Raw genomic sequence first — 71,203 nt, forward strand, 5'->3', positions numbered from 1 at the left:
GGTTGTTCAGGAGGACACAAAAAGCCATGTACCTGCTGCGTGCAAGCACTTCCAGCCCTGCAGTTCCTTCCCCAGGCAGTCTCTTAAGCAGGGCTCAGACCTCCCAACCCAAGAGCAATGCTCACCAAAGTCTTTCTGGGCAAGAGCTCCCAGTTAAGAGCATGGACCTAGGTGGAAGATGAGCTTCTGGACAATTGCACTGGTGGGAGATGGCAGCTGCCACCCACAACTTCTACTTTGCAGTGCAGTACAGCGCAGCCAAGGGGTAGTTGGGCTGCCAGGTGCTGGGCAATGCTAACTTTGAACAGTCTCTGCTGGCTTACTCAACGCTCATGGCTAGAGAATACCTGGGAAACCTGGATCCATCACCAATGGCACAATGGATCACCACCCACATCCTTACAGTCCAAGAGCTGCACATGACTTGAGAAGCCAGAGATCAGCAATTCTTCTGATACAGCAAAAAGAGAAGGAAAAGAAGTCCCACAATATCCCTTTTGTGGCTCCCACATACAGTGTGCACACCCTGCAGCAGGTGAAAGATACTACTCAGGGCTCCAGCTGGCACCCCTCCCACCACAGCTCAATGCTTAGCTAAGAGCCAAGGCTGGCATGAAAGAAGCCTTTCAAAGAAAACAGCCCAGCCCAGTCACTTCAGACAAGAGGCTAAAATAAATTTGAAGTTGGCAGGGCCCTTGGCACTTCCAGGTGCCCTGTTTATACAACCAGCCTCTTCCACTGCTAGCCTGTCAAGAGTATTTCTAATTTTCTGGTTTGCTGGTCCCTACCTCCAATCTCTACTTATACCTGAGGGACTCAGATAGAGTTGCCAGGAGGTAAAGCTGTAAAGGCAATTGAAAGCACTGGGGTGGCACTGTGACACAGCCCCTAACCAAGCCAAAACTGAACTTGGTTAGAGTCAGGAGCACTGCATGGCCAACCCAGCCCCTAGGGAAGTAAAGCTCCTGGCCCATGCAGGGCCAACTTTATGGACCCAGTTGTGAGGTGAGAGGGGGCTTTCTGCTCCCCCATGCAATGGTTTTACTTGGCAAGCAGAGAGAAACAAATAAACAAACATTTTAAAAGGTTTTAAAGTTTAGACTCAAGATCTGGGGTTGATACGTAGCAGCTTTCCTTTATTGTAGCATGTTCTGTAACCAGCTGAACTTGTGACATGGAAATAGCTTCATGTCTGCTCACATTTGGGCTGCACCTGGCTACATCCTGAGCATCACAGGGCATTTGCCATGTTTCCTTCTTGCCTTCCGTCTCACCGCTGTACACGGGAGCTGGTCTCAGGAAGCTTCAAACAGGCTTTTGGCAAACTCAAAAGCTCTGATAACAAAGGAGAAAAGTATCCTAGCCTTGCAAATAATTAACAGTGCTTTATTTTTCAGTCTCACACACTCAGGAAATGAAACAGTCCAGATCCTTTCCAAGATATTACACAGCTTTTTTTCCATCTCTGACCACAAAATAATCAAATTAAATATAAATTTGTTGGTTTGCTACATCTATTACAGTGGAAGAACATAATTATCGGTACAAGCAGCTAAGCTCCTGCAGCCAAGGGTGGAAACAGTGTTGTTTTCTCCTGCTCTTGTGTAACCCATTTCAGTGTTCCCAGAAAAGCACACGGAGGGACAGGAGGATGTGGTGGATAACAAAATACAGCGGTTTATTGAACAAGATGACACAAGGCAACGTTCCCTTTACATTCAATGAAAATTCAGGAATATGAAGCAAAACATGCTATACACACAGAGACATGATACTTTGGTTAAATGTCATTCAGAAGTTCTATGCCAAACCTGATAAACTTAAAGAGAGTGAAGAGTCAAAAATAAGATAATAAAGACAACTTAGGCTTGCATAGACAGGTTATTCTCAGTGCGCGATTTGTGTGTAAGGATTAGCTGTTACCACGCAGGGTCTGCTTGCAGCTCGGAAGAATTCAAGCCTTCTGACTAACCCATCTCATCGCATGGCTAATATTTAGATTCAACAGGCTGAAAGTTTATCCTGAAGAGCAAAATGAGACAACTGCAGTCACTCCTCCGAGGCAGTTACCTACACTGCAGTGCACACGTGCAGCTGGAGACACGCCGTGGAGTCTACTTGGAGTGAACACTGATACAGTGGAACTTGTTTAATGTGGAGTAGAAAATACTCGTTTGTGTGTGACACTGTCCTCTCTGAGGCTCTCCTGGAAGAGCCCAAACTGCACAGTTAAGCCTCATCCCTGTGCTACTCAGAGGGAGGAGGTGGCTGATGGTATCTCCAGCCCAGAAGCTGAGGGCAGTGCAGCTTCTCAACACAAAACCTACATCCTGCAGCCAAAGCTGGGCATAGCAGTCCAAGGGGCACCTGTGTGCAGCACAGCCAGAGCCTCCAGGACAGTGCTGCACAGCCAGGAGTGCGCTGCGGAACATACTGTAAACTGGGATCTCTGTAGGCTTATGCCTGTCCTCTGCAACAACAAGAAAAAGTACTTGCGGTACATACTGCTGTGCCTCAGCTCTATATATCACACCCCCCTACCAAAGCGACTGCAAAACCAAAACTACCCATCAGCTGGGGCTGGATTTGGGCAGAGTAACCCTCAAAGTCAGCTCCAGACAGGAATTCCTGCTGCAGCACCCCACATGCCATCACTGCCAGGAGCAGACAGCAGAGTGCTCGGTGACCCACCAGTCCCTGCTACAAGCTGTGCTTTGTTTCCTATCGCATCTCTCGCAGCCTGGCAGTGTCAGTGATGCCTGGAGGAATGACAGGAGTGATCTGCTCAGGGTGACAAGACACCCAGGAGATCATTCTGTGAAAGAAGCGATGAGGTTCACAGACAGGCTGCGCTAGATTACAAGTGTAAACTAAGTAGGGGAATCCTCAGACTGTCTCCAAGTACTCCCCATATATATAAATTAGCAACCCACAGTTAGTTTGCATACAGGTTAATATGAATTAAAATAATAACCTTGATAATAAAAAATATATAATATACAGGTTGATCAATAGCAATAAACTGAATGAAAACACTAGAATGTAACAGTGGCTGTAATTTGGCACAAAATAAAAATGCACAAAGGTCTAGCACTGTAAAAATAAAAATCCTTTTTTCCTCCCCCCTTAAGTAAGAGAATGTTACTCATCCTGATTCAAATCCTGACAGGTAGGAATGCAGAGATATAAAAATACTGTACATACACGATCCCTTTTACAGAGTGAAGCAGTCTGCAGCATTTGTAACTTCTGTCCTTCCCCCCCAAGGGAAGAAATTCCATGATGAGACTTCATCTATCCCCTAACAGCTGATATTTTCCCAGCCCCTACTTTCAAACCCACAAAGTTCTTCAAAAAAAAAAGATGAGATTAGCCAGTTGAATCTATCCACGTGACAACAGCCACTTCTCGCTGCAGGAAGCTGTACAGTCCACGTTAAGACACGATTTCATAGCAAGGTGACTCAGACCGGCCTGCTGAAGACATCGAGTATCCCTGCGTGTAAGGCACGATCGCTCGGGTTCGCCCAGCCTCTCTCTCTTCTGCAGACCATTGTGCTTCGGACGGAGGTGAGGAGGTGGGGAGAGCTCCTGCTGGTGAGGTGTGCCTACTGTGGGGATTAGGAAGTGCCAGGATTTTATGGTGATGAGTTTCCCACGTGGCGCCTGTTGCCTTGTTTATGCCCAGAGACACAAAGAGACCTGAATGACCCGGGCAGGGGTCCCAGCAAGGGACTGTTAAATCCAGAGCAAAACCATAGGCAAAGCTACTGAAACTCAGCAAGAGAAGACAAGAGAAAAATAGTTACTTCAACATTTTTCTGTCATAGAAAGGAAATATTGCTCTAATTGTTTCTTTTAAAAAGATCAACTTCATCGTGCCTCTTTCCAGGGACACACAGGCAAAGTGCTGACCTTGCATCTCACCTACACAGCTGCATCTTCCAGACTCTCAGCAGAACTGTAGCTGCTGAGCCCCAAGAAGAATTGGCTCCCTGTTCATCTATGATCTTAGATCTTGTTGACTTGAATGGGACCATGGAATCTCTTTCCCAAAGCAGTTAGGGAAATATGCAAGTCCAGCTGCAACCTTTGCCTCAGGAAGTCTCTAACCTGCTGACTGCTGAGGCCCACAAAGGATATTAGAAGAGCAATTGTTCATACCTCATTAATTACATGCTTTCCAAACTACCACTTGCAGCATTTCCCCCTCTCTGGAGATAAACGTCAGCTCCTTCTAACAAAACCTCAGGGCCCCCTTTTCATAAGGGCTACAGGAAAACACTTGCAAGAGACAGCAGAGGAATAAAGGTAGGGAGTAAGAATAAAGTGATAAGGACTAAGGGAAGGTATAGAGCAAAGCAGTCCATAAAGCATTCAGCACTCCCTGATAGCATCCAAGGAAGCAGCAGACAGTCCTGGTATCCCTTCCTTGGGCACTTGTTTCTTGGTGCCTTGGCTGGAGAGCCTGGCTGGCCCAAGGAGGCCATTAAGGAGACCTCACAGCTCCACAGAGTAGGCACTGAGGGGTTCACAGACTTTACCCAGCTTCCAAACAAAATCAACCAGTTTTCTTTCCTATGATTTCCACTCACTCCCATTGAAGCTAACAACTTGGTAACAGGTTCATCAAATGTCAGAGGGCTCAAGGCCTTCATGACTTTGCTGATTAAAGGCAGACAGAAGTCACACATGAGCCAACTGTGGCACAAGAAAGCCCATCACAGAGGCCCAAGGAAGGCTGAATTCCCAGTTAGTGATCTCCCCTTGCCACATGCAGAGGGTGACCTTTTACCCGTGCACAGTGAGTACAAAGCACAACCACTTTCTGATTTGGCAGGATTTCTCCCCACCCAATTTTCACAAGTGCACCAGGTGATACAAGTAGCAGGGCCCGGACTGGGGTATCTGTAGAAAGTATTAGTTCATAAACCCCACCAGGCATCCACTTCACAACAAATACTCTGATGGCAATGGAGGGGAAAAACCCAAAGAAAAAAAAATAACGGCATTTTCAGCAGTAGAAATCCTGACTGTGACATAAGATACAAAAATAATATTTTACAAAATAAATCACTGCAGACAAAGTTGCCACATTGGCCCAACTTATCAAATTATAAAAAGAAAATATATGGTCTACGTTGGATTTCTTTTTTCAGATCCTTTAAAACAACATTAACACTTCTGAATGGACAGAGATGGATCTAGAAGAGGGAACAAGGAGAGGACAGTAAAATCTAGCCACTGGCTGGGATATTTCCTGAGAAGCAGCAGCAAGCAAGAGCTCACAAATCACTTAAGGGTTCAAGCAGGTGAGCAAGCTCACGGTCTGGAAGCAAGGGTATGCAGCTAACAGGATGCTGCCAGTGCGGAGATTCCTATGCTACAACACTTCTGGCTAGTGCTTGTCTGGAGCAGAGGTCTATCAGGGGTTAACTGGTTCTTCACCAGTAAGTGGGTGTAGGAGATGGGTTTGAGTTGTTTGTCAAGGCAAAGCACAGGCTTGTGCTGTGGTATTAATCGTGCCCTCCTAACTTATGTGAAGAAGTTGCCTTGTCTTCTTACTGATTTGCCTCAGTAACTATCCTGACCAAGGACAACAGCCAAGTGCAAAGCCCTACTACAGCTTCCCTGGGGCTTCAACTATGCACAGTGCAAGAGCGGAGAGCCACAATCTCTTCCAGTTTCCTACTGGTGCTCCATACCAGCACGTGCTCTTCACAAAGCTCTGCAGAGCTCTACAGCTACTTTCCCACACAGACTGGTTGTGAGGGTGAGCAGAGTCACAGCTCTGCCTCCCTCAGCAAACCCAGCAGCAGAATCGTGGCTGTTCCTCAGCAGAAGAGCATGGTAGGGCAGATTGGTGCCAGGTGATAAGGAAGCCAGGCTGCAGGGGCAGTGGTGCCAGGCTTTGCTGCTGTGAACTAGTCTGCCAAAATTAATAACCAGCCTGTACTGGATGAACAGACTCCAAACCAGTGTTCAGATGGTCGGTTTTGCAATTTAAAAATGCACTTCAAAAAATGACTAAAAAAAATTAACAAAAGAATTCCCACGTCTGTACAAGGGAAGAGTGATGTTCAAAGAGCAGAGGGAACCAAGCCACCAGAAAGAACAGAATAAGATAAATAAAAAAAACAAATCACTGCATGGGCAAATCTGTGCAGGCAACTTATTGCTGCAAACCCTGCTCTGCCCTAGAGAGTAATAGTTTTATCCTGAACTGGAATCTGCCTGGGTGCTGGACAGGAACACTGCAGAGGGGAGGCAGTCAGCACAGACACTGCATGGTTCAGCACTGTGTGTCTACTCTGTAGTGGTAGGTGTTGGATTCAGTGCTCAATGCCCATATGGCCCTCCTTCAGACCTGGGTCTGAACCTGCACATCATGGAAACATATGACATTGTGCTTAAATGCATCAGCAACTGAACTAAGTGTTACAGTAGTTCCTGCCTGGCTCCAGTGAGATTCCTTGGCTTCTACCACGACAAAGCTCAAAGCAGGTGACCACAGAGGTCCCTTCGGGCATTTAAATCTGTTTCTGGGACTCTTCCCAATTCACAACTCACAGCTTCATCAACTCCGCAGCATGTCATACACACAAGGTCTAATTTCAGCTGAAATATTATATCCTCTTAACTGTTCTACCCTATATCCTGGAGCTAAATGCCTGGATACATACTTTACCCAAACTGCTGAAAACCCTAGAAAGAAATACACAAGGTAAATTTTGTTCTACAAGCAATTTCTTCTTCAAGTTCCAGGATTTGGCTTTTGCTTGTATTTGTTATGAAGATGGTTTCTCCTTTCTGCAAGCTAGCATGACTCTGTCAGGTTGGCTTAGCTGTCTTATCCAGCACAGGAAGAAACACATTTCCTCTTATAACTCTTTTGGTAAGTCAACCTAATATGGAAAGGACTTGTACTTCTGACCTTCTGTTGCACTGCCATAACCCAACTCATTTCTTGGACTTCCCTCCCTGTGCACACATTTGTCGAAGCACCAGCCAAAGCTTAAAAATAAGAGGAAAGCTGCAAAACAATATAAGGGGGAGCTCTTAAATCAGCTAGTAGATTCACACAGCTCATTGGTGGCTAGATTATACTGCCCTGCTTAAGTGATCACATATGAGTAAGAAGTTGAAACAAGTGTTCCCTATTAATACGGTGACACTTAAAGAGGAGATCCTGGGCATGGAGGGTGTACCTCCCACTGGGTAAGGAACTGAGAAAGTTGCCTGGCAATTCCAGTAATGTTTGCTACAGAAGAGTCAGTACCAAAGCAAAGGCTAGCACAGGTTACTGCTTCCTACGAGAACCTGCAAAGGAAAAAGAGAAAGAAAAGAAAAAAATCTGTAAGGATAGGTCCTGGTGAAGAAAATACCACCTGCGGTCACCTTGTACTTGTCCTGCCCTCTTGGGCACCTGTGTGACTTCCAGGGTACTGGTAAAGTCAAATGGTAAAAGGGGACCTGTCCATTACTTCACACAAGCAAAAGGACAGACAGGTGCACAAGACAGGCAGGCATTTGCATTTCTTCTAGGCTATGAACAGCACTGCAGCCACTTTCTCATTCAAGAAAGTGGAACAAACACTGAGCTTAGAGAATACATGAATACCAGCCATTCTCCAGCTTCCCTGATGAAGCTAGAATCCAAGAGCTTCCTCATCTTTAAAGCTTGGGAAATTAACTGCCTGCAGTTAAGTCACCATCAGTGGGGCTGGAAAAAAGTCTGAGCAATGGAATCAAACTCTGGCTGCCCCCTTCCTCCCCCAAAGACTCTATACAGATAGCTCAGATATCTGCCATTTGGATTTAAAAAAATGGGGAGGGCAACACAAACCCCACTGCTCTTGTGCTTAGTGGGAAACGAGCCAACAAGGCAGTGCTGAGATGCTACTGAAACAAAAACAAGCCTGTTCTCAGGACAAGCTTCTGTCTGATCATCCTGTCCACCAGCCAGACAGGTGATACTGTGAGGTTCTATCTTGTATTGGATTGTTTGATACTACTGAGTCACATAAAATCCATCATGTCACTGTCTTCATGTTATTTCTCCTTCATTTGCTGCTTGGGTTTACAGTCATTCATCATTAAGAGATCACAGAGGACAAACAAGAGCACTTTGACAAACTCAAGGCAAACCTACTCAGCTTTTTAATCTCTTGAACACTGAACAGCATCATCTGCGTGCTGGGGCAATAATACCCACTCCTCCTCTCCATTAGCACCCCTCTTTCAAAGGTCTTGTCCTGCAGGCTGGTTATTTGAGGGAAACAGCCCACAATAACCCAAGTGCTGGAGCAATATGGGCTTGATCTTACCTTTAGGAGAGTGCTCCAGTCTGGGGGTCTGGCGCAAGGGGCTTGGCTGGCTCGTGTAATATCGAGTGTGTTCAAAGTCATCGAGGACAGGCTGTGACCTGCAGAGCGCAGTGAGAAAAGTGTTGGGGAAAAAGCTCAAAGGCAGAACTGCGTGGCAGAAGCAAACTCTCAGCTGTCTGCTCTGTCCATATCAGTTTGATGTAAACTGTGTCTGACCCAGGCTTCCCACCTGCAGATCAGCTCCACACAGTCCCTTACTGTTACTGCAGTGAGAAATGCACAGTATTTACTACCACTGCTTATGGACCATTTTCAGACTGTTGGGCAACAAAGAATTTCCACTGTGAAGTTTGAGGCAAACCCCACTCAAGCAACATTTTGAAGTGTTTAATGCTTACCCAGTTTTAACCCCAGAGTATTTTAATAAGATCCCTCTCAGTCTTCACCTGCATATCTCATTTGTTATTTCCCTTGCAAATTCCACATGAAATTTTAGGCTTATATCTGGGTTGGAAATCAAAGCCACTGGGGTCGCTTCCAGGTCCCTCACAACAGTGGCAGGTACCAAGTGATTCAGAAGCAGCACTAGGCCCAGCAGCTCTAGGATGAGGTGCCCCAAAGCACAACATCCTTTCTTGCAGGGGGGTGTTCACACACAGCAATGGGAGCAGTATACAGGGCTTAACTGGGGAGCAGGAACCCAAGGGATCAGCTGTGCAAACGCATCGTGATTACTGCTTCCTGCCCAGAGATGACATTTGGTTTAACATCCCCAAAAGCTCTTTAACCCTCTCAATGCTTCTCTGCCATTTAACAAATGTCACTGCACAAGCTCATCAATCTCCATCAGGCAGGGAGACCAATACAGACAAATGCCATGAGCAGAGCGAGTGACGCATGTCACCAAACACCTCATGAGCTCTATGCCCTCCATCTCTTCCCAGTGCTAAAGCCTCTGCTTTTTACTAAGCCCCTTGCAGGTGGGTCAAGCTGGTCACCCCACAACTCCTCCTTAGCACTCAGCTTCTAAGCAGCTTCCCAACTGCATTTCCCTGTTTTTACCAGCCAGTTCAAGCTCACCTTGAAGACCTGTCGCCTCTGTGCCTCTGAGTTTCAGGCCCTTCTTTTGACCTTGACCGTGCGGACTCGCTCGCATCATGCTGACAGGGAAGAAAGGGAAGTAGTTCATTTGTGTGCCTTACAAGATGTCAGCCAGCACACTGAGGCTGCCACAGCTCCATGCAGCCCTTTCACAGGTCAGTATCAGAACCAGTGGCCAGTAAATGGAACTCTGCCTTGCAGAGCCAAACTCAATTTTTATTCTAAATATGAGACAGTGCTGGGGGACTCCTCCCAAAGCTGGGGTCAAACACAGTGAGTGTGATCGTGCGCATGGCTGTGCTGAGCATGAGGGACCAGCTGCACGCAGCTGTGCTCCTGCAAGCACTCACACACAGCAAGGAGGCAGAAAACAGAGCTACCTCCAACCAGCCCCAAGATTAACACAACACTTCCTGTGGCACCTGAGCAGTGCAGTCCCTGGAATTGATTTCCTATCACTTTCCACATTGGCTGGCCAAGCCTCTCTAGCATCACTCTTATAAAAAACTAGGCCTGATACACTTCATTATAGAGCCAATTCTATTAAGGAGCAGAGTGACAACTGGAGCAGCTGCACTGTCCTTACACCCGCAGTGCACAAGCAGAGCCAAGTACTGCTGTTATTGCTACAGTTAGGATTTCAACAGAGGGAAGGCCCTGCACCAGGGTGCCTGAGAGTGCTTGAGGGAGGCCACAAGTTGCTGTGACACCCAGGGCCAACCTCCAAGGCCAGAGCCCAAGGTTTACCTTGCTTGAAGCCAAAGAGCATCTAACCAAGGAGGTCCCACCAAAAGGCTTGGGAAGCAGCTGAAGAACATGCAGGAAAGACCTTTTGGATGCAAGGTTCTGCATCATTCCTTTTGCTCTCACCACACACCCTCACTTCCCTCTGAAAATGGGAACAACATTATAGCACTTTGCCTCATGAAGCTTGACATACCTTCCAGTCTTGATCGTGCCTTCTCTTTTCGAATGAGGACTTTTCTCTCTCCTTCCCTTTCTTGAGAGCCTTTTTCTCCTCGGCCATCAAGAGTCGGGCAATTTCCTAACAGAGTAAATACAGAGTGTGTGTCAGACAATTTTCCTGCTCTTGTGGGTTTGAGTTATTTAAACACTTTCCTACAGACAGCTGCTGAACGGGAAGGGTGCAAAGCCAGGATTCCTCCCATCTGTGATCAGAAATCAAGTGACAGTGCAGAATTAAGACTGACTGCGTGCAGCACCACCAGCAAATCCCTGATTTGCCAGAGCTGCATTTGCTGAGCCGTTCTGCCCTTTATCCCCTTTCCTTTGTGAGGGCATTCATTTCACACCATCAGTCTTGCTTGGGCCTCAGTTATAAGAGATGTTCATACACAGCCATGAAATTCCTTCTTCTGCCATGATTGCAACAGGAAGCACAACTCCCTGCTTGGCCAGCCTGAGCATGTACGCGAGAACCAGCTAGGAGCAAACCCCCACTGGAGACTTCAGCTTCCCTACAAGGACAGAAACAATTACAGGGTCCGTAAGGACAAGTGGGGTTTAGCAGTTACCACAAGTAAAGGAACATCAAATATGCCTGGCTTCTTGCTCACCTCATCTTGGGCTACTTGAGCTGCCTTTTGATCTGCCTCGTTAGCCTGGGGAAAAATAAACGATGGGGTAGGAAAAAAACATCAACAAAAGAGTAACAGTTCTGGAATATTCATACCCATTAACCTACTGAGCAGGGCATGTAGGTGCCCATACAAATACACCACCATTCTCTCAAAATATACTTCACTAGCTCAATACTTACCTCACAACCCAACAGCAAACCCTCATCTATCTGCCCTCATCTATCTGCCATTGCCCTGCACTCTCTCTCTCAAAGATGGGCACTGACTTGTCTCACTTCTGGGCTGACCAACATGCCATTTTTACCTGCCTGGAGACATTAATTTAATATCATTCTGCTTCTGTTGTTTAAGTTTTGGGTGCTGTTTGAGAAAATAAGGCTCTAGTGGCTGAATACCAGCTATCACTCCATAAGCGTGTGTACTGGAGACAAAGGTAATCACCAGAATGCACCAGTAAGACCTTTGGTCTTAAAGACACTACTACATATATATGAAAACTTTGCAAATTAAAGTTGTCCCCACTGGTTACCTTAGCTCCTTCCACTGCCTAATGCATCCTCCCTACTTACCAGAAGCTCTTCCTCCTGCAGCTTCCGAGCAATCTCCGCATCAGACAACTCCTGTTCCCTTCGGGGCATGTCATACATGGCTTGCTTTGTCCCCCTTGGCTTAGCACCTACAGAATTCAGAGGGAAAACAATCAACTCAACTATTTTCCATATGCGTTTGTAAGGAAATCACCACTATCTCCTCAGCCACCTGCAGAAGCCCCACTCAAGGGGAGCAGAGACCATGACTGCAAATCTGCTGGACTGCTGGTTTCAGAGTACCTTCAGAGCAGCACACACTTTAGATATTTCTGTGTGCACAGAAAAATCTCCCTGATACACCACGTCTTATATGACAAACCCAACTATGCGGCAGAAGAGGCTGTGCCCCTTGAAGCAGTCTTTGATGACACAGCAATCCTAGCAAAGGACTCTATTTTAAATTCTGCATCAATTAACTAGATGGCACAGCTGGGCAGCAGAGAGCAGCCCAACATCTGCTACGAGTGCAGCAGAGTCTCTGAACACTCCGCTGGAGTGGCACAGGCTGAAAAAGTTGCCCAGGACAAGCTCACATAAAGTTTTGGACAATTTCTTCCTTGGGCTGACCCATGAATTCACAGTGAGGAAACAGCAAAGCAAACATTTCTGAAGTTCATGCAAGGTTCAGCTCTTGCTTGAGAACAGGCTCCTGTACAGTATTACCTCTGCAAAGAATAAAAGTACATTTCCAGGAATTGTTTGCTGGCCAGCCCAAGGCTAAGCTTTCTTTGCACACCGACTGGTGCCCAGCTTCATTTGCTTAGAAGACAACAATAAATGTTACTTCCACATCACTTCTGCCCACACACAGGGCAGCACAAAGCCCACCATGACCATAGCCCACAGGAACATGATGTCAGCTTCTGGATATTTTGTCTCAATGTAATGGGATACCAAATCACTCGGACCGACACTGAATCAGGGCAAATCACAACCCACTGGTTACATATAAAGACCTGACAAACACCTACTTCCCCGAATAAAACTTCCACATGATGAAGACGAAGAGTAATTCCCCCAGACTCTTCAGGGACAGACACACATAACCACCCCCACCTTACACAAGCGAAGACCAGTTAGATGGTTAAAAGCACAAGTTTCCCACACTGTGCAGACCTAGAGCCAAGTTTCTAAACTCCTACTCACTGCTTTTACAAGCAGAAAGATGGATCTGGATCATAAAGCCCACCAGTCCTTGAGTATTACTGCACAAGAACAGGTAAAAATTTCCCAGGATGATCTGCTTGTATGGAATTTGACAAGAACCCCATCTCTCACAGCCCAGTCGGACACAGTGCCACCATGGCACTTCGCCCAAAGTGAACTGATTATGTTGCCAGCAGGATTCTGAACAGCAAGTAGATGGAAACTGCTGACTTGTTAGTGCTTAAGCAAGTTGTCCTCACAGCCCTGCATTTCATATCAACAAAATACAAGTGTAATCATAACATATGGGGTTTTGTTTATTTGTTTTTCTCCTGTGCAAGAAGACCACAGCACAAAATCTATCATGAAAACAAAAGCTGTTTGGGTGGTTGTTTTTAATTTTTGTGTGTGTTTTGTTGGGGTTTTGTTTTGCTTTTAAAAACGCGGGACACCAAGGGCACCAGTTCCAACAATACCTTCTTACTCATCCTCTCTGATACCATAGAACCCATCAGGAAATAAACAGAGCGAGAACATTAACAGATGAAAAGAATCTCACTAAACAAGGGAGAAACCTGAGCAGAATTCACTGTGCACACGTTACAGGTGGATATTTGAAATAAGCATTTTCAAAGGAAACACCATAGATTTCAGACAACAGGATGAGGTGCACAAAGGTCCGTCCACACACACATGTAACACCTTCCCCATCACCCTGTTACCTGAGTCTCGCTGGCAATCTCCAAACTTCCCCTGGGTCACAGCGTGTGGGGAGGGGGAATGCCTCCTGTGTCCTGCCCTTTTGCAGTCTCTCTCCTCACCCCTCCTATGATCATGTCTAGATTCAGCATCACGCAGCCTCTCTTCACGCACTGTCCTGTGTGATGACTGGCCCTGATGATGAGATTTGGGTTTTTCAGGGCGCACCAGCTGGCTGCCACCCCGATGCCAGGTCTCCTGCTCAGCCTCCAGTTCCATCTCAAGAAGAGGCAAGTGCTTCTCTCCATCCTGCCTCGGTGGCTTTCTGCTGCGCCGTGCCTGGTCTGCAAGTCCATGCTCTGACTCCAGATCAAGACTGAGAGGTCTCCAAGCCTTCTCCCTGCCAGGTGTTCTCCTCTCACACAGCTCCCAGCTATTGCTGTGGTCATAGGCACCGTGCTCAGCCCCTCTTTCCAGGTCAAGGCTGGGATGTCTCCTGGACCTTCCCTGACCGGCTGATTTCCATTCCTGATAGCCACTGATAGCCCTACTTGGTTGAGGAGACCACCGACGATCCTCCAGGGTGGAATGCCTGTGGTCAGTGGCACTGGACAGAGGCGAGGGTGCTTCTCGGTGTTCTCTCTGCCGATGCGTGCGCCTGTCACCACTGCGTGCCCCATGAGGCTCAGAAACCTGCTCTCTGGGGTCACCCCGGGGGTGCTCTGAGCAATGAGGGGGACAAACAACAAGCAGGTTAGTGGTGGTGGGGTTAACGGTGGTTCAGCAAGGCCAGACTCACAGCGTGTAGATGACAGAGCTTGACGCAAGGAGAAGCTGGAAACGCAGGCAAAGCACGACAGGGCCTGAGAGAAGACTGACAGGAATGTGATGTCTGCAGGATGTAATGGGCACAGAGTGAAGTGGCAGCCTGGCTAGCAGCAGGGCTGGAGCAGAAAGCACAGGTCCAGCCCAAAAGCACGTCTGAGCACCTTCTAAGATAAAGACAAGCCAATACAAAGATGAAAGGCTTTTAATGTGATGTCACTGAGGCTGAAAATCAGCCCAAGCAGCAGTTCATCTCCTGGTGACACATCACTGCAGCAGGATTCTGAACACATCAGAGAACAGCTTGCAAAGAAGGGTGTGAAATGCAGGTGAGGCTGGAGGCAGAAGGGTGCAAGGCCAGGAACGGCCAAGCAGAGGGACAGGCTGGAGTTTGGTTTATGAGCACTGGTGCCTTGCCCTGACTTCAAGCACAAAGCTTTTTCATCAGAAAAAATCAGCCTCACCTAACAGGGGGAAGACCCACATAAAGCAGGAGAGAAAGAGACAAGTGGGATGGGATTTTATTGTTTTATAATAAAGCAAGAACAAGATGATGGATAGCTGCAGCATCCAAGTATCTTCTACCAGACTGTCAATTATCTCTTGCAGACCCAGAAACTTCAGAGCTCACACTTACTCATTGTCTAAATAAAAGTTGAGGCTTTGACTGCAATAGAGGGCTACAGAAATTTAAGGGCAGGATAAGGCTTCACAAAACCCAGGCTCCTGACCTCAGCAAAGTAGCTGGAAAAGCCGCTTACTCTGCAGCTTGGCAGGGTTGTTTCCTCCGTGCTTTCCAGAAAGCAGGTGGAAATTTTCTTTGCTTTTAGTTTCAGTGATAAGCCTGACACAGCTATGAGGATGCATCACTCTGCCTGTACACAATCTGCTCATCAATTTATTTTCCAATCAACCTGTTTGCTAAGAAAAAAAGTCATTGTACTGAGTGAACTGTTATCTCTTACAGCAGGTTCTCAGAATGATGGTGTATTTCTGAAGAAAAAAAAAGCCTTGAAGTAGAGGCTGATTTGAAACAGAACTGTACCAAAAAAACCAACCAGAACAGCATTGTAAGACTTAATTTCTCCTCTGCTGAGAGTTTTTACAGTATCTAAAAATATTTAAAATAGATTTCACTGCACATGAACTGCACTCTGTTTTAATAAATAGCTATGCCTTCCTTACAGTCATCTAGATTTCAGGGGCAGGGAAAAAAAAACCACACCAAACCAAGAAAAAACCTAACACACCAAAATTGAATGTTCCCTTCCAGTCATTCTATTCAGAAAAAAAACCAAAAAAAAACTTCTTCAGAGCCAGCAAAAATACAGCCTACAGAAAATCCACCTTGAAAACAAGAATATGTCACTTTTATCCATAACAGGTATATTTTTAAAAATCCAAGAACTATAAGGCTAACCACAACAGTTCCTGTTAACTGGTTGGTTTTTCTGTTCAGTTTTAGATCACTCAGATGCTTTACAGCAAACATCCAATAAAGCAATCTAAATGACTTACTGACCAAGGGAGACCAGAGCCTGAAAGCAAGAGGCCGTTTTTGAGCAATACTAATAAGGGTCTAAGAATTAATTCAATTTTGTCAGTAAGGAAAGCTCAATAAATACAGCAGCAGAGAGCAGGAGATCACGAAAGAGCAAAGTGTGGCTGCGCAGGGAAAGAATCACTGCAGGGAACACAACCCTGCCAGGGAGCCAGAGCAGAAGATTTGCTTTTGGGGTATCTCTGGGTGATTAACTCCTCAGCAGGTGCTGGTTCCTGTGGCACCTTCCGCAGGGGCTGTGTAAACACTCCTTCAGTCCTGGCGTTCCTCTCTCAAGCAGCAAGTGACTGAGCAAATGCAGAAGTGTTTTTCATGGCACAGACACCTCTGGGAGGAGCTCTGCTTTTTTCCATGTTTATTTTTCCACTTTTTAAGAGCTCAGACTGCTTTGGAGCAATAGCCCTAATCCACATTCCTCCTGGATGTGGATAAGTTTTTATTCTCAGTCTCAAGACAGACCAAAACTCAAACAAAGCAAGGGCACTTTTTTGTTTAAGTTCACAAGTAATGATGCCCAAGTATTTAAGAGGCTCCAGATAATGGACTAGATGACCCAGGCATCAAAATCCACTCCAGTCCTTTCTAGTTTTTAAGGAGCATGGATCAAGAGCAGCACTGCCATGAACAGTCAAGCAAAAACACATTGTACCTCACCTCTGAGGCTATGGATTATTCCAGGAAGAAAAATCAAACTCAAAAGACATTCTGCTCTCCAAATGCACACCACAGTCTCAGTTCAGAGTCAGAGGCTGATTTCCATTATAAAAATCCATCCTGTCCTCCATCTGTGCATGGCAACACTATTACCTGTACTGTATTTTTTCAGGGACTTGACCCATTTAATTCTGAAAAACTTGTGTGGGTTGATTGTAAGGCCCCAAGACCAAAGTCTCTGCCAGCTCTGTACATGTAGCAGGACTTGGGATGACAAAGCTCCTACTTGGTTACTGTTTTGCACTTTGTGTTTTCTTGGCTGTCCTCGAACTTTGCTCCAATTGAAACTAAAATAGTTTGTCTAAGTTCAAATAAAAGACATTTTAAATGGCTAACGGTATTGATGTTAAAATTAGAAAAATAAGAGGGTTTTTTTCTTCATCTTCAGAATGTGTTAATCAGAATCAGCCCCTCTCTTCCCCACCACATTTATTTTTTTTTGGAAGAAAGAACACAAGAGCCATCACCAGTGCACAGCAAAGCCATCCCCTCATTGCTCCGTAATTAAATGCACCCTGATTCTCTCCTCCCAATTTAAAGGTCTGTATTCAATCACAAAAGCCAACCAAGAGAAAGCAATACAGCGCTGTGGGTCGTATCTTTTCCATGACATACAGTCCCAGATGATAATCACAGCAGACATTCTGTGGAGATGACTATCACTCAGTACGTCATTCACAGCAGTTGTGCTAATTTTAATGCTTGGATATATACCTGCAAGAAGTTCTTTCTGAAAGACTGTTCCATGAACCACTCCTTTACACATGTACCTGCATCAGCACACAGACGAGCACATGAAACTGTTCCTCTTTGAACACAAGCGTGGAGTTGCATCTGTGTTTCTTCCCCCACACACTTGTGGTGTTACACAGAGGTAACTGTGGTTTATCAGTACCATCAGCTACTGATTTTCCCGCAAGCCCTTCCAAAACATGCACTTGTAGGTGTGTTTGACACATACCCACACCACACCCCCCATCCCTGTGCTTTAGGCCATCTTCTAGGACATCAAAAGTTAAAGAAAGAAAAAGCAGATAAGAATTTTATAAGTATATCCTTAATTCTAGAATAAACTCTGATCCTGACCCTGGAAACTGATGCAGCAGTACAGTGCTGAATGCAGGACTGTAGGATAAGGGAAATCTCTTAAACGGAGATGGCAGATCACCAGGTTCACCTGTGCTGCCAGGGATCTTGGATCTTTACCTTGCAGAAACGTACCTCCATTCTCTGCATAATAGCTGTCTTCATAGGCCACGTGTCCGTGGGCATCTGGGTAGTGCTTCTTGCGCTTTTTTTCTTCCTGCAGCTCCTTCTGTTGTAGGAGACGGGCAATATCCTGTACAGATGGAAGAAAATAAACATTACCTCTCCCCTCAAAAAGCATCTCCAGATTGGTTTTATTATATTTCTTTATTCAGTTGTAAAAATCCTGATAGCTTAATTTTTCAGACATGGTAACAACAGGGTTAGTCTCAAATTCAACCCTGGGATTGGATGGGGCTTCCAACTTATGGCTGACACAAGAGACCATCTCAGCAACCAGTATCCAGACTATCCACTGACTTCCAATCCCACAGCAGACTCGCAGGTTCCCCTTTCACCTGCACACAAGCTGGCAAAGCCCTAATGGCCAAAGCAATACAGAAGGGACTGTATGGGCAGTCTTGGGCTTTCAGCGAGGATTTGGAAGTCACACAAGTGGGCTGGAGGTCCCTGCTGGACTCTACTGAGGAAAGGAAAACAGTGGTAAAGACTGTCTCCAGGTGAAGGCACATCTGACTGAAAGGAGCTCCCAGAGCAAGTCATGAACTCACTTCAAACTAGCTGTAATTCACAGGGACTGTAGGATGCCAGGCAGGGAAATGCATCAATTTGACAGACAGAGGCTGAAAGAAGAGAAAAATCGAAAGGGACGTTAGGAAGAGAGGACTCGGCACAAGGCAGGAGCACTGCAGGGACTGCAGCCGTTTATCTTCGGCCGCAGTTTTGGTAGATTGACCAGAGAGAATAGCACTCCATTTCCCTAATTGGTTTTCCTTCGAGATGACTAATGGATCAACAAGGCCTTAGCAACAGCAAACAGCTCCCTGGGGCTCACTCATTTGGGGCCCAGAAGCTTTTGAGTCACCGGAGCCCGTCTGAAGCTAGGAAGAGAGGCTGGAAGATGCCAGCAGGGCATGCCAGCCCTGTGCATGCTATTTATTTAAGCCTCAGGACCTTTACAGAGCCACACATGCAAAATGTATGCTGAGGGCAGGAAAGGCATCGCTGAAATGCAGACTAAGAGCCAACACCCTCCAGAGCAAAGCCAACACTGGAGGACATTGGATGGGTGTCCAGGTACAAACTATTTTGGGATTCAGACAGATCTGTTTAGTAACCAGCTCTGGGAAGCACCTGCAGATGCCACAGACTCTTAAAAAAAAAAAAAAATTCCTTCCCTGACAAGGTTACTGTCTTCTAGCAAGTACAGTAAGTCTATAAATACATGGGCTTAAGCACATTACCTCCAGGACTGAGACAGCTCAGGACTTGCAAATCCACACAAACCATTTCTTACAAACCAGACTCATAAGAAGGTAGGCTTAGCGCCTCATTTAAAAACCCCGTGCCCCTCACTGGATCTGCCTCTAGCAGAGCACTGGCATAACACTGCTAGCCACTGACACCAGAGCATATAAATGCTGTGTCAAGGGCTACAGAAGGGGCTCTGATATTTGTCCCTCTGCCAGCTGATAAACCTCTGGAGCACTGTGCAGCCTTGCTCACATTGCTCAGGTTCTGCATCAGCACGGGAGCCCATCCAAAAGAAGTAATGCTGGGGGGGGACACGACACCCTGGAAGGGAAGCAGGATCGATCCAAGCTCTCGCAAGGATGGGCAGTAGTGCCCTAACTTGTTACCCAGCTGCAGCCTAACTCAGTCCACAGTTACACTCCAGCCACTCTTGGGAGCTTCCCAGGTACCAGCATGATGAGAGAGAAAATTTATGACTTCTCATTGCTTTGAGTCACGTTCAGCTGGAGATTGCTCCCAACAGCACAAGGTGGTCAGAACACTGGTTTTAGAGGTTGCAGGGACCTGTTGTCACACTGCTGACATCCTAGCAGCTCTCTACATAAAGTCCCACAGCCAACACGAGCAGCATTGCATCCCCTTTGCCTTCCTGATAAAAGGCAGACAGATGTGCCTCTTGAGCATCTTATGTCTACTCAGACTTTTCAGGAAACTATCAGTAGTAAAAAATGGGGCCACATTCCAGGCTCACACACAGATATGCCTCCACTCAGTGGTTTTCCTGAATACCCAGTCTAGCAGACTGACAAAGCGATCAACACACCAAATCCTTTGAACATGATGAACAAACCATACTGACCAATCTCAACCCAGAGCAGCAAAGTGATATTCTGAAATCACAAATCTGCTAGCAAGAAACTGTAACAGGGTGCTCAGGTTGTAAAGGACCAAATTGGAGGAAGTTAATGGAGAAGCCAGAGACAGATAGATGGCTGGTCTAGGCATCCTGCTGAAGCCTTTGCATCAAAGGTGAAGAAAACATGACCCAGGATTTCCTGGAAAAGTAGTACACTGCATTTGAGAAAGCATGCAAATCTCAGAATGCATAAACAATCAAAATTTCCTACATTGTGGCAATGAACACATCAACAGGCCTCACTACTTGCCCTCTTCATTAGCCTAGCCACTGGCATCAACAACCCTTGTGACCCCTGAGCATGAGGACTGCGACTGTATCTTATTCCTGTAACAGGAGTCCCCAAAAATCTCTGTGCATGCCGAGATCCATGAGGACCATGCAAGCCAACTCCTGTGGCTAGTGCCTCAGAAATGCCCGCACTGAAAGGGCTGCTACAAATAGCTCTGCCATCCCCATGGTTTTAAAGGTTACCTCGTCTTTTTCCTCTTGTCTGCGGCGCTGCTCTGCTTCAAATACCAGTTTCACTTGGATTTCCTGAGCAAACTCACAGTCCTGTCGTTCTCTAGAAGGCAAGGAGACAGGGATTAGAGACAGCTGAAGTCACAGGCATCAGTCAGCCTGGAGAAAGGCATAAGAGAGCTAAAGAATCATTCAATTTACACAGAAGAATTATTACTCAGTATTACTGAAGAGCCTGCAGATCCTCACCAGGATCCAGGACTCCCTGTACTTACTGCTGGCCTCATTTAGAAAATATGTCCCAAAACATTCACAATTGGAGCATAAAGCAGAAGTAGTCTGATGCACCAGCAGTTTGCTACAAAGACAGGCAGGTATCACAGGACGGGCCAAGGTAGTGCATAGGAGCCTCTGCAAACAGTCTAACTCTGCCAAGGGGGGTTGTTGTACCCGTGTTTCCAAAGGAGGTGATTAGGGGTCACATCAGTGTTTCTGGGAAGCAGTTTTCATGTGAAAGCCAAGGAGAAAGTGCAGACATGCTGACAGCAAGATGTGGTACGTAGGCCAAGCGGAGGCTGGAGGTGGCAGTTCAGTAATGAATAAGAAATGCTGCTGAGGTGAGACACAAAGCAGAACCAGTGCCAAGAGGCAAGAGAGGGACATGCGTCAGAACCAGGGGTGAGGAACCCAGCATCACAATGCCAGTGCTGATGCGGGAAGAACACAAGACTGCATTACCTGGGACAGAGAGAGTGATACCAGAGTATCTGAGACATGAAATGAGTTTTGTGTGTGTGCACAGAGCAGGAAGGCTGTATTTCATGGATGTCATACAGAAAGCATCTGCAAGAATCAGGCCATACTCAGCCACAGGCTCTGATGCCCAGCAAACAGGATGGAACAATGGCCAGGAGTTCCTTAGAGCAACCCCAAAAGGCACAATTTAAGAAGAAAGGGTCTCTCTTTCAGCACTGTTGAGCCAAAGACTATCTCTAAACAGGTCAGAAAAAACAATCTAGGCTACCCCTGCAATTAAGACTACTGAAAGGCAAGGCCTGGAAGGACATGAGAATAGGAACAGCAACAGACAGAGTGGGATTTATTAGAATACAGTCTTTTCAAGAATACACTGACAATGATCAGATAGGCAATGGAAGCATATTACAGAAGCCAAGCAAATATTTCAAGAGAAGCAGGTTCAGCTATGTCAGTGTTGTGTTGCATGGGCTGAAGCAACTAGTTCTAGGCTTGGGCAAGGACCGCAACATAAGTAACCTAGCAAATTTGGAGGCAGAGGACTGGAAGGGAGTCTAGGATACAAGCAGAGAGACTTAAAACACTAAGTGCAGACAGGTGCTTTCAGTAGCAAACCAGGAAAGCAGCATGTTGTCTGGACCAGACAGGGCAGATTGAGAGGAAGACGTGACTTAGGGCAGGGCAGAAGGACACTGCAACAAGAAGAGAGTTTGGAAGACAAATGCCACCAAGATACAACACATCTGTCATAGGCAACAAAAAGAAACAAGCAACAGGAGGGAAAGTTCTTTATTTCTGTCAACTGCTCTGTGGAAGGAGACCTGCAATTGGGTACTGTGCATTATTTATAGGGCATTATCCTATTTTACAAGGGAATGCCCCTTCCCCTAACACACACAAACCCCAAGTCAGTGTCACAACATAAAACTTCCTTCCCTTTCCCAGAGCATCAGTGCCATTTATCCATAAACTGACCCACATCCAGAGACACCCTGGAAGGCACTCATGATTTTCAGTGTTTGTCAGGATGGAGTTATCAATAGGTCAAACACCTTTAGACATCAGTTTCTTTCATCCAGGCAATAAAACCTGGCATTTTCTGTGTGAGTCTGTGTGTGTTTCACTTGACTCCAAGCAGAGACCTGTTCAAAGGCACACGAGCTCACATGGCAGTAAATCTGGCTCTTGAACTTGCCATACAAAAAGGGACCTTGGCAAACCTGGCACCAGCCCTGGAACCACAGTCCCCATCAAAGCTATAGCTGAACACACACGTCCTGGGGAGCTGGCTGTCCATGGGCTGAAGACAGCGGATCCCTTACGACTCCAGTCTCAGAGGACATGAATCCAGGTAGAAAATAAGTTTGAAAGGTCAGACATATCAAAGCATTGCACATCTCCAGTTCCCCTGGCACCTGTGAACAGAGCTAAGATGCCAAGTTCATCAGCACCAACTGACTTGCTAAATGCTTAAAATACATCTTATTCCAGGCAAAGAGAAGACAGAAAGAGCTAATCGTCTTTCAGAGCCAAGGCAACAAGGTCATTGCCTCTCCAGTCGCAGAGCACACTAGAAGTAACGCAAGAGCAGAGGCATTTTCTTATTGCTGGTGACACATACCTTGGAATACACAGTATCAATCTCTAAGAGCCACTGAACAGCAACAGAAGATTAGACTGAGTTTTATTACTCAGTGGTAATTAAATGGTGAGACTTGATTAATTAACACAAGCTAGTGTTTCAACTTGACTGAACATAAGAAAATATGTTAAAGAACTTTGACAGCTCTTCTTGTTGTTCAGTTTCTTTTGCCTGAGTCCAGGTGCCCATCAGTGCCCAGAAATCAGCCAGAGCAACATAAATGTCACTGTCCCTGACATCACACCAATGCGTCCTTTGTTCCTGGGCAACCAGGAGTGTTAAGAGCATCAGGGAAACTCTACAACAGCCTAGGAAAAAAGAAGAAAATCAGTGTGACCAGGTATCTCCTGCTCATACTGGCTGTAGCAACTAATTGTTGCCAGATTGGGGGGCAGGGGGCAGTTTAAGGGAACCATTCAAAGGAGCTGTTCACATTAGTGTAACAGAGCCATCACAGCACTGGGAGCAAAACAAGGAATGAGCATATTTTCATGGTATTTCCAACAGTTATTTTAGCAATCTTGCTACTACACTTGGCAATGTGCAGGCTGCTCAGCTAGATGTGAGAGATGCTTTTAAGGAGGCATGAAAATAAAGTGTGATGCTTCCCTGAATTCTTAAAAGGTTTTTTCTATTCTCTCATTTATCTTCACAAAGTCTGAGAGAATCTAGGATTTGAAAGACAGAAGAAAGCCTATAAGTTTGAAGAGCTTTTTTACATTTCCTGAATGTAAGGACCACCCAGTTCTGCCCCTTTACTCCTCCCATCACCTGGCAGTGTCAAGCTGCCCTAGACAATGCAGAAAGCAGCAGCAGCAAGGATCGTTTTTGCCAGGACATGCTGATCTTGCACAAGTAAGAGACAGTGGGAACATACAAAGAAATGAGGAAGAAAGAGATCCAATTACAAAGGGATGTCTCCAACTTTCTTTACTATTCCCGCAGAAGAGCTCATGCTTTCAGGAGCAAAGCTGCTGCTGACACAACATTTTGCATCGGCAGTTCTGCCTGTGACTTAGCTCACAAAGTTTGTAAATCCCATGTTAGAGCCCTACAACAAGAAATCTGTTTGCAGTTCCCAGCAAGTAACAAAAAGGAATTATCTCTACCATACAAAATTAATTTTTATGTTGTCATTTGCTGCTCACATCTCTAATTGGTAACAAAGACAAAACCTCTGAAAGAAGGCACAGTCTTGGGTGATACACATGGTATCTACCCAGCGCAGCCCAAGTACTCTGGGAACCCTGGAAACAGTGGTTGATGTGTCACACCCCAGCTTTTATGAGCAGCTCCTTTGAAGCCAGTCCTGTATCTCGCACATCTGCAGTACAGAGCTCTTCTACTCCATTGCTGACTCTGCCAGATGAGCCACCCAGGCTCTGTGATCCACCACTGACTGTACCTGGTGGGTGGCATCACAGAGCACAACACACACTGGGAGGCAGAACAGATGCTGAAAGACCCTGCATTTTCAGGGAGCCCCATCCTGCCATCATAGTTGGGATCCAACTAATCCCTGTCACACAACCCATTTGTTACATCTCATGCATTGCAAGGCAGTCAGGATAGGGGAACAAAAAAGCACCAATGTCAACTCTGGACAGGAAAGTACAGTTTGTTTTGCCCTGCACTGCCATGTTTCACTTCTATACTCGCTGTGAGCCATGGCACACACAAAGCCAAGCTGCAGGGTTAGATCTGGCATGTGAGGCCTGAGCAAACCTCCAGGGCAAACTAGATCACTCATTAAACATCCTCCCTCAGCAAGTGCAAGTGAAGCCCAGTCCCCCAACAGCCCCAAGTGACCCTGGGACAGCAGCTCCTCTTCCCACGGCACTTCACGCTGGAGTATCTGCAAGCACACAGAGGGGCATTCAGCTGCTCAGTGCGGCAGGATATCAAAAAATCCACTGCATCCAGCTCCTCAAAAGCACAATACAAACACAACATGGGAGAGGGAATTCACTGTAACACTGTATTTCTGTGGTGCAGTTTCTTCTTTCTCAGAGTTCAGCCAGGGACAAGGTCGATGCAAAGTGGCAAGCCACCCCACTTTGCCAACAGGCAGCAGAACAGAAATTCTCCTCCCCACAATCAGGCAACATAATCTAAGTCAGAACAGTCCTCAAGACCACCTTCCCCCACCCTGTTCTCCTTGCTCTGTGCCAGAGCCTAATATCAATACAACAACAGATGGCCAAAGGAAAACAGAAACAAAAGCAAAAGGCTGATCAATCTAAGCCCCACATACTGTTGACCAGCGTAAAGCAGCTGATTTCAGTGCTCTGACCAAACAGAACCACTTCAACAGCTCCATCCCAAACTCACAAGTCTTTTCGGTGTTTCTGGATTTGAGCACGTGCTTTCAGATCCTCCTCCTCTTGCAGTTGCTTGGCCACCTGTAAGTCATGTTGCACCAGACGATTGCGCTGAACATTTGTTGCCAAGTGATGCTCAACTGGAAATAAATACAGACAAGAACCCCACGTCAGCCTGCAGAACTTCAGGGTGCGAACAAGACAAAGCAAGTGGGAGGGAGATTCCAGAGCAGAAAGGAAGACAGTTCTTGGCAGGGAAACATCATGTAGTACCTCCAAAGGTGGGGAAGTCCTCAACTGAAATTGCACTAGCAGCCTGAGACTGCCTTGTTTCAGCACTGAGGGGGCTGTGTTTGTGTGTGCTATCAAAACAAGATCTGTGTATCTTAATTGCACCCAAGTTTATAAGGACCAGGAATTTCATTTTCTAGCCATGGGAAGTTACCCTAGATCAATAAAGTGGGTGTGTAAGGGACCCCCAGAGGCTAGTCATGATGAGCTGAACCTAAACCACTTCTGATGGATGCTTCCCTCATTTGTTCTCAAGAACCTCTAGAGGAGGAAACTCCTCTTTCTTACAACATAATCGGTTCCAAAATCTCCCTACCTTTATATTTAGCAACAGAGCAACCGAGTACTACAGCAAGTCCTTGACCATACATGGATATAGCCTGCAAGAAAAGATGGCTACATGAGCTGCAGCCGAGAGCCAGCTTTAACTCACTGGTCTCAGGTTCCAGCAGCCAAGGGCACAACTTCAGTGCAAGCTGCACCCTTGGCAGAGCAGCTAGAACGGTATTAGCACCTAGTACTGGTGGATACCAATGGTTTTGGCACCCAGCAAGGCAGATTAGATAGGCCACCACACCTGAAACTGCAATGCAAACATATCCAAAGCAGCAGATAAGCATGTAAAAAAAAAACCCTAAACAAAAAACCCACCCACCAAACCCCATCTGTCACTTTGAAGTTTCTGGCTGAACTGCTTCCCCCCGCCACCCCAGGCACTTTTTAAACCCTGGTAGCATACAGCTACCCTACCTCAAGATCTCTCAGAAGGAAGCCTCCTTTCAAAAGGCAGGCACTAGTGATTCTGAAACGAGTAAACAAACAGGCCTCTTCTGGTTACACCTTGGGTCAGCCTAGAAAACTTGAAGCTTCCAAAACTGCTAGTCATTTCTAAAATCCTGCACAGCAACAAAGCCTCAAGTGCACTCCCACATACAATTTTATCATAAATGGCATAAACTCAACTTTAAAGGAGAGCACAAAATCAAAACACAAAACACAACCATCTCCAGGGTACAACATGAGCTGGGCAGAACACAGAGCAGCATTACAGGACAGCAAAGACTTTAATAATAACCTGTGTTCCATTAAAAAGAATGAAAATTAAATAGGAGCAGGGAGGATTTTTCTTAACAAAACCAAAGCCAGGCATCCATTGGGACAAATCTGCTTCTGTTCGTTCCAAAGATCATTGCTACTTACTCTCTTGCTCCTGTAAGTTATGGGCCAAGGTATGATCTTCCAGTACAGCAAAGTCTCGACACACTGGACATGGAAACAAAGACAAGAGAATTAGCATCAGGAGCAAAACAAAGCATCAGAAGTTAAAGGGGTTGGGGAAGCATATGTACCCAGAGACTTCTGGTCTTGGGGGTTTCTTCCCCCTCCTGCACCTGTGGCTATTTTTCCCACATACTTCTCTGTCCCCGTTTGCATAACAAGCCTTCTCCACCTCTGCTTCTTTAGTCTAAGACCAGAATTGCCCACACGACCACAGGATCAGACCTCACAAACAAAACCTTGGAATCCACACAGACTGACACCAACGCCCATGCTGAGCAGGTTTAGCTAAAACCAAGGAAAAAGCATTTGTGCTTACTCCAACTTTCTTAGCCAAGTCATCGACTCTAAGTGGTATTTTCTCTGCATAAATACACAGACATTCTGTCAGCTCCATGGAGCTGATCACACTGAACTCCTCAGCTCTTGCTGCAAGGCATTTCTATCAGTTCAGGAATCACTATACAGTTGTCTCCTGTAAGCTTCACTGACTTTCTAGTGCAGATGGTGGCTATGTACCTAGAACCCATGAGATCAACCACCAGGTTACCAACAGGGATAAGCACAGCTTCTTAAAGAGCTGAAAACAGCCTGGAGACAAGCTGAACGGGAAGGGGACCCGTTCCCTTTGGCACCAGTCTGAAAGCAGCAGATTTTTGCCAAAGCCTATCACTTTCACACTTGAACTTTTAAAAGAATGCTCTACCCACACTGTAGAAAAACACCAAGGTTTATTTTTAACTTGCTATGACAGGCAGCAGGGCAACAAAACATAAGTCACGTACATATCAGGACAGGGACACACACACAGAGCATCAGGTTGAGTCTTTTGGTGGCAGATACACATGAGGTTCTTGGTGAAGCAAGGACAAACAGACCTGTGCCCCCAAACCTCAGAATGAAGTCCTGCTGTGCCCACCTGCCACACAAGGAGTTTCCATCTGCTTCAGGGGCACTTAAAAGTTTGGATTAGGGAAGCTAAGTTTTTTTCTGAACATGACAAGCTAAACAGCTTAACTGGACCCAAGCGGGGAATCTCTGCCATTGGAAATGTACACCACAAAAGTACAAGGTGCTTCTGAAGCTGCAGAGGGAAGCAAAAATCACTGCTGCTGTGCTCCACCAGCAAAATCTTGGGGAAGACCGAGGTTTCTCTTTAGCAGAGCACAGTGACAGCCTAGAAGAGAAAGTGAAAATAACCCCAAAACCCCCGTAACGTACCAAAACTACAAGGGGAATTTATGAGGAGCCCATTTATGAAAGCGTTCAGAGAAGACAAAACATTTCCATCACCACAAAGGGTTGAAAATACTACAAGGAAACAACGCAGAAGCCACGTCTTCCTGAACCACAGTCCCCTGTTCTCGTATTGACACAGGTTTTGATAGAAAAGCACTAAGATGCTCCTCTGCACCCAGGTATCTCCACAAAATATCTAGAAGAGTTTCTTGTTGCGTGTACCAAGGGGTCAAATATCCTTTATCACACTCAACACGTTTTTCGTCAAGTCTTGCTGCATGGGAGGATGTTTTACAGATGATAAAAACTCCCAAGAGCTAGAGCAGTGCTTCAGGGAAGGAGATCCACAAGCTGCAGGGTGGAGATGAGGACAAAGATTACAGTTACACTGTCCCATGGTGACTCACTATAAGCGTGTACAATTCTAGACGGTGCAATTAAGGTTTTGTTGTTGCTTTTTTTTTATTGCAACTTTTAAAAAAGGAAACAGGATACAAAGCACTAAACAGCACTAAAATGCTTCCAATGGGCATTTTTGTGTGCATATAAATAAACACTGCCTTCAGCCACAGGCTGAGCAGCAGGCAGCAGTGCTACTCGCAGGTGACATATCCAGGGTGCCTGGTGCCCACAAGCACTTTTTTATGGGGATGAGGCAGGGGGATCTTGATCAGAGACACTTCATTTCTGTGGTGCCTGGGTATATTCAGCTTCACAGCACAACAATGGGAACAATCACCTTCTACATACAACATGCATCATCCACTCTGGTAGAAGGGTATCCCCCCAACTCGGAGGTTTGAGCCCTACTGTCAGTTCAGAGCTAAGGAAAGATGCCTCAATACAGAGCCTCTAACAGCTTACCTAAATCTAGGGCTGTGCTTTTACTACCATGTATTCAATGAGCAGCACTCAGTCCTGACAGTTTTAAGATAAAAATAACACTTCCCTTCTTTTTTTTTTTAACTGCAATAGGTCTCTCAGCAAGTCCCTTGCACAGCTGCCTGAACAGCTGTATTAGCAAGACAGGGCAGGCAGCACAGGAACAACAATGAACATTTCAGAACTACACACTTTTTTTTGCATAAAGATTGCTGCTCTAAGAAATGCTTATGAAACTGCACCCCAGCCCTTCCACATGCCTCTCTGCACAGGCTTATACACTGCTCTCTTCACTGTGGTATCAAAGCGCTCTGCCTTGTCTGCTGTGGTGCTCCATCCTCCGCTGAGAAATACAGGTGTAGAAGAGGAGTTACAGGGTTTTTTTACTCCATTCTACCCATGTCCAGGCACACTTCTCTGTTTGGGAAGAAACATGTTAAAAGAAACTTGCTTAGTATACATGTGAGAAAGTGGGAGGGCCGTGGTACATCACGGCTGCTCTTCCCTAGAAAGTCTCACATTGGGCCCAACACAGTCTCACCTCCCTGGTAAGCTTCATTCCTACAATATAGCCATGATCCTTTAATCCTTTTTCATTAACGGGCCACTAGGAACTTCCAAAGAAGGCACAGACACTTGGAAGGCCAAGCGCACATCCTGTTGCTTAGGTGGGCCTGCTGCTTCTACCTGCCCCTCTAGAGATCCTCTGAAAGTAGTTCATTGGTCTACAAAGTTAAACAGCGACAAAGCAAGTGGAGACAATGCCCCGGGACAAGCCACCAAGCTGCAGACCTAGACACAGACAGGGGCTGTGTCTTAAAAGTGTGCTGATTATCCCATCAAGATGAAGCACAGAGAGAAGGAAGCTGGATGGTTACTCATGATGGGCACACTGGAAGCTCCCAAATGCCTGGGCTCTGTGGTGCCCTCAGCTGAGGAGGTTGGTGGAGCAGCAGCAGGCCTTGGGTTTGCTCACATGTTTGGATTCATTCATGCACCACTGAAGAAGCCACTTGGCTGTGCACACACGCCTTCAAACTGCTCTTACAAACCCACGAACAGACAGTTCAAGCGCACAGCCCTCGCTTTGTGCTGCTGAAGTTGCTGGCAAAGCAGACAGCACAAGACCTTTCGTCACTGTCAGAAACTTGGCTGGGCTGGCTACCTCTAACTCATCTGAGCACATTATTCCCAAGTGCCATCAGCCCAAGAACAATGTGCAAAGGAAGATGAGAACATCCCATTACAAACACAAGGAAGCACTGTCAGCCAGCCAGGTGGCAAGAGATGGGGACACCTGCAACTCCCTAACAAGTCCAGGGGTGACAGCAAGTACAGAGAACTCTCTCAAGTCTAGACCCGGTGCCCATGGCACAGAGTCAAGTGTGACCGCAGCTGTGAAGCCAAGGAAACCAATCCTCCATCCTTGAAAACATGCATCCAACAAAGAGGCAATGTAAGAATAACTGGAGATGTGGTCCAGCCAGGCATGGTCTGTTCATCAGTGCTAGTTCTCATCCCCTGCCGAGTCTCAGCATGGCCCCAGCACACTCATTACTAGGTATTGTGTCCACTGGGTTTGTGTTTAGAAATGGGATGGCCCTGATAATACAGACTGACAATTCTCCCTCTCCAAGAGACTTCATATTTAAGGGGGAAAAATGTATTTCCCTATTCCCTAACTGTATAGCTAAAAAAATGAAAGGTAAGATTAACAGTAAGTTCACTGCTGTGAATTAACTTGACTTCCCATCTTCAGACCCTGTGAAGCTGTGAGTCATTAGACAGTCAAACAAGCAGCAGAGGTGCAATCACAGCAGCTACAATTGGCGAGTCCAGGGAAGCATGAAACATGTTTAAAAGCCAGGTAGATGAGATACTTAGAGATATGGTATAGTAGAGGACAGGTACAGTTGGGACTCGATAATCTTAAAGGCCTTTTCCGACCTTGTCATTCTGTGATTAGCAGCTTTATCACAGTCTGATGAAGCCAATCTGCCTCAGCACAGATGGGAACAGGCCTGGGATATGGGCTATGGGCAGAGCTGTGAATGAAAGAAATGCCAGCCCAGGAACCCCAGTCACTGCCATGGCCAGAAGAAGTGCCACCAGAAGTGGGAGTGTGAGGTCAGAGGCACAGCTGGAAGTATCACCCTTTGCAGCAATGGCAGGCTGCAAAATCCATGAGGCAGCACAGAAGAGGGAGCTTGGTGTGTTTTAAGGGATCCTGGAGAGCTCCAAGCACAGGTCATCTCCATTGGGTGACATCCCCCGAAAAATACATTTTTCTAAGCATCAGTGCATCCAAGGCTCTTGCAAGCATGGTTGCAAGCCCTGACTTTATGGCCAAGATACAAATGTCTCTAGGTACAGCTTGGGAAAATTTCATAAAATAACATTTTCCTTTTTCTACTCTGCCATCTGCCTCACTAGCTGTGTCAGAATTACCTCAGCTCCATAGCTCAGCATTTCTAACACCAAACTGCTTCAAAGAGTGAAAGGTAACCACAACAGATGCACAAAGGCAGCCTTACATCTTGCTAGCAATACTTGGGTGTGTGACGAAGAGGTAGTGAACATCGAGGATCAGGGGGTGTGAACTTGTACTGCCTCTACAGGAGGCCAAACCTCGCCGGCTCCTCGAGCAAGCCATCCAGCCAAATACACCCTATGCCTCTGCCTGAAGTCTTCAACCAAGTTTTGACATCCGCTGACGGGCCCAAGGGCCCCCTCAGTTCACGTGGCCCATATGACGTGCTCTGGGACACCAGCCAGTTCAATGACCCAGGGACTGCACACACATGCTCAGAGCATTTCCTTTTAGGTCTTAAAAACCATCTCTTGCTCCCTACCCCCTCCACTCCCAATATTTTCCCGTCAGCATCATGTGCTGGATAGTTCACAAAATAAACTAGAAGGTGTGAGTCATGCTTAGTTTAGAGCATCTGCAGTTTTGAGTCCTGAAGGACAGGAAGGAGAGGAAAGACAAAAATGACACAGGAAAAAACAGCTTCATCAGCTAAAAGTATCTTTTTAGGGTCTACAGAACGGACAAATTAAGTGGCAAGCAACAAGTGCAGCCTGTTACAAGCCAGAAGTCTTGGGAAGATGCTGAGGCATGAAAATCCCTGAAGATAAAGCAAGCTGAGATCTCATAGAGACTTATATCAGCAAAGACTGGCCTGGCCACTCCACTCCAAACCACATAAGCCCTCTAAAATCTGCAGATCGTTTCCTTGAAACAAAGCCAACATGAGCAAGCAGCCACTCAACTGGAGGCGTGAGGCTACCCAGAGGGCAGTTTCCAGGGGAAATGTGCAAGTGGGACATTTCCTTCTCACTCCCATCAAAGCTGCTCTAGGAGATCCATGGCCCGACCTCAGCACTTCTCATTCCCATCAAGCCTCTCCCATTGCACCAGGAGATTCCTGGGCTCCTACTACCACAGACGGCGCCAACAGAGACTGGCCAGGACATGTCTCGTCTGCTGCAGCTACAGTTACACAGACAGCATTCCTAGGACCTGGTTCACCAGACACCATCAGTGCCAAGGACACGGAGAAGGCAGCTTCCAGGCAGAGGGCAGGGCTGGGTAGCCTGTGGAAGGGAATGATTTCTGTTTCTCAACCATAGCACCAAAGCATCTCACATAGCTGGGAGCTATGAGACAGCACAAGGGAGACTGGGCAGTCCCATGGGGAACGAATCTGGGAGGTCTCAGCCTAATTCATAAAAGTATAAACATGCAAAGTAACAAAATACCATCAAAGAAACATAGGAACTTTTATTAGCACTATCAGCCTGGAAGCTAAGAACTACCTGGGATTTGGGAAGGAGGTTATCCTCTCTGCTCTAAGCTAATGCCTTTAGGCCAGGACCATGAGAGGTTTGCACTCTGTCTGCACCATTCTCCAACAAATAGCTCTCACCTGCCCAAGAATGCTTTAAAAAGGAATATTATGTGCATTTTGGAACCAAATTCTCAGCACAAGTCTATTTTTTAACCTGCCCGGAAATAGAAATCAGCAGCATTCACAAAATGCCTTCCTCTAAGTCTACAAGGTTGGCATTCTCACTTCTGCAAACATGCCTGCAAACTGTACCGTAGAGCAATCCTCAAGCTGAGAGAGCATCTGCTCAACATCTCAAAGCAGAAGGTGCTTACACAGCATGAACAGGAAGCTGGACATAACCAATATCACAAAAAAGTAGCACCAAAGAGGACCTCAAAAGGTCACCCTAAAGCATGTCTCAGCCACAAAATTTGATAAAACTGATCATTCTGTCTTTATTACAGAAGGCTAACATCTTTTTCATCCTTTGGATAACTACACTTTGTCTGCAATCTTTCTAAATAAGAGGAAGTCATCTTAAACCACAAGCTTAAAACACAACCCGTAGGTCAAGAACCTTAAAGACTGTGTCTTTGACTTCCAAAACAAAACGTTGAATTGAAGCACTTCAAGCCTGAACATGCAGACATACTTGAAAATGGTGTTGAACCTTAAGGAGTACCAGCATCCATACTTCAGGAATTCAGTCTTTTCAGGAAGGTTCATCTGTGTCTCCAAATACAAAGTACTCAGTCACAAAGTACTTTCCAAAACCCCTAGTTGTACAGCCAACATTGCTGCTACAGCTGCTGCCTCCTATTCTAGAAAAGTCTGTGCACTGAAGGGCCTAATACACACAAGCCATTACCTGCCAGGCTCGGAATGCTGTGTCTGTAACTCACTCTTGAGTGCCCCAGCGTCCAACAGCCCAGACCCAAAAGGTCACCAGTGAGCTCTGCCATTGCACCATGGACATACTAGTAATATCCAGGTGGATGGGTATAAGAATCTCAAGGTAGATATATGTGTCAGAGGCAGCTTGGCTAGTTTGCAAGTAGTAGACCCCAGGCAGCCAGCCACAAACTTCACTCACAATATGTGAGGCATAACTGGGTCTGTTTGTGGAGAATGTTAATCATCAATGAGAACAAGAGTTGCTTCGGTGTACATCCTCCCCAGCATCTGACACAGCTTCAGGTGACTCAGCAAAACAACCAACCAACAGTAAAGACAGGGAGAAGCTATCCTACCAGTCAACTTTCACCACTGCCTCCCAACCACGGATCACTGCAAAACAAACACCACTTCTTCCAACAGCTGTGTTTTTACCCTCACTTTGCCCAAGGGCAAACCATCACATACTCATCATTGGAGAGCAGGGTAGGAGTTGCCTTCACCAGGGGAGGTCAAAATCCCTGGCTCACTCAGAGCTGGTAACTACACTAGGAAGCACTACTGTAGCTGTAACACATGCCTTCAGCAGTGTCCCACAGTTCCTATGACAGTGCTCTTTTCTGGAGCTTTTTATCTTTCTTTTGCAGACAGGATGCCATGGCAGCTTTAGTTTCAAGCCCAACATCACTCACTTAAATTAGTGTAAGGAAGGGGGTAAAGAAAAACAGTGTCCTTTCATGCACAACTCCAAACACCCACCCACTCAGAGAACTGCTGGAGTGTGGAGTTTGCATCTCAAGAGACTTGCAGCACACAGGCTCCCCTCCTCCACACCCATCTGAACAGCAATCACCAAATTTTGCTTTGATCTGCTTCTTTCAGCTTTTCTTTCAGCATTTAGGCAATTTTACACCACACAAACTCCTAGGACACACTAAATTTCCCAGATAGGGAAAGCTTCTGTTCTCTGCTAAATACGAACCTAAATCCCTTGCCCAGTTCAGCTGTTTCTCTGCAAAGAGCTGGCAGATCCACTTTGTGGTTCAGAGTGCCATGGCACCCTGGATGCCCATCTCAGATGCTTCCCTAGGATTTCTAAGCTCTCGGTTTCAGGCTGTGGTGAATAAGCTCACAGAGCAGCTCCAGTGAGGCAGGCAGGCAGCTGAGAGCAGAGATAATTCAAAGTGTCAGCTCTCACAGGCTTCTCCTCCAGCTTAATCCTTAAAGATAATATTGCAATATACAAGGCAGCCAGGATTCAGAAAGGGAGCTCTCCATGCCCCTCTGGTCCAAGTTCACACACTGATTCTGGTGCTGTTTATGCAAGGGTGACAGCCTGACACCCACGCAGAAGGTGCCAAATGCCAAAAAAAGGTTCCAGTTCCTCTCAAAACCCCACAGTGTGGTTTTATACCACAGGGACCTGCAGTCATATGGAGGAACAAGCATCTCTGGAGACAGCCAGTAGCAGAAAGACTCCCTCAGAGATGCCACTTGCTTTGCAGCCTTCAGGCTACTGCAGCCAAGCCTGAGATTGCACCAGGGTTTGTAGCTAGTCCAGAGCTGCAGCTGGACAGACCGACCGCAGCATCAGTGCACACAAGAACAAGCCAGGTTTCATTCATCCACATCAGATACCATGAGAAGCAAATCTCTGGCAGGATGGGCTTCACAGCAGCCTCCCAGGCTTCCTGGAAACCCAGTCTCTTGTTGTATTCAAAGCTGGAGGTGTCTGAACTGATCCAGCAATCGGCTCCAATTCTTGTACAGATTCCTACCAACTTTCTTTTTTCTACCAAGGTGGCTGCTAGGCTGCAAGGACTTCTGTCTGCCACCCGTTCAGCTGCTGCCAGCACTGCAAATTGCTCTCAGAGAACAACTTTCCTTCCTACCTAAGCAACCAAAGATGCTCTGCTTCAAAACCCCTTTTCGCTGCTCTGCCAAGCCTTCCCTGGTACTCTCCCCTCTCCCCCACTCACTTCCCTTGTTTAAGTTGTCTGGGTTTATTAGTCAGCTCTGAAGACCACAAAGTACCAAAGCTCCTGGCCCTAGATCAGTCAAACCTTCACATTCATCTACAACAGTCACCAAACAGTAAAGTTAGGAGCATTAACAAGGCACGTCCCCTTCCTGTCACAGCCTTGTTGACATGCTGCCCTTAAAGCAACTACAGATTTTAAACAGAAGCATAAGAGGGGCAGAGTGAGTCTCTGGCCTCTGGGGCCAGATGAACAGGGAGGCACTGCTCCCACCACCAACCTGGAGCAAACTGCTTTGTGGCATCTATGCCCCACCCCACATGCACTGCAAAGCATGAGGAAGGAAGAGGCTAACAGCCTATTTAAATGCCTCTTCTCCTAGAGCACAAAATGAGCTCCAAGCCACTCAGAAGTAGAATTTTTGCCTAAGGAGCTAGATCACCTTTGATACTGTACAATCACAGCTTAAAAGGAAATAAACCACAAAACAAAACAGACAACTAAACTAAGGACTTAAGTTCACCTGTTACATGGCCAGAGCTGATGCTTTCAGCAATGCCAAGTGCCTGGAGTAGCAGGATACCAAGCCCTTCGATCAGAGCTGGAGGCAAACCTGCCTTTTCCATCTCATTATCAGGGGTGCATATATATATATACAAGCAAGACTACACAGCCCCAGCTAAGAACACAGTCCCTCCCATGCTGCAAGTAAAGCCAGGAGAGCCCAGCCTCCTCCCAACACCAACTTCCTTTGGAAACCTGGCACCAACTGAAGGGCCCGCAGGAGAGCGCAGCCCTACGAACACTCGCACTGTCTGCGTGCCACAGAGCACAACATCCAGAAAACTCCCAGGTCTTTCCCTGCTGTCCTCCACTGCTCCCCTCAGCAGCAGTGGCTCCAAGAGGCACTGGTGAATTTTGAACCAAGTTCCCCTCTCTCCCACCAGCCAGCACCCCATAAAACGAAGTTCAGACTGGAGAATCCCACCAGGATTCCACAAGCAATGTTTGCCATACCTGTGACACACATATACAATAAGCTCACATATTTATGCAGTGCAAAGACATTCTGCTGTGCAGACAGGGAGAAGCCCTCCATCCATGCCAGTGAAGGCTGCCCCAAGCCATGCCCAGCACTTCCCCAGCCCACCTGCCAGGACAGGGGTGACAGTCCCTCTGCAAGGAACATTTCTTGCTGGGACACACTCCAGCTTCTGTCCTGTCTGGCTAGGAAGGGCCAAAGCTATGTGCACCATGTCTTTTGGAGAGGTTTCTGCAGAAAGAAATACACCTCTCACTGCCAGAAAACATTCCTGTTTGCATAAACTTCCCCCTTTTGTCCTATTACTTCTAAGGTCAGTCTGTCAGTGTCCTTAAAGTAAGCCTGCCTCTCAGTGCCTTCAAATCCTTGCTCACGTACTGAGCTCATGTAACATTTCCTCTCCAGTCAATTCCCTCAGCCATCAGAGTCCTGGTTCAGCAGAAGGGCCTAGAAAAGAACAAATCATTCCTGCATGCCCATAGGAATTCACTTTTACTGCACACGGCTTTCTACACCTCCTTTGCAAGGAGAAGTGAAGAAGACTGACTCACTTGCAAACCCACTTTGACTTTCCATGCTGAACAGCACGCACTGCAGGCAGGGCTGTCAAGGGTAGACGGACCAAACCACTACCAACCCAGACTTCATGATTTTTATTTGGCTGACACAGCACTGTGGCAGTGGCACTGTGGGTTGTCATGCAATTAAAATAATTACCAGCTGAGCGTCAAGAGCCTGGGCAGAGGCAGAAGGGTTGCACCAGGCTTTCATCCACACCTTTGTCCCCAGGAAAAATAATGCTTCTGGCAAGCCTAATTTACAAGGTGCTTGGGGTTACAGGATAGGTTTTATGAGCACCCAGGCCTAACTGGTCTCCTTTGCTCACTGCAAGGTTCGAGCAGCCCTGCATCTCTTACACATCCAGTGTGATGCTGCACCCTCCTGCTCTCTCTGCAGCCCTGATAAAAGTCTCCCCCAGATGGCATAGAGTAGGGAAAAAAGTACCTGTTTGTGTACTGAGAAAGAAGACAGTAAGAAGGCTCCAATTTCTGTTTTTAAAAAGGAAATATAAATGAAGGGTCAAGGTCCTATCACATGTTCCATGGGAAAGCCAGCAGTGTAAGGCAAACACAGAGCATCCCTGACACACAGCAGCCCCGGGGAAGACGGCAGCCCTGCTTTCCTGGTGCAAATGCCCAGCACAGGCCCTTCACTCCCCACAGTGCAAACCACCAGCAGCAGAATGACAAATACCTTTATCACCTTTCTGGAGAAAGGCAAAAGGACAAGGCAGCAGCGAGTGCCACGCCAGACACTGGACCCGAGCACCTCCTGTTTTAGGGCAGTTTTACCAACAGACCAGGCTCTCTGCTCACTCCTTCAGCCTTCAAGCCAGCGCTGCGCAGAGGAGTGGCAGGAAGGCAGCCAGCTGGGGACAGGGAAACAGGGAGGAAACATGTCACTTTGTCCTATAAATCACCACATTCACGTGAACTGGATGTGTCTGAGCAAGCAAAAGAAAGTCTCTTCCAGCAAAACAGAGGACCAGCCCCAAGGTATGGTTCACTGTTTCCCAAGCAGGGTTTTCCTCATGCCCAGAGAGCGCAACTGGCCTCTCCTGTTTCTTACAGCAGCCATCTCCACTCCTTCCTGGCGTGCTTGCACTCTCCGACTTTGCCCATGGCCACAGGAAATTAAAGATTAAACAGAGGCCCATGGTCACAGCAAACACAGTGCTGCCTGCACCACACTGTTCAACTGGGATCACTCCTCAGAGAGCAGTGATGGGTGATGGACAATGTCCTAGGATCACAAATGGGGGAAGCCCCGCCATCCTTCCCCAGAAACCAGGGCTAAACTGTCTTCTCTTACCCCAGTCCAAAAACTTGTCAGTAACTAAGGAAACATCTCTGCAGAAGACATCAACACCAGTCTGGAAGTTCCTCTCTGCTGAAGACTGCTTTTTGAAGAACCTTTTTGCCTTGGTAAAACCTCCATGGCAGCTCACAGAGGACAGTGCTGAGGATTTAAGGGATGGGAGGAGGCAGACCTGCTTGCTCAATTGCTTTTTTGAGCCAAGAGCATGAAATATGCTAATCCTGCCCATCTCCTCTGCCAAGCGCTGCAGACCCAGAACAACTGAATGCATAATAAAACTTTCACACAGCTTTAACTAGAAGTGAAGTGAGTACCACAGCCTCAGCTACTGAATTCATGCATGCTGGAAAAACAGTCTTCCTATTACTCACAAGGGCTGGACATGAACCAGTGACCTAGAAAGAAAAGCCTATGTCCCATCACTCTCCACCTCCCCATTGCCCTCCAGCCATCCAGCTTGCCTGAATTTTTCAGAGCCCTTCTCCGAGGAAGTCACAAAGCAGAAAACCATGACACTGCACATGATGCTGCAAGGAAAAAATCTCAGCTGGAGCCAGAGGGCATGGGGCAGGTGGCTTCACAGTGACCTGTCTGACCCTCAGCTGCTCTCAAAATTGTTGCCCCGAGTATATTAATCCAGTTAAAGGCCAACTCTTCCTTTGCGTGAGTACAGCTGACATTTCATCCCTCAACACCAGGCCCCTGAAAAATCCCAAGGCAGATTCCCTCCTCACCAGACACCATGCCAGCCATCAACACTTTCTGAACTCACTTCCACCTTTGACAGACATCAAGTTCCTCTGCTCCACCATCATGCTGTCAAGCGCAGAGGCACCAAAAGCCCCCAAATAAGCCAATAACATCAGTCTGTTCCAAAGGAGCCTGAGACCCTGCACCTCAGGGCTGACCCCTTTCCCTGGACACTTGGAGAACCAGCAGCCAGGAGCTTTCTATTGCAGGAGCCTCAGCAAAGGCCACGTTAAGCAGCAGAGTTGAGAGGGAAGGTGCTGTGGTTTGGAGGAAAACTGATGCCGACAGCAAACTTTCATTCAAATCATGTTAAGGTAAAAGAGCCAGCCAGGCTGCCTGTCCCAGAGAATACACTGCCAAGATGGGAAACAAAGATTCAAGCCTTTCTCATTTCCCCCAGGCCATGGTCAGAAATGTATCTTTTACTACCACTTTGGGAAATTGGCCTCTCTGGCAGCAGACTGCAACCAGCAGCAGTTGAACTCACAGTCCAGGACCTTCAGGAAGTCAAATCAGATGCTTAATGAAGAACAGGAACCACAGTGTGAGCACTGCTGCCGTGTCTCTCCAAGCACGGGTGGCACAATCAGCCTTTGTCAAGGCTGGAGCTCAAGAGACAGCAGTGTGGCAGGGCTGGTTCTGATGATGAGCACAGACATATGGCCCTTATGCTTCTTTACAGTACAACAAAAAATACAATTAAATAAAAAAACACTTAAGCCACTGCAACTTTCCACAGTTCCAAAGAGCTGGGGCAGGGTTCAGGGTCCCTCTTTTCCTCACCCATGCCCCTCCTCTGCTCACAGAGGATTCACACTGGCACATGAGGAGCCCATGGTGTGGAAGCCCATATCTGGGTTTTACCTGCTGCTGCTAACAACTGACAGCTGAGACACCTCAGTGGACAAGGGACTGATCCTTACTCTGACTCATCAAACCAACATCCCCTTCACAAAGCCATTGCCAGAGACCTCAGCCCTTCAGCAAAGGCAATAACAGCAGATGGGGCATCCTCCAGAGAGGGGCAAGGTCCGTACAGCTCAAAAATATCTCCCCAGGACCCCCCTGCACAGCTCTGCTTGCATGCACTCAGAGGTGCCTCTCAGGTACACGAGGCAATACGCAGTGCTTTGAGACCACATGAGGAGCTCCACCAAAGAGCTGCTTCAAAACAGCCAGCCAAGGAGACAGTGTAGCCCTTCCCAATCTTAGCTGCTAGTAATGCATCAGATCAAAAGAGATGAGACAGAGATCAGGCAGACCCCAAGCCAGGTTTGCTTTATAAGTAGCTAATTAAAATACTGTTTCCAGGACGCTTTTGTCCCCAAAAGGCTCACAAATGAGACCTCTAGTAAAAATAATAGAAAAAAAAAAATCTACACACAGAGCTGAGCAATCCCCTGGGGTGGGTCAAAAGAGCACATGGCAAAAGCAGCTTTGTGAAAAGAGAAAACGTCAGAGACACTTGAGAGGCAAGCAGAAATAAAAGGCAGAGAAACTCAGCCCACAGACAGCAACGAACACCAAAACCTTCAGCAAATAACTTACAAGAGCTTTACTGACCACAGTGGTCAGAACATCCACTTTACTGCCCATGGAAAAATGGCTCTGTAACACCAGGCTGCAGCACAGTCTAGTTTAGGCAAGAATAAGTGTCTTGAGAGTGTACTTTACACCAGTTACACCCTTGCCCACAAAATAACCTGGACCTGCCGAAGCAGTTTTCACCGGCAAAATTCCACCTATATCAGGCCTTCAGCTAGTATATATGCCTTTAAAGATTAAAAAAAAAAGAAAGTAAACACCAGAAGCTAAGCTTCCTGCAGCACCTTGCTACAGTTATCAGATGTTCGCTGCCACCGATGCACAGAAATGACCTCGCTTTTTGAGGCCACAACAGAAGATGAGGGTGGTGATGGCTCACAGCAGCCCCAGCTACCTGCAGACTGGAGGAACCTGGGCACAGCACAGACACCCCACCTCCCCCCACCCCCCAAAGGGGAGCTTGGTGAAGAACAAAGCAATGTTCTTCGTTGTTAATGAATTACTAAATTGACCTTTACCCGCAAAGAAGAAAAGGAAATGTTTTTTCAGAAGGATCAAAAGTGATTTCAGTATCAGGGACAATAAATATTTCCCTCGGTATGGAAGGTATTTCTTTCCTTGGTTGGCATTAATGCCAAGCATGAAAAGGTCTAATCCAAAGCTTAGCTCCGTTTCAACACTTTCCACAATAAAAACAAATGATGTCACTAAGCTAAAAGCTTGAAACATGCCTGAGGCTTCGCAAAACATGGCTTGGGCCTCACCACTTTTGCAGGTTGGGGCTGCTCTGGGGCACCACGTTAATCCAATTGCTATCAGGTAACAACAGGTCCTTGTATGAGGACACTCTTGAAACATAATCCATGCCAACCATAGGTGCAAATGTACCAAGGCCTGGGTGAGCTGCATGGCAACTCTGTCAGACATACTTTCATTCACCACGTAAGCGACCTTAACTCAAGCCCAGTTAGTTCACTTCAAAAATGAATCAAGCTAAATCAAATTAAGGCTACTTAAATTCTGAATAAGAGCATCTACACGGGGATTTAATTCACTTTAATCAACCCACAGGAAAGGTTAATTGGATTAATTTTCTTGAGTAACCATGTGCAGGCAAACTCTAAGGATGAGATCTTGGCCACACTAAACCGACCAGTAACAATTTTGCTAGTGACTTAATAGGGCCAACATTAACCCCTCAGACTTCAGCACACGGATATTACTTTTCTGCCAGCAGCAATAAGCAAAGCATTAAAGGATGACAGTAGGTTGAAAGGAGCCTCCAGCTCCCTGCACAGACATATGCCTTCTACTCTTGACGAGCTGAATCACCAAATTTAAGCTTGTTATTTCATAAGAATTGAAATTTAAAAAGCGAGAAAGAAACAGCCAGTGGCAAGGAAAACAAGCTTTGGGAATTTAGTTTGTATTTAGACAGGCACAGGGCGCTCTCAGTTACTACAGCGTAACCTAAAATAACTTGAATTTGACAGAGTTTCCACCGACTGATATCACTGCCAGGAAGCACAGGCTTTACCTTGTACAAAGCTTTTTAAAACCAAAGCAGCTCTAGGGCACCTTTAATTAAGCTTGAAGGCACACATGCGAAGCAGATACTCTGCTAACACGGAAGCTGAGGCCAACCGGGCCCAACCGAAGGTGAATCCGCGCGTCCCGAGCAGGACTAAGCCGGCGGCCGGGCACCCAGGGGCGAGCGGGGCCGCTTACTGACCCCCCTTCCCCTGCGCTCCCGGGGCCACGGGGATCCTGCGGGGTGGGGGCTGCGGCTTGGCGCCCCAAAGCTCAATGCGGGGCAAAGTCTTCACAAAATTAATAATAATAATACCACCACCCCAGCAGACCAACCCACAGGCTCAAGTACTTTTCGTCAGGACCTCAGTGTCATCGGCCCCCCTCCAGCCCCGAGTTCGTGGATATTCGGTTCTGCACCCATTTCCCAATGCCCCAGCAGAGCCCCCAAACCCAGCCGAGCCGGTAACTGCGAGGAACGGATCTGTACCGCCGATACCCCGAAGGGTCTCTGGGCTATTTCTCAGCAGGGCTCATCTCCCGTGGGAGCGCGCCCCGGCCCCGCTCGCAGGCCGGCCCCACCGCCCCGCTGCCCGGCCGCGGCGGGAGGGAGCGGAGCGGAGCAGCGGCGCCGGCGGCGGCCTCGGCCCCAGCGCAGACAAAGGGCTGGCCCCCTCCCCCAGCGCCGCTCCTCGCCTTCTCCCGGGAAGAAGCGGCACTTCCCTGGCCGGCCCCGCCGCACGCCCCGGGGAGGGGAGCCAGGAGTCGGGCTCGAAGGGCGGCCGCGGCTCTCCGCCAAGATAACCCCGCTTCTTCCCCACCGGCCCTCGCTGTCCGGCCGGCCGAACCTCCCCTCCCTCCTTCCCTCCGACCCGCACAACCGCGGGAGACAACGCACGGGAGAGCGGGACGGCTCCGCGCACCACAAAGGGCCCCGCGCAGCCCGCCCGCCCCACGGTCCGTGCTGCGGCCGGAGCACCGAGCCCCCTCTCCCCCCCTCCTCCTCCTCCTCTTCCCGCTGACCCGGCTCCGCGGGGAGCGCCGCCGGCCGCCCCTGCCGCCGGGAGATTTAAAACAATTACATATTTTCACCCAAAATATTCAGCCTCACCGTTTCCCTCCCCGACTCCCCCCCCGGACCGCTCCGTCCCGTCCAGCTCCGCGGGGCCGGGCTGCGCGCCCCCTCCCCAGCCGGACCGCTGCCCCGGAGCGACCCCCCACTCACCTTCTTTGACTCCGGGCAGCTTGGAGTGGTCGATGCCGATGCCGGCCATGGCGGGGAGGTCTCCCGGGAGCGGCGGGGGGTCTGCCCCCGGGTGAGGGCACAGCCGCGGCGGCGCCGCCCGCGCCCCGCGCTACAAAGTTGCCAGCGGATGGAGCCGGCGCGCCCGGCCGTACGGCGCGGGAGAGGGGACAGAAAGCGGCGGGGCGGGGCTGCCGCTCGCCGCCCCTCTTTTCACCCGAGGAGGTGGGCGGGTGGGGGGGCCGGGATTTTTCCCCCCTCCCCTTCTCCAGAGGTGCTCAAGCCGGAGTTCAGCGGCGCAGGCGGCTTCCGGCCGCGTTTATTTATACTTTATTTTACTTTATTTATTTATTTGTTACTTTTTTTCTCAGGGGAGAGGGGCCGCAGCCTCCCCCGGTGCCGCCGCCGCGCCTGCGAGCCGAGGGGTGGGACGGCTCGGGAGCGGGGAGCAGAGGCATCAGGAACCGGCGCAGGAAAGCGCCGGGGAAATCGGTTTTCGTGCCTGAGGGCACGAAACTCGCCCGGGTCAAGCTTCAAACGAGTGAACCGAACGCTGCCAGAGCCACCGCACGGCCCCTCGGGCAGGGGAAGGCGGTGGGATGCGCTAGGTTTGTCTGTTGGGGTGGCCATAAAATGATACGGATGAAGAGCATCTGGGACTGTTCAACCTTGGAGAGAGAAGGCTCATGGGAGCCCGCGTAGCACCTTTCCGTACCTAAAGGGGCTGAGGAGAAAGCAGGAGAGCGGGGAGCGATAGGACAAAGGATAATGGCTTTATACAGAAACAGGGAAGAAATTCTTCCCTGTGAGGGTGGTGAGGCGCTGGCACAGAGCAGCTGTTACTGCCCCCTCTCTGGCAGTGCTCAGGATGAGGTTGGATGGGGCTTCAGGCAACCTGGGCTAGTGGAGGGTGATCTTTATGGTCACTTCCAATCCAAACCAGTGTGTCATTCAAGGATGTCTGAGCTCCCCCAGTCTGTGCTCAGCACAGCCAGTCACTCATCCAGGGTTTGATCACAAATGAGTCTCTCAGCAGCACACAAGCAGCAGATCAAATCAGTATTACCAGATTTGAAGTGAGTGGCCTCCAGCTTCTATTCTAATGTCTTGCAGTCGCTATGCCACTGGTGGGTACAGGGAAGCAGGGGTAACACCGGGGCTGAGCCTGTCTCCTGCTCCCACTCCCCAGCAGGCTCTGGGGAGCTCTGGGTGACTGGGACAGAAGCTCAGGTGGAAACAAAGTAGGATGTAAGATCTCAGAAATAAACAAAGGGGATAACTTCTTGATATCATTAGAAGTAAAATTATTAACAAAACAGAAAAAAGAATCCATTTCCTGAAGGTTAGCTGTGTGCTACACTAGAATTTTCCAGCCCTGTTTTCTGCAACTCAGGAACTGTCTGTCCTTAATTCTGCCCCTTTTAAATGATGCTTCACATGCATAGATGCAGGTGTGCATAGACTGTGTCTTTCACCTGACTACCTTTACCTTTCCTTTGCCTGCTCAGCCTTGTTCACAGAAAAAGTCACCAAACCCCATAGATTCACGATCCCTTCTCACCAAAACACACTTGGCAGACTTCTCCTGTGTGCTGGCAGTTGGTGAGAGCTGACAAGACTGCCTAGAAGGCCATTGTGCCCTTCTACTAAGAGGAAAGCAGTGCACAGGATGACCCCACTACATAGGTGCTCCATATGATCATACAGATGGGGATTAGAGGGTCTTGTCCCTCCAAAGGGCAGCTCACACAGATTATCTCCTGCTGCAGCCCCAAATCGCCCCTCTAATCCCCCCTGTCATTCACACAAGTGATACAACTGGACTGCTCACAAGTAATCCTGGTGGTTATAGCCAGTTCCATGCTATGGAGGGGTCTAAAAGTCTGTTTCAAATTCCTCCTACATTTGAGGCTTCTCTGAATTCAGTGTATTCCTCTGGGGATCTTTCACTCTTTACTAATCAATCTTTTTGATTGCTGAATAAGCATTTATTATTGGATAAAAGTAAGGACAAAAGAGACCAAGTGACCAGGAAAACACAGAAGTGACACAGAACATGCCAGCTGGGCTTTCTAAAATGAGAATAGTTTTACTTTGCCCTTCTCTCATTATAAATTATTCAATATAAAGCAGCAGAAATTGAAAGCCTGAAGCATTCACATTTACACAGCAGCTTTGATGCAACAGTGCCAGCTTTATGACACAACTTTGAATCTGTCTATCCCAACGATCCTGCATTTTACTCCATGCACACAGCTTTTTCCTCCAGACTTCCGTAATGAATTTGTATCATATTAAGCTGTCTGGCTAGGAGCAAAAGCAACAACATAAATTAGTCATAATCTGCACTGCACTCAAGAGATACTATGTTGGACTGATGTGATTTTGGCTGCTTAGGGAGGACTGTGCAGCTTCACTAAAGCAAGCTCAGTGTCACAGCTGAGTAGCTGCTGAGTAGTTCCTGCGTTCAGGTTTCTGCTACACAAAACATGTTGCTCCCCATGCCTTCCTGTGGCTCCCTTAGTCATCAGATGCGTTTGTTCCTGAAGGGTCTACTGAAGCACAGTGGTAGCAGTTGGATGGTGAGGTTTGCTAGGACCCAGAGAAACTTCATGCAGACCATTTAAGTGACATTATTTTTCTGGTGCTGCAGAGGAAAGGAACATTTCCAGGCGTGAGAGCACAGAAAGGCTGGGTCAGGCAACAGGAGCAAAACCAGTGAACTGCATTTGTCGACTCTGTTCCTTAAGGCAGGGTCCTACCCACCTAACAAAGCATTTTCTTTGCATCTTTGGCATTGGACTTCCCTCTCAGCTAGATTTTTTTAAGTTATGTATTCAGATATAACCTCTGAGACTGGAAGACAGCGTGGATCACTGGAAGACTATACAAAGTTTCAAAGCCTGCTACAAAACCCATGAGAATAACTACTGGGGGGTCTGGAAAGAAGAGGGAAACAACCTAGGAAACAAGTTACCAATAATGCTAGCTCTGCTGCAGCAGCACATCTTACACTCCCAAAGAGCTCCTTGTTGCAGGGGGTTCTAAATCACCCTCCCAACTCTCACTTGTGTATAAAAGCTGCTGCTTCGAAGTGAGCAGCGTGGAAGGTGTTTGCTCTGCTAAGCTGACATCAGCTTTTCCAGTGCAAATTGTACAGCGTCTAGCTTGGCAAATAGCAAATGCTGCAGTGGGCAGATAATCCCAATAAAGCTGGGGAAACTAACCACTTTTATTTAAGATAAAGACACATCAATCTTTTATAAAAGCAGGTACTTAATCTCAAAAGAGCTTCTGTTGGACGACAAGCCCATCTAATTTCCCAGGATAAACGTAACTGGGAAGCTGATGCAGAATTGAGCTGAAGTGCATGGCACACACCTTTAACTCCTCTTTCATGAAGTAACTTCACTTGGGAGGGAATTTGCAAGGCTCTAATCTAACTGCCTGTTCAAAGCAGGACTGGCTTCAAAAATCTGATGAGTTTACTCAGGGCCCTGTCCAGATGAGTTTTGACTGTTTCCAAGGCTGGAGATTACAGCACCTGAGCCCCTGTTCCAGTCTTTGCTCCTTGTGATTTTTCTCCTTATATCCTGGTAGACTTCCCCTTGCAACCTGGAACCCCATCCCCTTGTCCTTGCACTGTCAACTTGTTTGGCTCTGGTACTTTCCAGCAGACACTCCCTATGGCAGACCCCATGAACCAGGTACACCTTCATTGGTGAGGAGTGTGCTCCAGCAGACAGATGTGGGCAGGGACTATGAGATGGAAATGCAGCTGAGACCATGCCACCAGGCAAGTCTTAAAACCCCAAGGAGCCCCAGGATTGGGCACTTTCCCTACCTGCACCCAGACACTTTGCTCCTGGTGTATACACAGATTGTATATTCTTCTCACTGTGGAGGACCACACAACACTCTCTCAGCACTGAAAATATTCCTGAGGGATATGCAAAGAGGCTGCAACTGTTAAAAACAGATAAAGCAAACTTGGTCCGTCCTGGCCCTCAGAAAATCCACAGTGAGCTCTTAGGGCAAGAGCTGCCAAGCAGAGTGTTGGGACCAGCAGCTCAGAGTACCTTATGCTGCTAAGCTCTTTCTGCAGGCAGGAAGAGGCAATTTTGTGTTTGCATCTTAAATAAACTGGGCACCTCTCCAAGTGTCCTGCTGTCATTTTAGGTCAACAGGATAACAACTGCAAAATAAATTAGGCCTCATCAAGATGTTCACTTTCAACAGCACAGTCTTTGTTAAAGTTTCCTTAATGATGGCAAGGCTAACTTCCAACTGATGAGGCTGCTGTGGGAATAGACACAGAGGATAATGATCCCACAGGCTGGAATGTATCAGCCAATGGTCAATGCAAATAGAAAAATTTGTTCTAGATGTCTCATGATAGCAGGTGCCACACAAACCTACGCCTACAACCTGTGGGTCAGTGGTGACTAATGCCAGGCTCTGTCCTCCTTTTTCACCTTAGCTGGGGACACACAGTTATGTTTTTCTCCTCTTCAAGCCACTTCAGGCCTTAACCTCCCTGCATTTCTGAGCTAAGATGCTCTTTAGGAGAGGTTTGCAGTCCTGTGCCAGAAGGGACCAATGCAAGGAAGCAAACATTGCAGCATTGGCAAAGAGCACCAAGAAGCAGATCTGCAATTTCCATAGTTAGCTAGATGGTGCCTGTGGGAATTCAGGCTCCCTGAGGGATAAAGAGAACAGGACCCTGCAAAGATTAAGGAATTATAAAGCACACTGGGAGCAACGAGTGGGGAAAGCACAAAGCATTAAGAGAGGAAACTAAACTTGTGCTTAGGTGTAATGTAACAAGAGGCACTGGGAAAATCATGAGCTGGGCATGTACAGAACAAGAACTTTCACATTGCATGAGTTCTCTCCAACTTGCAGGTCAAAGTCAGGTATGATGCTGCTTACAGCTCAGTTACATGCTCAGATCAGATGTTTGTGTAGGCTACCCTGGAAACTGGTAGGCTGGCAGTTTCGTAGATTCCCCTTCTCCCCACCCCAACTGACACTGTGTTAAGTTTCACATCAGCAGAAGAGACCAAATGCCTTCCAAAAAAACTCCTTTATCACCAAAAGTGAGAAGTAATACTGAAACATGGCACATTTGCCACTTTCCTCTTCCCTCACCTTCTGTGCAGCTTTTCTTTACTCTTACAGGTCGGAACAGAAATCACCAGGGCATATATCTGTTACTCACTTCATGCTCTGCAGGGAACTGCTGGCAAGCCTGCACAACAGGGCAGCCTAATAAATAAGCCTAACAAAAGTAGCAGGCAGCAGTGAAGCACCTTGGTCTGTTCCCAGCTATTCACAGCCATCGCTGCCTGGAACAAATTGCAACACAGTGATGATGTTAGCAGCAGTTTTGTGGGGGTTGGAGTCAGATTAGTTCTCCCCAGGCAGTGAGTTTGCTAATGTCAACTCCAAAAAAATTACTAAATCTACCTTAAAAAAAAAATCACCACTGATTTCCACCTGCCCATCATTTTCTGCCTCACCACTTCTGTCAGCCTTGTTAACCAAGCTGCAGAGTGGCAAGCAGGCCAAAAGGTGAAGGATGGACACATCCTACCATCTCAGTTGGATCCCTCATTTCTAGCCATGATTCTCTATATGCAAGCTTACATCCACAGAACGTTGATGTTCACTCAAGAAAACACAATTCTGCCTGTGCAGAAAGTATTCAGAAGCTATCAGGGTGTGGATGAAAAGCTATGTAAGAAAGCAGGCTCTCAGAAATGCAAGGATTATGCTTGTCTCTGCAAGTTTCCCCAAAACAAAACAAACTCTAAGCCTTCCCTTGGGTGACATTTGGTGAGAGTTTTAAAATAAATGGGTAAGATTTCTTGATAAACCAGAAGGCCAGATGATGAGAACTGAGAAGAGAAGAAAGGGGAACAATAGTGTGAAAGTTGGCACTGTTAGACAGGTTTGACCTCCACAACCCTAAAACTGTTCCAACAAGTGTTTTTAGCAAGAAATCACCTGGTCTTACCTATGTGGATATGTTACCCAAAGTAGTACATGTACAAGATACATTCAGTTAAGAATTAGAGAGAGTGACTGATTGAAGCAGAAGGAAGCATAAAAGATCAGGGGGAACATTCAGAGACAGATGGATGCACACTCTCATCCCCATACAGTGGTTGCTGACCACAGCAGAGGATCCTTGCAGAGGTCCTTGATGCAGGTGGCATTGAGTGTATCCAGCCTGCAAGAAATATCAAGAGGTACCTTATTCTTCTGCAGTCACACTGGGAGCTGCCAACTCCACATCAACCTGTACAGCAGCAGGTGAATGGTGGCTGAAGCATGGCTTGGAGGACACAGCAGCCTTTGAAGTGCTAGGGTAATAGGGCTTTCCAAAAACAACTCTCTGCTAGCTCTGCAGAAGCCACCCCAAGCCCAACACAGCTACCTTGGAAATTTCATCCAAAATCCAGACTAATTAGCCCATCCAAGTGCCCCAACAACATGCACATATGGCCTTTGATTGCCAAACTAGGGCCTCCACCCCACTGGGGAAATACATCACCTCCCTGAGGAAAAGCTTAGGCAGCCTAGCACAGCCTGCTGACACTCAGTAGAGATAAACACATCTCCTGCTGGATTTTCCTCACATTCCCTCTCCATCCAGAGAGTGACAAGCTCCATCAGAAGACACATGCCAGACCATCACTTTCAGTCCTCCTGGCTTTGTGTGCTGACAGGATAACTCATAATGACAACTGATACCCATTCTCCAGAAAGAACGAGCCATGGACTGCAACTATTGGTAGAGTGATGGGCTTGTAACCACATTTGTAAAGGGCAAGTCCCAGATATAAATTAACCTCTTGTTGGCCACATCCTGTTTTTTAGCTCAGTTCCATTTCCACAAACGCCTGTTCTCTAATGTCCTGTAAATGGAGAGGGAGGAGCTTTTCCAGAAAACCAGGGAAGCTCCTGCTCCAAATCATTCCCAGCCTTCCTACTTCCCCTGGCTTTAGGGGGGGGACTAGCTTCTGTAGGGTAACACTACTCTTGCAAGGACACATCACGGCATCCATTAGTCAACACTGTGTCCTTGCCAAGTTCAAAGGCACTGCTCATTGTCATCATCCAGGATGAGGGAACTGGGGCTGTTTAGTCCAGAGAAAAGGAGGTTGAGGGGACATGTAATTGGTCTCTGTAATTACCTGAAAGGAAGCTGGAGAGAGAGGGGCTGACCTTCACTCCCTAGTGAAAAGTGATAGGACAAGAGGAAATAGCTTCAGGTTACACCAGGGGAGGGTTAGAGTGGATATTAGAAAAGACTTCTTCACAGGATCATCACTGGACATTACTTTGAGACCAGAAACTTACAGCACATTGCAAAGAAGAAAATGTTTCTCTATTGCCTTCCTCTCCCCTGTGAGGAACTTCAGCTGAGTAACTCTGGTCAGCAGGGATGGGAGGCAGGGTCTGGAGGAGCTCCAGCTCAGGGTTACAAGACAGAGATGAGAATGGTGCCACAACTGCCTCTGGTTCCTGCTTTCTCTCCCATGAGCTGCCTCATCCCACACCCCATGCTTTAACATTCCTGAATTACTTTCAGCCCCTTCACTCTAGAATAATACTTTGGAGGTGGCTTGTTCTGAGAAGTTCAGCGGTTTCCTGACAGCCCCCAGAGTGGATGTGAAAGCCAGACAGGCAGCCCAGCTGTGTTTCTTACCCTCCTCTGCCTTAGTCACAAGGAACTGCTTCTCTTTCGTGTGACAGCCAGCTGATGGGAGCTGGTGATGCTTTTCTGCGTGTGCTTCCTTGGTTGCTTGCAGCAAGTTGGACAATTGGAGCTGCTTTACATTCTGCCATGGACCTTCCCCTTTTCTTTCTCTAAACAAGGATACAGTGAAACCAGAGCATCTAATTTTATGGTAGTAACAGGCCAAGCAACAGCTGAGTCCCAAAGATGAGCACGTAGAAGGGGGAACAAATTGCATGAGTCAGACTAAAAGCTTCATAAATATTGACTGGTTTTAACAATCCCCTTAGGAACAAGAGAATCTCATTTTAGAGCTATGTCTCCCTCCCCATTATGCTCTCCCTCCTCTCAGGGAGCCAAGGGGGGTGCTCTCCTGGCTTATGTGCACATTACTTTAATTCCATTCTGCACCCATTTGCTCTGTCAGGGACCTTGCACCACAGATCAGCAGAGTTCCTGAGCACCTTCCACTGGTACTTTAAATAACAGACCAGGGGGGATTGTTCTCAAGCTCACCCCAGGGTAGAATTGACACAGGCAGAGGAGAAATCATTAAATGTATAAGGCCAAAGAGGACAGGGTGGCTTTCAATACCTGCTGCTTTGATTCCTACAGGTGAAGCACAGTTGGCGAGACAGAAGAGCAGATATATGCCATAGGATTGCAGGCAGAAGGGACAATGGTGATACAGGCAAGAAAAGCAGGTACTGTGGAAGAAAGATGAGACTTGTCTACATAAGGTGGAAACAGTCTGTTGGACACACAAATTCACAAAGGGGATAGGGGAGTACATTGCAAGTCACTGTCCAGGATGGGACAGCACGATAACTCCTGCCTTCTTGCCATCACGTATGTCCCCTTTCTTGCATGCTAAAAGCTCACCAATCCCCCTCTTTGTTGGGGGAGACGGTCAGGCCCCTGCTCTGCTTTCCTCCTACAAGATGTAACTCCACCTCATCCCCAGATTTGTTCACCATGCTCCACCCTCATCTTATACCTATAAACACTCTAGGCAAGAAAACAGGGAGACATTAATCTCCTCATATATATACATACAGCACATTATAAAAATCCTGCACATACCATTTGCAGCTACCTGGTTGCAGCCAAGTCCCATCCTTGGTGCAGAGGCTGCAGGGCAGTTCACACACTCTTTCTCCCAAACCTTAAGTCAAGGTTCTTCCCTGACAGGTACTCCCACAGCAGGTTGTTTGCTTGGGGACCAGGAACTATGGTTAAGTGGAAACCATAAGGCCACACTAAGAACTGTGGATGATGTTGAGGCTCACCTGAAATACAGGATGCATGTGATGTTTTCATGTGGTCCCAGGCAGCTCTGAAAGAGAAAAAAAATCCTCCCTCCAAACCCTGAAAGCACAGCATACAAAGTGGTCTGGAAACCTGCCACTCCAAGCTGGCTCTGAAAAGTAGCCCTTTCATGTTTGCCTGCTTCCAGCAGCTCAACACTGCCTCCTGCACCTCACAAGTCACCCAAAACCCCCACTGACTGCTCCTTGTCTGAGGCTTAGTCTGAGATTTGGGTTAAATTAAGGTTATGTTATCTGGTGACTGTATCTCTTCCAGACACAGTCCTGACTTCAAGAGAATTAGGAGCAAAGATCAAAGTGACTTCAGAGAAACTGAGATTTTATATAACATACCTGAAAGCCTTTCCTGCTCCAAAAACTAGTCGTCTACTTGGCAGAGAGGAGGGAGTCAGTACACAGACAGAAGCTGAACCTTTTGAAGATGACATCCAAGAGCAGCAAGGGCCAGTCCCCAGGAACAGGGAACTATGTGCAGCAGTGCTGCCAGCAGGAGAGGGACCCATCCCAAGAGGCAGGCCCAGAGACAGCAGCCATGTTCACTTAAACATCCCAATAACAAGGGAAGTCCACAATGATGAAGCACATCCAGGGTCAAGCTAGAAATCAATCCTCTAGTCAAAATCAGGCTTGATAGTAGCAACCAGGGTCAAACACAGCCCAGTAAACACCAGACAGATCTACACTGATGAAACACATCTGAGGTCAAGCCAGGAAGCCACCCTGAGAGTCTGGGTCCTGGTCAGTAGCCACCACAACTAAGAAAGGTGAAGACATACCCAAGATTCTGACTGCAGAACACCATCACTCCAGCATATCTCAGTCAAAACCAGATGCTGCTCAGGGCTGAGATCAAATAGGTGTCCTTGGCCTATGGGGGCAGAGATGGTGGGTGGAAAACCCCAGCTGAGTCTGCTCAAGGCTGTTAGTGCTCTCAGGGCCCTGGCATGTGTCTTCATCTCTCTACCATAGGAGGTAGAGTGGGAGCTCCTATCTGTATGTTGTCACCATCTTACACAGGTGCTTAGGGGATGACGTAACTGAGTGAAGTAACAGGAAGAATATGGAGACTGTTGTTTCTCTATTGAGAATAAAATAAGTAAGAACAATAAAATATAGTAGCATTTCCAGTACCTGAACAACTGGGCTAACCGTAAGGGAATTTTCCAGGTGGGAGTCTTACAGAAGTCCAGCACTGCAAATCAGCCATCTCATAACTGCAACAAATGCAAAAAGTCCACTGGCATCTGGCAGCTGCTGTCAGGTGTCTACACACCCCCTGACAGCATCCACCCGCCCACAGCATTCAGTAATTTTCTGGATGCAAATGCAGAAATGCAGTGCCTCACCTTCACCAGGGTCCTCACTTGAAAGGACTAGCACGCTCTATATATGAGTTGCTTTGGGGTCTGAACAGCTGCAGTGGCCCAGAACTGAAGTTACTTCACAGTGAAAAAGGAAATTGTAGTGAATGGCTCATATTCCTGAAAGACCTTGCTCACAATGTCTTATAATCAAGTGCAGGAAGAAACAGTCAGAGGTCTGTGGAATCTGCATAAAATTAGATGAGATGGGGGAACCCATCTTCTATATCAAGGCAAAGTTAATTTCACAACAGATCTCAAGATAGACTGGTAAGGACCTGGAAAGCCATTTAAGATGAAGTAAAAATGAACCTGATTTTCCCTTAACAATATGGGTTTGAGTCAGAGCTACTATTGTCCATCTCGGACCCATGTGCTAGGTGGTGCTCATCAGGTTATGGCCTCTGCTTCATGGGGGCTGCTCACTGCTGACCCGTTTGAAACAGGCAGCTTAGGGAGACAGAGGTGGCTGGAAAAGCATTCCCATTTTGTAGAAAAAATAAGTATTAAAAGGGACATTAAAAGGCTAATCATTCTATAGCTATCAAAGGTGCACAGCAACTTGCAGGGAGAGCTGGGTACCAGAAGCCAAAAGCCCAAACATGGAAATTTTATTGTCTTTTAGTTAAGATGAAGTGCAGGTACCATCAGATAAAACTGTTGGGTAATCTGGCATGGTGTGGTGTCAAAAAAGCACACAAAGTGAGTCACTAGGAGTGTATGTACAAGTCAGAGCTTGGCCAAAGTGTGGTACAGATGATTCAGTTCTGCAGAAGAAACAGCAGTGAAGAACAACATTTAGTGCCGTTACTATTACATTTTTCTTGATAAGGTTGTACTAGAAAACTAGCAGCAGGTCCCTGATCACCAGTGATCAAATCAAAAAGAAGGCAAATCAAGAGGAACACACAACATGGAATATCTGTAATGTGCCTCAACACATTGCCCTAAACTGACAAAATTTGACTCTGCAGCCAGGACGAGCATCTGACCTTCCACTTCATTCTTACCCCCAGAAAAAATTGGAGGCAGTTGCCCATCCTTGATGTATTCCATGTCTGCTGCCAAATCTGCACTCCCCCACTCAGACACAATCCCAAAATAGGGTGTGATGCCTTTCCCGTTGACAAAGCTGTAAGTCACGGTGAGCAAGACACACTCAACATCCTCCAATCAGTTAAATGAAAAGAGCTCTCCCCCTCTGTTTCCCACCACTTCAGCACTCATTATACCTCACATTAATTAATATAGGCACTAGGAAGTGAGATGATAAATTACAAAAACCCATTAACCTGATTCTGTCCAAACTGGTGACATATGGCAACCTCTACGTTAGACAAATCTTCCTGGCTAATGTGGGAGTCCTCAGGTCTGAACCCCATTAAAGCAGCAGCCCCAAAGAATTATTTTTAATGTTTGTATGTATGGAGTGTACATCGGTGTGTGTGGAGGGTGCCTGCCTGTGGGAACATCAGAATTCATTACATCGGTCGGATATGAGATATATTGAACATGTTCCATCTGACGTCTGTTACTGGGTTGTTCTGTCCACTCCCAAAGGAGTGAATCATATTGACAGGTTGAATTATATCTCAAGAGATATTTTTCTCCCCTCCTCCAAAGGCCATTTGCAATCGCAGCACATCCACTGCCTCTTAAAAGTGAGCTCATCTGGCACTGGGTTGCATTGAAGTCCTCCACTGTGCCTGCAGGAAGAATGCTTTTGGGTGGTGGGAACATGGAGAAGATGTGGTCTGTCCAGCTGTCCCTTGGAGTGCTAACCATCTTGACCATGACGGTCTGCATCCCATCTACACATGGAGAGCCTTTTTTACTACAAGGTAAGCTGGAACACAGACTAGATGACACAGGTAGGTGGTTATCTTTTTTTTTGCTTTGCTTTGCTGCTTGTCATGGCCATGCAAAACTTGCTTCTCTCGGGGGGGTGAAATTAACCTTGAACGTTACTAAACAATCAATTAACATGGGTGCTACCCAGAGACTTGTTCATATTAGCATGAGCTAAAGCTGTCCTTCTGGTCTGCAGCTGGTCGTATGACACATTCTGCTAATCAGTAAAAATATCAGATCTGGTGAAATCTGGTAAGGGTGGGTCTTTCTTTCCTAAAAGAAAATTTCCAAGGAAAAACATTAAAATATCAGAGTAGCAATTTCAATATGCACCATATGAGATTTGACAGCTCATAAATGTCGGTAGTAGGGTGCCAATGAACTTTTTTTTTTTTTAATTCACAAAACTTCTTTTTATATGTTCTTCTCCCATAATTTAAATTAATCTTAGCTTGAACTTATTCTGCAGGGAAATGTCAATCATCGATCTCCTTTCTTAAAGAGACTTGGCAGTAGAAAAATAAAAGAGCAGCTAAATATAGGCTTGAAAATAACATTGTTTTTCAAATGATTTTTTCCCCTTCTATCATCTATTTATTTTTGTAATGACACCAAAGCATTCCTGAGGCCACTCTAGCTAAATACTGGTTCTGTTTAGTATCCACTGGAGTGTTTATAGGTGGGTTTTTCTGTAGCAAATCCCCCAAATGAGTAAAAGTAGCTATTTTAAAAATCATAACTGTCTTTCACACTTAGGATGGGGGTTTATAGCGCTCTACACTAGCTGCTCTACGCAGCGTGTTAACTCTCCTGAATCCCTCGGGTTTATTTCTAGAGATCACAACCAGGACCAGCAGCGTCAGCCGCAGCATGAGGCAGGCTTGAGTCTGGCCAAATAGTTGAAGCATCATTTTGGCCAGGGCCCCCTCTGCTTCTGCAGATTCATGTAACTTTAGTTAATGGAGCCAATTCCCACATAGTCTTAAGCATCCTTCAGGCTCATTTGGTACAATGGTTTGTCTCAGGGGTATCAAAAATAATTGCACTCGTCCCATCACAGCTATGTAGGGCTGATAGTTATACGAGACCGTTTTCTTCTTTCTCACCTTCTTGAAGGGAGTGAGTGGAAGTCCTAAAGATTCTGGAAGAAGAGAAAATAAGCCTGTCTTCATAATTTATTAGTATTTTCCATGGATTCTGTCGGCATCTTTTAGGGTTTTTTAGGATCTGGTTTTAGGGCAAGGGTGTTCAGACCGAAGAGCTTGGGGAATTGCCATTCTCCCTGTAAAGTCTGCCTCCTATTCTGTCATCCTCAAAACCAAATGCAACATTCAGGTTTCAGATAATTCTGGAAATCTGTTCAGCAGAACTGGGAGGGTCTCAGAACCTTCAGGGCTCTAATTAGTCCCATGCCCCATTTCTGTTGGTTTCTGCTGAACCCTTGTCCTTCCCAACCATTCATTTGAGGGCATAGCCACAACCACTAAAGTGAAACCACTGAGAAAACTCCCTAAAGGGGCCTCAGAGAAGTGTCCAAATTGCTTTAGGGCAGCAGCTTGGGGAGGTTTTTCCTGGAAAACAGAAAAATTCTGCATGGCCTATAGCTACTGTAAGAGGCTTCCTCGGGTGTAAAGATGTTCACTTTAAACACCACACTTTGTGCCTTTTAATACCACTGGCAATCATTTAGTGCAGCCCCAAGGCTGAGTAGGAACAAGAATAGACTTGGGGGCTGCTGGGCTTTTCAGCTGTGGTACCCACACCTCAGTCCTCACGAGGAGTGAGATCCTACATCTATCGTCCCTGGGAAGGTGGATGGTGTGAGTGGGGGGAACACCTGCAATTTTGAGAAGAGAGGATCCTGTGGCTCTGCAGAGGCATCTGATACATCCGCCTTGCAGAAGAAATCGGGATTGTCTAAATGAAGGTTATGTCTCTGGCTCTCTGCAGCCAGCCATGCGGATGAGGTTGCAGTGAGACTGGCCAGCAGCCCAGAGTTGGCAGGGATGGCTCCCCCATCCTGCACCCTTTCACTGCACAGACCTCACCGCCTCGACATTTCATACCATGCTCCCACATCTTCCTCTGAGCTCCTTCCACTCTGATGAAGTGCTGACAGGATACATTTTCCTTCCACTTCTTGGCTTGCTTAATTTCTGTTTTAATGTTGGGGGCTGGAAGGTCCATCTTTTTTGTCATTAGAAATTGAGGAAGGTGTGTTTTATGTGCTGCAGAGAACCGAGTGCTTCCGGAGAGAGAAGACACAAATCACGAGGACACGCTGCTGACTCTGCTTCTTAATAAGAAACTCGCATGGAGGAGACCAGAAAATATTGGTAAGTGAAGGGAATGGGAGATCTAAAATGCTTCCATCTGTGCTTGCATGAATGCAAGGAACCTGAGGAGCAGGTTCCTTAGAAACACCAACTGCTCAGAAAGTGGAAGCACCCAGTACAGCACCCACAGGTGATTAATGTCAGATGTTCTCTGTCGTGCGGCTCCTGGACCTGCCTTTGCAATGCAATGTAAAGCTGCCCAAAAATACATGCCCTAGATCCTCAGACACTCAACACTGATCTGGCAGTGGAGTGTGTGTGTGTACATAAGTAGTAACAAGAGGTGATGCTGCCATGTCCCTGTACCTCAGCTCTCCCTGAGACTTGTGTGCTATGCCTGGGGCATGGGCTAGCCTTGGGAGTCACCTCACCACCCACACCCCGACCAGCCCAACGAGCTTTTGAGATACAGCTCAGTGTTGTGCTGGTGTGCTAAAACCAGCAGTGTCTTGTGAGCACACAGGGCAGGGGGGGTGAGATCAAGATTTTGCAGAGAGTGTGCAGCTGAGGGTCAGGTGTAGGTTGAGGCAAGGGCAGTGGGAGCTCCTGCCTGAGCCTGAGCCCTGCTACTGCCGGAAGAGGTGAAGACAATGGGGTCTCTCAGCAGAGACCAGTCGAGGGTGTGCTTTTTCTGTCTGTGCTCTGTCAACAGACACCATGTTTAAGGCCACCCACATGTGGGGAAACTCAGACTAAACTTGGGCTTTCCATGACATTACACACAGCGACCACCAGTGCCATAGGGATTACAGGGGTCAGCTATTCCCATGGCTGCTCCAGCCAGAGGAGAGTTTGGGCTGTCCGTGGTGGTCTCAGAGCAGGAAGCTGCTCTTTCCTGGGAAAAAAAAAAAGAAGCCAAGAATGAGGCCCTGAAAAAATTCTGCTATGAAAATCTGTTAGTCAAAGTCACACAGTGCTCTTCCCCAGCCCCTTGTTAAGGCAGCGAGGCAGTGGTTAAACAATCCTGGGACAAATAAACAAACACGAATAAATCAAGTCCTTATACAAACAAAAGCATTCTTCTTGCAAAGGGGATGCATTCAAGAAATAACATTTTTATGATTGGTTTATGGATTATTGCACTTATTACTCCTAGAGGAAAGGCTGCATTTTATGCCAGACAATTGAATATAATGAATCTCTGAGCAGAGCGCAGACAGAGGATTTACAGCAGGCAGTTTCTCAAGACTTCATCCATAAATTAACTTCCTTCCCCCTGCCTGAGATAATCTCTTCCAAATTTCGACCGCTGTTCATTTTCTATTCATAGCAGCCATTGGCAATGCTTATGGTTTGAGGAAAGTTTGAGCCAAAATTGGCTCTTGAAACTCCAGAAGATGTAAAAATGTGTATAATTATTAATAATAACAATAACAGCAATGACATCAACAACAATAATGACACTAATAATAATATAATCTCTTAAGTGGCACTTTTGACTTATAGATATACAGGCCTGGCTGTCTCTACCTTATGGATATGTAAAGACATGCTTCAGAGGAACCTGCCTGAGGACATGGATGGTAGTGCCAGGAACAGAGGTCCCACCTCCTGACTCACAGCCCATCTCCATCCCTGGACTGTCTCTCAAACTGAGCCCTGATGTAATGGATTTGCTTAGGAACTGCTGCTTTTTCTGTTGGATGAGTATCTGTCAGAAGATACTCAGGATTTTTCAAGTGAATTGTTTCCTTCTCGCCAGAGAAGCAGAGAAGGCAGTCAGCTCTTTACTGGCACCCTCCTGCTTAGTTTCAAATGCTTAAGAAAAAGCCCAAGTCTGGCAACATGTCTGTGTGCTGAAGACTTATCTGAAACCAGGGGGAATTATGTCCTAAATCCCCTTGGAGATGCAATCCAATGCCTGCTGCCACGTTAGAAGCTGAGAAAGGAGGCAGCTCTGGGGCTGTTTTTTGGCTCTTTTGTGGGGCACAGCAGAGACATTTTTCAGCTTTTTTTCCTGGCTCTTCTGCTTGTTCTAGTGCATTTTTTTCCCTAAACTGGCACTTAAAACCAGGCGATCCTTTTGCATTCCCTTAGGACAACTGCTATAGTGCAGTCGCTCAGCTTTGGCTGATCTTATTTTGTCATAGTGCTTTCCATTGTTTCTAGATGAAAAAAAAAAACTTATTTAAAACCAACCTGGTTTTGACAGCAGTTTGAGTCTGCATAAGGTACCTCAGTCCTGCAGAGGAGCAAGATTGAAATCCCCCATCCCTTCCTGTCTCTTTCTACATTGTTAGTCCAGGCTCCTCCCAATTCGGCTGGATATTTTAGATCCTGTTCATTGGCACCTATCGCTCCTGGTCCTGGTAGGGATAGCAGTGCAGTTCATTCACCCATCTGCATAGGTTTTTACAGTCTAGCACAGTACTGCTTGGCCTTCAGATCTCGAAATCTGACCCATGAAGTTGGTCCCCGGGTCCCTGTGCTCCCCTAACATTTTTAAGTGTGGAATCTGTGCACTCACTACTATGTTACCATTCCTGTAGCTCCACTCTGCCAACCTTGATGTTTACTGGCTTAAAAAGCTATGCTTAAAAAAACTATGCAAGGCTAAGTCTATGTCTTCTGACTTCAGCCTGCGTGGGTGAGGAGAAGAAAAACAATTCTTGAAGGAAGCAATAACAGGCCAGTGACAGAAAAGCCAGCATTAGAGATTTGCTGTTAACAGGGTAAAAATTAAAAAGCAGCAAAGAGGTTCAGCTGAGATGGTATCACACAGTATGTGACTTTGTTGGGCCAGTACCACTAGAGTCTGATAAACAATAACAAAGCCTCCCTCGTAATGGAGAATCAGGGTAAAGTCCCAGCTGAGAAAGTTTGCTCTTCTGCCACTGTTTCTGCTACCACAGATGTGGAGATCACTAACAGGAATTAAATGATAGGTCTCTCCTGTTCAACCCTTGAAGAGGTTAAATGAAGAAAAGGTGTTTGGTTTGTACTCTGGAAAGCAGTGCAGATACTGATGCTACTCTCCCCTTCCTTGCAGACTGGGAGCTGGCAAAGAAATTTGAAGAACTTGAACAGGTGAGAGGAGCAAATGCACAGAATCATATATGCCCAGTGTTGTATGAATAACTAAGCTGTTGTGCATGCTGTCTTTATGCTCCATTCTTCTGTCTTTGCATCCTGCTACCCTAATTCATCTGCTATGATGTAAGCGTGTATTGCACAAAGGGATAAGCAGAACCTGGGTTAAATAGCTGCACAAGCTGGAAAAGATAAAAAGAGATCAAGTCTATGGACTGGTGCAATAAAAGCTGAGGCAGCTCTTGCCTCTGCCACCAGTGAAAGGTCAGTGAAGGCCAAGCCAGGGAAAAATAAATACAGAAGGAAATCTCCATGGAAGAAAACAGAGGGAGAAGAGGAGTTCACACTGCCTTCCTAGGCAGTGTATCAGCTGGCTGCTTTAGATGACAGGTGAAGTTAGAGGGATAGCCACTGCACACCTAATTCAGAATGAGTTTTGTCCAGGCTCTTTACTAGTAAGGGAGGCAGAGCCCTGCTGTGCTGAGCGGAACACACATGCATGGGTTGCAAGAGGAAGCCCCATCCCAGTGCCCAGGAACAGGGAAAGGTGCCCAGCAACCATGACATGGCTCCCACTGTGTCCCAAAGCTCTCAAGCAGTGGAAGCCCTTTTTCCTCTTTCTCAGTCCAGGTCGAGCTGTTTGTGTGGATCCTGGAGGTCATGCTGGGTTCCACTTGGCTCTTTTCAATTCAGACCAAAAAAAATCACAGTGCCAGACAGGAGATTGACAGCTCCTACCCTAGCCCCTTGCTCCGGTGTGGAGAGACATTAAGCTCCATCTTCCTCAGAACAACAGAGCCAGAGCGGGAGCCTGGATGATGGCCACACATGTTCCCACTCTACTAGAAAAGAGGAGCTACAGATTCAGAAACAGTGCTATGGACTTTTTACATTATAGCCAAGGGAAGTTAGCAAGAACTGAGGGGAAGGGAGGGGAGGGACAATCCGGAGCAATGAAGTGATGCTCTCTGCTGCAGTGGGTAGATGCTTGGAGACCTTCTGCCCCAGAACTGACGTGGCTTTTAGAGGTCCAGTATCCTTCTACACAGGCTCGTCTCCACTGGGCTTTACACCCTGGGGTTAGGGGGCAAGAGCAGGGGGTACCTACACCATTGCCATGAAACAATCAGCTTAGTGGAGGACATAAAGGGGTATGACTGAGTGTTCCAAGGGCAGATCCTCTTGGAATGATCCTATTTCAGGAAAGACCCATTCTGCTGCTCACCAGGCTGTCTGTACCTTCTGCCTCTGAGCTGCCCTGCACTTGCCAGTATGCTGTGGAGCTCCTTGAGATGGGGCATTTGTTTACTGCTGTGTTTGTTTTTAAATAGCTGGAGAAACTGAAGGATCAGCTCTCAACTGAGGAAGGGTCAGAGGTGGCCTATGCCTTGGAAAGTCTCTCAGCATCCCAGCCCAAAAAACGCGGTAGGTTTTGAGTTAGAGCCCTCAGCCATCCTGTCCAGCTCTCATCTCCAGGGCTTCTTTTGTGCAACAAAGACAATGACAGTAAACATGCCCCAAATATGCTGAAAAACAGGTTGGCAGCTTTTCTAGCAGCCCTGGCCCTCTCCTGTTAATGGCTGGCTGGTTTAGCAGCGGTGAGAAGGACTGTGTACCCAACCCTGGCTGCTGTTTGGGCAGATACACCAGGTCTGCACACCAGGGACCTCACTGGAGGCAGTCAGTGTCACATCCCACTTTTCAGAGAGGAACATGGGGCTATATGGGCAATGAGTGCCTGTCCTGGAGGAGACGAATTCTGTATGAACACGTCCCTTCAGTGCACCCCTCGCTTTGCTCTGGGCACAAAGCTAGTGCTGAAGGCATAATGAGGCATGTGGACTGCATGCATTCCCCTCTGCCAAGGTCACTGCCTCCCTACAGAGAAAAAGGAGCACTTGTTTGTGCTGATGAAAAGCAGCTAAAAAGGATGTTGAAATCAACCAAGAATGAAGGGACTTGAGATCTGGTAGGTCCCCCAGTTGGTATCCAAGCTTTGTCCAGCCTGTACCCAGTGACTCAGGAGCACATTGCACCAGTGCTCCTGCATGGCTGCCCCTGAGAAGCACGTGAACAATTCCCTTCACACCAGCTTTCCGTGGGTTCCTCCACAAAGTGGTGGCAGCCCTAAACCAGAAGTCACTGATGACAGCTCTGGCCTAAAAACAAAAGAGGTAGTTCTGCCCCTACCCACGTGCTCTGTGCATGTGCAAGTTGACAGCCTGCCAGACTGCCAAGAGAAAATCCCTTTGTGCAAGGCTTGCTTAAGTGCTTAGGTGATCCTTAGACAATCTGCAATTTATAAACAACCCTGGAGGCTGTCATTAATTTGGCTAATCTATTCATGCCCCCACCGGTCTGGAAGGTTCAACTGTAGATAAACTACTTCCCCCTGCCAGATTTAAATCAGATTCTTCCAGAAATTAAAGCAGAGAATCTTTGGCTTCACCTGAAATCCTGCCAGTATGGGAGGAGCTCATGTCTCAGCATGAGACTGCTGATTCAGTAGAAGTTTTCTCCCAAGATCCTGCTTCCAAATACCAGGTAGAAATCTCTTCTCATATTTGGCAATAGGAGACCCACACAGGATTCAAAGAACAGGGCATGCTGGTGACACAGCCATTTTTTTCCAACACCAAAACATGCACCCTTCCCCAATCTATTTTTAGAAGATCCCACAGAGATGAACGATGTTTGGAGGACAGTTAGCACCAGGGTGCTGGAGTGACTGGGTTTAAAAATAAATGAAAAAAAGCAAGGATCAGATCCAGTCTCTCCAAGTTGGTATGATGCTACTCCAGTCAGCCACAGGTGAAAAACCCTACACACCTCTGAGGCAGCAAAACTGCTGCCAGTAGACAGGAAGGAAAAAGCTGATTCCCGATATTGCTGAAGTAGAGCAAAAGGAAAAGCAAAGCCTTATAAATCAAGCAACATGGAAACAACATGTAGAGTCCTTCTTTACCCCATAAGCAGCTAAAAGGAAAGCTTAAAGAAAAGCTTCTAGACGTGAAGTCAGAGCTGGTTGTTGAGATGTGCCCAGAAACCACGAGGCTGGCTTTATACCCCAAGTCTCTCAAGACACAGATCTTTTGAAATCCACTCTGGGGGTAGAGTGTCAAGCTGGAAAAAGTCCCCTGGATGCTAACATCCTTCTCTTGTATCCTTTCCCAGCCTGCTTTTGGAAATACTGCATCTGAACACCTACCAGGACTGGAGGACGAAGATGAGCCCTTCCCCAAACTGCCTTGCTGGGTATTAATGTGTTATGAGTTTGTTCTGTTCTCTCACTGTGCTAACACAGACGCCTCCTCCACAACCACACCACAGCCAAGTATAACAGGGCCCATGACAGGACCTGGTAGACTACTACCACCCTTCCTACCTTCCTTCCCTCCCTCCCTTACAGATTTAACCTACCATCATCTTTTACTTGGAAGATGCTTCCCAACTTTCCCTGCTGTCTTGCGTGTGCCGTTCAGTCTGCTGCCACTGTGTGCTCTTTCTCTTCTTACCTGATCACCCAAGGCAGCAAACACTAATTCAGTTCCCTTAAGCTTGGGCCTCTGCCCACATCTGCAGACATTGCTCACGGTGGTGTCTGGGATTCCCATCACCTCCTAGGAGCAGGTCTGTGATGGCCTAATTCACACTGTTGGGACACGAAGGTACACTGAGTGTAAGGCAAAGGGCTCAGGGCTGCCTGCCTCAGCTTGCTGAGCCAGAGCTGTTCCTCATCATGTCCCATCAGTGTACACAGTAGGTTTGGGGGAGGACAGGCACAGAAGTCTGGATCCTTTGGATATCATTCCAATAAAGATTTTCTGTTGCACAGAAGCATGTACTGTCTTCTTTCTCACCTCTTGCAGAGACCCAAGGGGCAGCACATTGCCCTGAATTTAGGCTCCTGTTACCTAATGGTTCATGTGAACTTTACAATGGAAAAAAGGCTCCCATGAAATACCTAGCTAAAACAACACAGGTGTGTTTCAGCGTGTCTGAGGAAGAGAACCTTCCTTTTGACTAGAACTAGGAATGAGAGATGGATCTTCCTCATGGATAAGTGGGAGCTGCTGTCCTGATAGGCCTGGAGCAGACCCACTGATTTCTGCCTACTCACCCTAAAGAGATGTTTTGGGAAAAGATTTTGGCTCACCTGGCTGCTCAGTGCAGATGCTAGCTGGCTTTTTCTACCTCAAAATTACATCTGCACCTGTCCAAAAGGAAGAGATCACAATCCATCAGTGGTTCCTACATATATTCAAGTCCCATTACCTACACTTATTTGCAAAAACAACGGACCACATTCCCAAAGGTGTAAATCTTAAGGCCACTGATGTTAACTTTGAGGAATGGTGTAAACAAGAGCAGGATCTGGTATCCACTGTGAATGTGTGGACTGATTTTAACTAAGTTGAAATGTCTCTCCAGTCCTGTTGAGCCATGCTGCTGAGCTGTAGCTTTCATACTACGTATTCCTCAAAACTTCACCCCTCCCAAAGGTGTAATTACCATGCTACATTCATTGCCTTGGGCTCTGGCAAGATGTGCACACTTACCACAGCAGTACCTTGCATGTACTTCATTAACAGCAGATCTTTTCATCCTATTATAGGCTAAAGCTGGCATCTGTGGAATAAAACCAGCTTGATTATATCACTGAGGTCTAATGGCATGCAAAATACAGTTTGCTGTTAACATTAATTCTTTGTTATTTCCTTGGTAATGATTCAGAACACATTTCCCATTTTCTGTAGCTTTTGTGCAAGTGAAAAGGTGTGTGGGAGCAAGCTTTCACATACCCTCTCAACGACACCAAACCCAGGAAAAATTATAGCCTATTGCTAAGAGAAGGGTCTCTCTTTCTTTAAGATTTTTGGTGCTCCAGCTGAAAGGGGGGTGTATTACAAGAGCTGCACTGAGTGCCCCACGCTGGTGTTGAAAGCTCAGATGCTTTCAGCTTGCAGGAAATCCCAGTGCAATGAAAGGCCGGAGCAACAGGCTCCATCTGTTACCTGCTAGCTGTAGCCATCTTCCCCACTTGGTGTGACAACTCGTCAGTAAGTCAGGAAAAGGAATATAGGGTCTGTGGCTATTTAACAGCTTGCTCTGATCCTAGACACAGGAATTCCCTGGGGTGCAATGCACCATGCTGCTTACCAGTGATTTTCAGCCCACATGACGTGCCACCTCCTATCAGCAGAGTTATTTAATTGCTTATGCTACCCAAACTGTCCTACTATTTCCTTACAAGGATTATATGTTGCTGTGTTAGTTGCTCCTGCTGGAATGATGAATAATCATGGCATGCAATTCACTTATTAATTCAGAGCAAAAGCATATTGCTGGGGGGGAGGGTCCTGTCCTTTCTCCTAAACACAGAGTACAGAGACTCATCTCTTCCTCAGGTGCCACCTCCACATCATGCTTGCTCACACCTTAGCCATGCTTGGGCAGTCACTCTTGCTAAAGTTAATGACCCACAGGCAATAATTAAAGGGATTCCCCTTAGACATTCTAGTAGACTGTGTTGATTTATAAGCAGAAAGCCCTCAGAGGCCTCTGAATGGATTTCCAAAGTGGTAGCACAGGGCAAATGTAGCACACAACGGATGCTTTAGTATATCTTCATTTCACATTTGTTGACCTCCATGCTATGCATGCTGGCAGAAGCTATCTAACGTTGTCTATGAAAACAAATTGTGGTGTTCAGCCTTTCAGTCATCATCATATTTTAAACAGCATCTGCCAATTTATGGGTTTTGAGGAGTGCTTTTTGAGCCACAGGAGGTCTCGCTGTGCTCTGCAGTGGAGGGGGCAGAGGAACAGAAAAGCCGCTACTTTATCCCAAGTAATCTGTGCTGTGAGGTGGGACACAAGAGCAGGACCGAGGCTTCCAGCTCCCAGTTCCAAGCAGCACCACCACAGACACCTCTCTCCTACTTTGCTTTCACAACACCCTTCAGATGGAAGGCATTTCTGCCCACAGCTACAGGTTTTAAAGCCTGTCTTTATTTGGAAGCCCAGGCTAACACCTGCCAACTGCTACAATACTTTTACGATCAGCAGGGTCTTGGTAAAGCTGCTGTGTCAGCATTGGATTCCTCTGCTCTCAGTCTCCTGAAATGTGTCACGTGCTGACTCTGGCTGTGCTGCTTTTGACAGACAGCTGTATGGTCAGTTAGGGGTACCTCACTTCCATAATCTGCTCACACCCCACACATATGGCTGCCTTGCAAGCAGATTACCTACAGACTGGATGAGCTCAGCACAAGATGTGTACTCAACAGCAGGGCAGGCTTGGGATAGGCGGTGGCAGCTCACTGCAGAGGACAGGTCTGGGCTTGTCTGGGTCTGCATTTGCAGATTTGCTTCTAGCATGGACAGAAAATCTTGTCTGGGATCAGCCAGTGTACATGCACCCACCAATCCAGCTCTTGGAGCCACCACCTGCAAGCTCAAAGGCAGAAAATGAGCAGTGGGACCAGGGCAAAGGCGAGAAGCAGAACCCCTTTCTTTCTTTCTATGACTTTCCAGATCTTGGTCTGGAAAGCTTCTGCAGTGCTTCACCTCACACACCAGTACTGGTAACTCATCCTCTGAGGTAGAAACCATCACCTAACTCAGCTAGAGAGCAGTCTGTTTGACAGGAAAGGCGAGGGCATGTCTTGATGTGATTTGCTGGTTTGGGCAGCTGCTCTGAGCAGTGTTAGCCTGCACTGGACATGCTAAGAAAAGCAAAGTTTCTTGCAAAGTTTCTGTGTCTGGGCTGGTCCTGGACTCAGGGGAGGGCTGTGAGCAAGAAGGAAAGCATGAAAAGCCCCTGCTATGGCTGACCATTGCCTCTCTTGAATACATACTGGATGCTACCTGTCCTTCTGGGTGAGAACTTCATCTCCCACCATGGTCTGAACCAGGGATGTTGCCCCAAAATCCCAATCCTCAGAGGAGCTTTAACTTCAAAGACTCATTGACTTCCCAGATCCTTTCCTATAGCTGACTTTGAAGCTGACTAAATTTCCCCCCTTTTTGCCAGCTGATGCCCATCTCTACAGAAGAGCAGGAACTTACTGCTTACTCCCTATATCCAGCCTGCCTAACGCAGGGTGCTTGGCAAGAATAAGTTTTTTTCTTAGCCCTGCACAATCCCTTTCTCAATGGATCTTCTTTAGCAATTCTAAAGATTATTTATACCCGAGAATAGGAATCCAAGGAGTTTGGCTGACATAGACCCAAGAAGGAGCATGTGGGGTATTCCTACTATTAGGTAGGAATCTGAGCATTGAGGTGGGAGCAAACAGCTCTTTTCAACTCTATTTTATAATCTGGAAAGACATGGAAAGCATGAAATGAGATTTAGGATAACCCCTTTTACTCTGAAATGGAGAGGACAGGTTTACATTTTACCAGTGTGAGAAATTCTTGAACTTTTATAGTTGGATGTCTGTCTGATTATTATGCCCCGTGCACTCATCGAGAGGCTAAAATAAGGCATATGATGCAGATGGCCTAGGAAGTAATGACTTCATATTTGGATGCTTTCCTATGCTATGCACAGTGAGGAGTGAAATGCATTCATCAGCTTAGAGGAGGATACGAGAAGTCTCACCACATTTCAGGATCTGCCTTACAGTGAAAACATGTCTAAATATGGTGCAGAGATAAGAGAAAGACTACAAAAAAAGTCAGGACAAATACTAAGGTATCATCATAGGTCTTATTCAGACTAATTCCTAGTGAAGTCCATAGACATCTTCCCCCAGACAGAAATTCAAATAAATTCTAGGTTTGTCCCATAACTGCTGAATCCTCCCTTCATCTACCATACACACACCCTCTTGAAACAAACGTGCAAAGCAAACTGTCTGCTTTTCATGGACTGTCGTTGGTATCTCTGGAAGTTTTATTTTCAATTAAAAAAAAAAAAATCTAACAGCCCTTGCTAGGATAATGAACTTCTGTAAGTTTTAGAAAGAAAATGCCATGCAATTAAACTATGTACATATTTTCTGTTCCCCCCTACCAGCCACACTGTGCACATCTGTGAGAGCATTCTGACCTGATGAATTGAGTTTGTTATTATTTGTAAATGTAACATTTGTAAAATGCAATGTGAAACAGATTTTTGCAGGAGATCAATTCCTTGAGTGCTGAATTCATTAGTCAATGACAGTCTTGTCATGCTGTGATGCATCTTCTGTATTTCTGTAATGTTTCCAATACAGCATCAGTCATTCAGAACAGAAGCACCTGTAGGCATAGAAGCAGTAGACATTACTTTGTCCCACATCAGAAATCCAAGACATGGACAAACACACTGTAGGGGCATCTACAGGAGATGGAAAGTTTCAGAAATACTTATTTTCATGTAAGAGGGGGAGGATATTCAAGCTAAACTGACAGTCACAACCCATGTTTTAAGATGCCACCATTCATTCCCCAATTACAATTACAATTCTACTGGCATGACTTGAGTAGCTCCATGTAACTGAGAAAGGTGGGGGTGGATCTGAGGCAGGGAAGGGGAGTGTGTGTGTTTTCTCTGAGCCTGCCTGCACCCAGAGTTACTTTGGCTTACTTGCAGGAACTTCTAACCCTTGGTGTTGCCAAGACGGCTCACTCCAATCCGGTCAAGAGGAACTCCAAACCGTCTCTTAGGCAGCTCAACCACTTTCCTGCATGAGGAAAAAAAAAAGCACAGGAGGGAAAGGATTGAGGAAAGACATAATAGGAATAATCAAAATGTTACTACACCCGTGATTCCTCCATTCATCCCACTAACAACTTTATTGTCGAGGCAGAACAGCTGAGCAGGAGCAGCCAAAGATGTCAGTGTTTAAGATGCTTTAGTTGTCTTGCACACAAACAGGCAGGATTTGCATCTGTTTTACAGACTGGCTGACACTGATTCACCATCCCTGATGTTATTTTAGTAAATAACTCTCAGGTTAACTGCTGTTAGTAAAAGAAAGGAGATATGCTGCATGTATAAAGAGGAATTGTTTCGTGCAAAGTATCATATGCTTCAGGTGACCCATTAGCCTGGATCTTTGAAATCTCCAGGGCCAAATGGGGCTAAGGTAAGCAAGGAGGTACAAAATAACGCACAGTAACAGTAGGGACAAGTCAGAGGATTCCTAGCAGGATTTTCTTATGGAGTAATGCACTGTTCTGAAAATCTATAGTAGCAACCATTTGATTAAATTAAAAATGGGAACTTTTTGTTCCAGTGTTTTTCCTCCATATGGTACATTTCCTGATGATTTAATGAATGAGGGCATGAGGAAACTGTGAAAGAAGTTCTATGCAAGAATATTTTATTTTTTTTAATATCTAAAAATGTTTTCCCATCTTAATTCAGCATTTTTTTCCCCAGCAGAAGTTTTATTTTAATTAATTGTGAATATGGTGAGATCTTTTGCAGCTGAAAATAACCTCAACTTTTGCCCTTGGAAATACTTGCCAGCAAAGTGGAGGTCCCAGAGAAACCCTGGAACATTAACTCTTTTCTTTATCAGTCCTTATCAATGGAAATAAATAAGAATTTTTGTTCTTTAACTTTGCAGATACAAAGTAAATACCAGGAGAGCATGCTGTGGTGCACTTGCCTCCAACTTTAGTCACTAGTACTTCCATGCTCAGGCAGCCTGTGGCTTTGGGGAAACCTGCACACACACCACACACCCCCACCCCCCCACCCCCACCCCCAAACTGTCTGTCTAGTCCATGGTCCCCTCTGAGCAGTCTTCCTTCCTTCACATGCTCTTTCAGTTTTGGCTGAAGCCCAGATGCATCCTTCCAGCATCAGCAGCCCATTTTGCCCTGCCTCTTTTCCAGCTCCTTTTCAGATGCTGTCAAGAAACAGGAATCCACAGCGTACCAGGGATGTAGGGAGCATCACATGGGTCATGCTGGAGCCACTACAGGATATCACAAATGAGAAGCGGGGACCCGCTGGTACAGCTCTCACTGTCGTGTGTGTCGTG

At 46.9% G+C, this 71,203-nt stretch overlaps 3 protein-coding genes across 5 annotated transcripts in view; 1 reads left to right on the forward strand and 2 right to left on the reverse strand.

Annotated features, from left to right (window-relative positions):
* Positions 1-1,652: 1,652 nt before the first annotated feature.
* On the reverse strand, positions 1,653-43,695 carry CCDC50 (coiled-coil domain containing 50). Of its 2 annotated transcripts, XM_084267741.1 has the most exons (12): positions 43,547-43,695; positions 26,672-26,734; positions 25,191-25,320; positions 20,474-20,564; positions 17,785-17,902; positions 13,487-14,185; positions 11,598-11,704; positions 11,005-11,049; positions 10,368-10,472; positions 9,407-9,486; positions 8,327-8,424; positions 1,653-7,319 (listed from the first exon to the last, which is right to left on the reverse strand). In XM_084267741.1, exons 1-12 carry the CDS (start codon positions 43,593-43,595, stop codon positions 7,300-7,302), a joined length of 1,605 nt encoding a protein of 534 aa, XP_084123867.1. In that variant the 5' UTR covers positions 43,596-43,695; the 3' UTR covers positions 1,653-7,299. The 2 variants fall into 2 exon arrangements, with proteins under 2 accessions (XP_084123867.1, XP_084123868.1); XM_084267742.1 differs by lacking the exon at positions 13,487-14,185.
* Positions 43,696-55,717: 12,022 nt separating this feature from the next.
* On the forward strand, positions 55,718-64,417 carry UTS2B (urotensin 2B; the record flags this gene model as incomplete). 2 transcript variants are annotated; one of them, XM_084267327.1, is made up of 5 exons in its annotated part: positions 55,718-55,871; positions 58,086-58,187; positions 61,177-61,214; positions 62,549-62,642; positions 64,392-64,417. In XM_084267327.1, the coding sequence occupies 5 exons, from the start codon at positions 55,718-55,720 to the stop codon at positions 64,415-64,417; spliced, it is 414 nt and encodes a 137-aa protein (XP_084123453.1). The 2 variants fall into 2 exon arrangements, with proteins under 2 accessions (XP_084123453.1, XP_084123454.1); XM_084267328.1 differs by having other exon boundaries at positions 55,718-55,841.
* Positions 64,418-69,406: 4,989 nt separating this feature from the next.
* Positions 69,407-71,203, reverse strand: part of OSTN (osteocrin) — a gene marked incomplete at its 5' end in the record, with an annotated part of 7,334 nt that continues 5,537 nt past the window's right edge. The window contains 2 exons of the mRNA XM_084267463.1: positions 69,407-69,467; positions 69,796-69,892. Coding sequence (XP_084123589.1) covers positions 69,808-69,892 — 85 coding nt within the window. The 3' untranslated portion in view covers positions 69,407-69,467; positions 69,796-69,807. The remainder of the gene's footprint in view (positions 69,468-69,795; positions 69,893-71,203) is intronic.

The sequence above is a fragment of the Gallinula chloropus genome (genome assembly GCF_964237585.1).
Source record: "Gallinula chloropus genome assembly, chromosome: 8".
In the NCBI taxonomy this organism is placed as follows: Eukaryota; Metazoa; Chordata; class Aves; order Gruiformes; family Rallidae; genus Gallinula; species Gallinula chloropus.

Coding starts and splice junctions, on each gene's coding strand:
- CCDC50 (XM_084267741.1), bottom strand. CDS start 43,595: ATGGCCGGCATCGGCATCGACCACTCCAAGCTGCCCGGAGTCAAAGAA. Junction 14,186..17,784: donor CTATTATGCAGAGAATGGAG/GTACGTTTCTGC, acceptor CTCATTGCTCAG/AGCACCCCCGGGGTGACCCC. Junction 11,705..13,486: donor AGATTGCCAGCGAGACTCAG/GTAACAGGGTGA, acceptor TGAATTCTGTAG/GTGCTAAGCCAAGGGGGACA.